Source organism: Sus scrofa, unplaced genomic scaffold (genome assembly GCF_000003025.6).
Source record: "Sus scrofa isolate TJ Tabasco breed Duroc unplaced genomic scaffold, Sscrofa11.1 Contig2062, whole genome shotgun sequence".
Taxonomy (NCBI): Eukaryota; Metazoa; Chordata; class Mammalia; order Artiodactyla; family Suidae; genus Sus; species Sus scrofa.
This window is the reverse complement of record NW_018085011.1, coordinates 70,566-142,654: the sequence shown is the minus strand read 5'-3', so window position 1 is coordinate 142,654 and position 72,089 is coordinate 70,566. Positions and strand designations below refer to the sequence as shown.

The 72,089-nt window shown below is 43.7% G+C and overlaps 1 protein-coding gene across 2 annotated transcripts; it reads right to left on the bottom strand.

Moving 5' to 3' along the window:
- Positions 1-38,589: 38,589 nt before the first annotated feature.
- On the bottom strand, positions 38,590-55,135 carry IL1B2 (interleukin 1, beta 2). 2 transcript variants are annotated; one of them, NM_001302388.1, is given in 7 exon segments: positions 38,590-39,396; positions 40,174-40,304; positions 41,528-41,692; positions 42,869-43,064; positions 44,222-44,273; positions 44,802-44,863; positions 54,921-55,135. In NM_001302388.1, coding segments are annotated over 6 exon segments (804 nt in total). In that variant the 5' UTR covers positions 44,849-44,863; positions 54,921-55,135; the 3' UTR covers positions 38,590-39,183.
- Positions 55,136-72,089: the final 16,954 nt, after the last annotated feature.

The window sequence follows — 72,089 nt, the reverse complement described above, 5'->3', positions numbered from 1 at the left end:
ACCAAAAGACATAGACTGGCTGAATGGATACAAAAACAAGACCCACATATATGCTGTCTTCCGGAGACCCACTTCACTTCCAGGGACACATACAAACTGAAAGTGAGAGGATGGCAGAACATATTTCATGCAAACAGGGATCAAAAGAAAGGTGGAGTACCAGTACTCATATCAGACAAAATGAAGAATATGTTAAGGGACAAGGAAGGACATTACATAATGATCAAAGGGTCAATCCCAGAAGAAGATATAACAATTTTAAATATCTACACACCCAACACAGTTTCACCGCAATATGTAAGGCAACTGCTAACAACCTTAAAAGAACATATCGACAGTAACACAGTCATAGTGGGGGACTTTAACGCCCCACTTACAGCAATGGACAGATCAACCACACAGAAAATCAATAAGTTAACACAGGCCCTGAAGGATGCATTAAACCAGATGGACTAATAGATATTTATAGGACATTCCATCCAAAAGCAACAGAATACACATTCTTCTCAGTGCACATGGAACACTCTCTAAGATTGATCACATCCTGGGCTTTAACTTTAAGAAAATGACTTTAAGACAATTTTAAACTTTAAGAAAATTGAAACTTTAAGAAAAGTGAAATCATATCAAGTAACTTTAAGAAAATGGAAATCATATCAAGCATCTTTTCCAACCACAACACCCTATGACTGGACATCAACAACAAGAAAAAAATGGCAAAAAACACAAACACGTGGAGTCTAAACAACACGCTACTAAACCACCAATGGATCACTGAGAAATCAAAGAGGAAATTAAGAACTACCTAGCAGCAAATGACAATGAAGATCCCACACCCCAAAACCTATGGGATGCAGCAAAAGCCATTCTACGAGGAACGTTTATAGCAATACAAGCCCACCTCAGGAAACAAGAAAAAGCTCAAAGAAACAAGCTAACTTTACATCTAAAGCAGCTCGAGAGAGAAGAACAGACAAGACCTAAAGTGAGTAGAAGGAAAGAAATCATAAAGATCAGAGCAGAAATCAATGAAGTAGAAACAAAGAAAACCATAGAAAAGATCAAGGAAACATAAAGCTGGTTCTTTGAGAAGATCAACCAAATTGATGAACCCCTAGCCAGACTTCTCAAGCAAAAAATAGAGGGGACTCATATCAATAAAATAGAAATGAAAAAGGAGAAGTAACACGGACGTCACAGAAATACAAAGGTCATAAGAGACTACTATATGCACTATATGCCAATAAAAGGAAAACCTAGAAGAAATGGCAAATTCTTAGAAAAGTACAATCTTCCAAGACTAAACCAAGATGAAATACAAAAGTTGAATGGGCCAATCACAAGAACTGAAATTGAAACTGGGATTTAAAAAATCCCAATGAACAAAAGTCCAGGACCAGATGGCTTCACAGGCGAACTCTATCAAACATTTAGAGAAGAGCTAGCGCCTATCCTTCTGAAACTATTTCAAAAAATTGCAGAGGAAGGGATACCCCCAAGCTCATTCTATGAGGCCACCATCACCCTGATACCAAAACCAAAGATACCACAACAAAAGAAAACTACAGCCCAATTTCACTGATGAACATCGATGCAAAAATCCTCAACAAAATACTAGCAAACCGCATCCAACAACACATTACAAGGATTGTACATCAGGATCAAGTGGGATTTATCCCAGGGATGCAAGCGTTCTTCAATATCCACAAATCCATCAGTGTGATACACCACATGCACAAACTGAAGAATAAAAACCACATGATCCTCTCAATAGATGTGGAAAAACCTCTGACAAAATCCAACACCCTTTTCTGATAAAAACCCTTCAGAAAGGGGCATAATGGGAACCTAGCCCAATATGATAAAGGCCATATATGACAAACCCATAGCGAACATTATTCTCAATGGTGAAAAGCTGAAAGATTTCCTGCTGAGATCAGGAACAAGACAAGGATGTCCGCTCTCGCCACTACTCTTCAACATAGATTTGGAGGTCCAGCCACAGCAATCAGAGAAGGAAAAGAAATCAAAGGAATCCAAATTGGAAAGGAAGAAGTAAAACTATCACTATTTGCAGATGACATGGTACTATACCTAGAGAATCCTAAAGACTCTACCAGAAAACTGTTAGAGCTCATCCATGAATTTGGGAAAGTCGTAGGATACAAAATTAATACACAGAAATCGACAGCATTTCTATACACTAACAATAAAGAAATTAGGGAAACAATCCTGTTTACCATTGCATCCAAAAGAATAACATACCTAGGAGTAAACTTACCTAAAGAGACAAAAGACCTGCACTCTGAAAACTATAAGACACTGATGAAAGAAATCAAAGATGACACAAAGAGATAGAAAGATATACCATGCTCGTGGATTGGAAGAGTTCATATTATCAAAATGACTGTACTACCCAAGGCAATCTACAGATTCAATGCAATCCCTATCAAATTACCAAGGACATTTTGCACAGAACTCGAACAAAATATTCTAAAGTTTGTTTGGAAGCATAACAGACCCAGAATAGCCAGAGACATCCTGAAAAAGAAAAATGGAGCTGGAGGAGTCAAGCGCCCAGACTTCAGACTATACTACAAAGCAACAATCATCAAAACCGTATGGTACTGGCACAAAGACAGAAATAGAGATCAGTGGAACAGGATAGCAAGCCCAGAATTCAACCCATGCACCTACAGCCAACTCATCTATGACGAAGGAGGCAAGGATATACCACGGAGAAAGGACAGCTTCTTCAATAAGGGGTGCTGGGAAAACTGGACAGCCACAGGGAGAAGAATGAAAGTAGAACACTCCCTAACACCATACACAAAAATCAACTCCAAATGGATTCAAGACCTAGATATAAGACCAGACACTATCAAACTCCTAGATGAAAACATAGGCCAAACACTCTCTGACATAATCAACAGCAACATCTTCTCAGATCCACCTATCAGAGTATTGACAACAAAAGCAAAAATGAACAAATGGGACCTAATCAAACTTCAAAGTTTCTGCACAGCAAAGGAAACCCTAAACAACACAAAAAGACAACCCACAGAATGGGAGGACATCTTTGCAAGTGAATCAACTCACAAGGGATTGATCTCCAAAATTTACAAACAACTTCTGCAGCTCCATACCAAAAGAACAAACATCCCCGTCAAAAAATGGGCAGAAGACCTAAACAGACAGTTCTCCAAAGAAGACATACAGGTGGCCGAGAAACACATGAAAAGATGTTCAACATCACTCATTATGAGAGAAATGCAAATCAAAACCACTCTGAGGTAGCACCTTACACCAGCCAGAATGGCCATCATCCAAAAGCCTACAAACAAGAAGTGCTGGAGAAGGTGTGGAGAAGAAGGAACCCTAGTACACTGTTGGTGGGAGTGTAAATTGGTGCAACCACTATGGAAAGCACTATGGAGACGCCTCAGAAAACAAAACATAGAACTACCATTTGATCCAGCAATCCCACTCCTGGGCGTCTATCTAGAGAAAACCATGATTGAAAAGACACATGTGAGTTCCGTCGTGGCGCAGTGGTTAACGAATCCGACTAGGAACATGAGGTTGCGGGTTCGATCCTGCCTTGCTCAGTGGGTTAACGATCGGCGTTGCCGTGAGCTGTGGTGTAGGTTGCAGACGCGGCTCGGATCCCGCGTTGCTCTGGCTCTGGCGTAGGCGGTGGCTCCAGCTCCAATTAGACCCTAGCCTGGAACTTCCATATGCCACGGGAGCGGCCAAGAAATAGCAACAACAACAACAACAAAGACAAAAAAAAGAAAAGAAAAGACCATGTACTCCAATGTTCATTGCAGCACTATTTTCAATAGCCAAGACATGGAAACAACCTAAATGTCCATCGACGGAGGAGTGGATCCAGAAGATGTGGTACATATGCACAATGGAATATTACTCAGCCATTAAAAAGAATGAAATACCGGCATTCCTAGCAACATGGACGGACCTAGAAACTTTCATGCGAAGTGAAGTCAGCCATACAATGAGACACCAACGTCAAATGCTTTCACTGACATGTGGAATCTGAAAAGAGGACAGACTGAACTTCTTTGCAGAACAGATGCTGACTCACAGACTTTGAAAAACTTATGGCCTCCAGAGAGACAGTTTGGGGGGTGGGGGGATATTCTTAAGCTGTGGGATAGAAATCCTGTGAAATCAGATTGTTACGATCACTAAACAACTACAGACATGAGAAATTCATTTGAGTAATAAAAAAATTTAAAAAAAGATTCAGATGAAGGAGCTCGGGCTTTATGTCTGTACTCTTACTAGGTAGCTTTGCATAACCATGTGCAGTTTCTTCCAACTACATCCATTCCTTTACCGTTAGATCCTTTCTTTTCTTCAAAAATGTTATTAAGATCTGACCCTGAAACCTTTTCTGAGTCTGCCCCTTCAGTTTAGAAATTATCCATTATTTTTTATAATCCCCAGTGCCTAGCAGAATGTCTCACATTTAATCTATATTCTTTAAATAATTGTTAAGTTTTAAAATTCTCTATTATCAAAGTAGTACTTTGTCTGCTATGAAACACTGTAAGTTTTTGTAACTGTCAGGATGCTGTCAGCGTGTACTTGACATGCTCTCTATGGTGGTGGAAATCTTGGGCTTCCCTTTTAAATGATGAGGAGGAGACAGAAGTTCAGGCTGCACAGCTGGCGGGTAACAGAGCTCAGTGTTCAGAGGTCCAGGGGGTCTGGAGTGTTCCACTGCACACGTCAAGGCTCTCATCCACATCTGTTTCAACCATCAGATACCCAAGTACAAACCTATTCCCAGCTCTTACCTTGACTGCACCGCTAAGATGAGACCCTGTGCATCATCAATGCAGACACGATTCTGGAGGGAGATCTGGGCCATGAAGAAGTTTGTAAAGTACCCAGAGGTCCTGAAAGGCACATATCTGCAGCAGCTTCTTGCAGCCCATGTTAGGAATTGGGTGGGCTGACCACCTCCAAGAAAGCTTTATGATGTGGACAGCCTCTACTTTCCTCCTGATGTGAAGAATCTAGTCTGTAGCTGTAGCAGATTTTCTCTTCTAAGATCATCAGAGATGTTTAACTGGCCCTCCAGTTATTGAATGGATTAAAAATGGAGCTCACAGGTCACCTTCAACAAGCTCATTTTTTTGTGTGTTCCTGGCATTGTCATGCACAAGAAAATGAAGTAAAGTGTGGCTTTGAGAAAGTTTAAAGGACAGTGTGAAACATATTAATCTGGGTCAGTGCTGCTGCGGTCAAAGGCAACAAGGGGAGCTAAGGAAGGGGTGACCAAGAAAGCACTCTGCTGCTTCTTTTCAGAGGATTACTGGTAGATTATGTGTCCGTTACCACACACAGCAGCTTCCCACAGGGTCTTCACATGGTTTTCCTATCAGGAGATGGAAAGCCTTGAATCAGTTTGGGTTATCTCTTTAAAATGATTGCTTAAAATAGATACTTGTCCAGTGTTCCTTCCTCTTTGGAGCTGATTTTGTTGGTATTATTCTTGCATCTTGATGATAACCTCCAGGAAAGGACAATCAATGCATGTGATTTTGAATATATTCATCATACACAGCAGTGTAGCTTATTATCAAAAAGTGTTCTTATGTTAGTTTATGGTAGCTGGGGATATTTTCAAGGTACCAGAACTTTTTATTGCTGAAGATTGGTTTTAGCGTGCTAGTATCCCACCTCTTTTTTATACTTTAAAGGAAGATTTTATATATCCAGAAATGTCATAATCTTTCTAGGTCTTCACGTTCACTTTTTTATGAAGTTTTTATTTGTTTGTTAGAGTGTTACATACAACAAAACTTACCAATTTTAAGTGTATAGTTTGTTGAATGTCAGTTGTGTAACTACCACCACCATCAGGGTAGAAACCAGTCCCTTACCCCACACGTTTTTTTTCATTCGTTTTGCTCTCTGTCCTCTCCCTGCACATGCCCACAATTAGCGCTAACAATTAGCAAAAACCAGTTGTTTTTGAGCCACCTTAGCAGCTGCTCCTTCAGCCCCAGTCGAGCCTTCAAATGAATGCATGGAGGATGACATCTTGACTACAGCCTCCTAAGGGACCATGAGCCACAGCTACCCAACCAAGGTGCCCCTAGATTTCTGACCCACATAAGCTGTATGTGTAATAAATGCTTATTGTTTTAAGCCACTGAGTTTTGGGTAATGTGTTGTTCAGTAACAGATGACGAGTACAAGTATTTTAACAATATTAGGTCTTCCAATTCATGAACATAGTATGTATCTATATTGACTTAGCAATTCTTTAATTCCTCTTTTTAATTTTTAATTTTGCAACATACAAGCCCTGCATAGCTTTCATTAAATGTATTCCTAAGCATCTGTGGGGTACTCATGCTGTTTTCAATGAAGTTATTTTTATAATTTGTGTTCCAAGTGCTTGTTGCTTTTCATAGAAATGCAGTGGACTTTTGTGTATTGCTATTGTTTCCTGCAGTTTTGCTAAATTTGTTGTTTCTGGTAGTTTTTCTGTGGATTCCTTAGGGTTTCCTGCATATATGATCAAGTCATCAGGAAATAAATATGTTTGGTTGATACTGTTTTACTTCTTCTTTTCTAAGCTGTGCCCTTTATTGTCCTTGCCTTATGACACAAGCTAAGACCTCTAGAAATAATGTTAAATAAAAGTGGGGAATAGACAACCTCAAAAAACAAAACAGCGTGTTTCTCAATGGAAAGGATCAGATGGTTTGAGTGAGAAAAGCCAGCACCCTCCCCCCACCATTTGACCACGCACAGGAAATATAACCAGAAGTAGGAAGTCTTTCCAATGGACTGGGAAGTCAAATTGTCTACACCTCCAGCAAGTAACACATCACACCAGCACAGCTCCCCCCAGATTCCCAGGAGATCCCATCCATGTACCTGGAAAGTAGGAGGCAGGTGCTTAGGAATTTGACTGGATGTCTTGGATTCTGTGTCCAAGCAGCCCAGAGGGTTAGGGTGTGGCTCACCGCACATGCCTGGGCTGCAGTAAGCAGGCGAGGGAAAGTAAAAGATGCAAAGTTGGGTGGGAGCATATCTGAAGGACAGGTTGGGGATGGGTGGCTTCTCCAGCGTCCTGGTCAGAGGAGCAAGGGCAAGTCTGTGTGCCTTTGTACAGGCCTCCACCCCACCCCATTCCTCACTCCCCAGAACAGCCTTGCTGAATCACCTACAACCACCCGGTTCACCTGGACACTGGTGCAAGGATGACCCGAGAACTGGTGAGAGCCCACCCAGGGGTGTAGGTCCACTGTCAGAGCCTCCTCCCAGTTCTTTTCACATCCCACCCACAACCTGGCTCCTAAACTGACAGTTTGGAAGCAAGCCAAGTGATCTGATTTTCTCCCTGGGAAGTCCAGAAACACTTCTTCCCTTATTCATGGAAGCATGACTGTTTGCTTGCGCAAGTAAGCAGGAAAATTCACACCCCTCTCTGAAAACAGGTCATAAGACCATGAAATGCAGCACATGGACAAGAAAAAGAAGGGCTGGGAGGGGTAAGGAAGGTGCCAGAAGCCTACACCACTCTCTCCACTCAGAGACATCACCATCTCTGAAAACTCCACCTCCTGGCAAAAGGGGCAGCCAGAGACAGAGGAGCCCAGGTGGGCCTGGGCAGGTGGGGCCCTCTGGGAACCCAGGTGTGAGTCATGGCTGTTACTCAGCCCCTCCCTTCCAGGACCTGAATATTCCCATAGGCTGTTTGAAAGGGCAGATGCTCCTCATTCTCTTGAGACCCTCACCTCCAGCTCCTGCCCCCCAATCCCATCAGCCCTCAGAGATGAAAGGTATGAAATCCTTTATCCCCAAGGGATCAAGGGACCAAGGGAGTCCCAGCCACTGCCTGAGATTTCCGAGGCTGTAAGTCAACCAGAAGAAATGCTGGCTGGAACGGGCCATGTGGTTAACGGGTTTGGATCAGTCCTTGGACCAGAGGGATATGTGGGGTCCGCATACATCCAGTGGTTGTATCTGATCCAGGTACATCCATACTACATCCAGATACATCCATGCTATGGTTCAGCTTTAAAATAAAAGCTATCAGTGGAGTTTCCCTCATGGCTCAGAGGTAACAATCCCGACTAGTGTCCATGAAAATGTGGGTTCGATCCCTGGCCTTGCTCAGGAGGTTAAGGATCCAGCAATCCTGTGAGCTCTGGCATAGGTCACAGATATGGCTCGGATATGACGTTGCGGTGGCTATGACTTGGGCTGGCAGCTGCAGCTCTGATTTGACCCCTCGCTTGGGAACTTGCATAGGCCACGGATGCGGCCCTTAAAAGAGAACAATTTTTATTTTTTTTAAATAAATAAAATAAAATTTATCAGGAACTCCCAGAAAAGTTGGCGATCCTGGAATCTCAGCCTCAGGGTCCTCTAACCCTTGGGGTCAGATCCTTGTCCCAAGTAGGCAGTGTCCTCCTGATGCACAGTCCACCCTGAGCCAGAGCAGCTAGTCCAATTCCTTTCCCTCAACCTTGTAGAATGTGGGTCTTCCAATACTTTTGCTTATGTACCACCTACAAGACTTTTGATAAACTGGGACCTCACCCTCCAGCAACAAAGTAGTTTTTTGCAAAGGTTCTCATTTCTGGAAAATTGTAGGCTAGGTATTTTGAAATAAAACTGTTACCCCACTTTGGTACATGTACCCAATGATACCCCAATACTGTAATGACTTTCCAACTGTCATCCATCTAAAAATTGCATGAATAAATTCTTCAGAATTTCCATCATGGTTCAGCAGAAAAGAACCTGACTAGCATCCATAAGGATGCAGGTTCAATCCCTGGCCTTGCTCAGTGGTTTAAGGATCCAGTGTTGCCATGAGCTGTGGGGGAGGTGGCAGACCTGGCTCAGATCTCACGTTACAGTAGCTGTGGTGTAGGCCAGTGGCTATAGCTCCCATTCAACCCCTCTCCTGGGAATCTCCATATGCCTCAGGGGTGGCCCTAAAAAGCAAAAAATTCTTCAACCATAAGAAAATTTAAAATATTCCTTTTTCTCCTCGAACTGGAAATTTCCAACCATATACTCAGGGAAATTTTATACTCATGTTAATATATGTTACATTTAAAAGCATTTTACTCTTCACATTATGATACCTCTTTGCATCAATAAAAATATATGCATACAGCAGAAAATGTCACAACTTGTAAATTAACTATACTTTAATAAATAAATAAATTATATGTGTATATATATGTGTGTACATATATTTATATATGTTCACCAAAACAATTATAGTTTTATGGAAGCATGGGATGTGAAATTTTTTTTTTATGCTTGGTACAGACTGAGTCATGTTTATAATTATGGTTAATACACAAATGATGAAAATAACATAATTAGGAGTTCCTGCTGTGCCTCGATCCCTGGCCTCACTCAGCGGGTTCAGGATCGAGGCTTGCTGCAAACCGCAGTGTTGGTCACAGATGTGGCTCGGAACTGGTATTTCTGTGGCTGTGGCATAGGCCTGCGGCTGCAACTCCAGTTCGACCCCTAGGCTAGGAACTTCCATGTGCCACAGATGTAGCCGTAAAAAGGAAAAAATAATATATAAACATAATATATTACAAATGCTGATTTTTATTAGAAACATATCTTGATGAGATAGCGCTTTTAAAATTATTTCATATATTTACAAAGTACTCAGAATGAGGGCCTAACATCTACCCTACTCTTATTTTGTTGCCTTAAATGGAAGTGCTGGGGAAACTTGTACCTATAAATAATCAGTATATGGGAACGAAAGAAATTTTCTTACAGCAATGCCACTCAAGGCTTTGAAATCATGCTAAGTTACTTGCCAAATTCACATAGGCATCTCTCATCCAAGCCATGTTTATGATTTATTAACCAATGCCTTATTTAGCTCCTGTTTCAGCTTTGGTGGAGGAGGGAACTAGAAACCACCAGACCTAGAGTCCTCAGGGTCCTTCCCTGGATGCTGAGAGGTTCCATTTGTTTGGGGCCACAGGGGCTCTCATGCCTCAGGGCAATGCAACTTCCTCAGATTAGGAATAGTCAAGAAGCATGCCAGCCTCTTCTCAAGTGTAGGAGAAGGGCAAACCCACTACTGTACATAAAAGAGATTAACAACAAGCACCAACTAAACAGCACAGAAAACTGTATTCGATATCCTGTAATAACTCTAGTGGAAAAGAATCTGAAAAAAGAATATACATATAAATATATAGATATATGTGTGACCCGACCACTTTGCTGTAGACCCAAAACTAACACATGCTAAATTGACTACACTTCAATTTTCAAAAATTGTACAATAGGAGTGGAGGTCACTGTAGCCTCCTTTCCACTACTGCTGCCCTGGTGCTGTGCTCTCTGGACTGGTTGAAAGATGCCAAGAGTGACAGCTGTTCATGTCAGAGTGCCAAGTGATGGCAGTGACAACACTACATAGAGTTCTACTGCACAGGGAGGGGGCTGAGGTTGGGGTGATGCCTGGGGCCATGCTGACTTCTGGCTTCTTTTCTTCCTCTGTAATGATGGGGATAAAGGGAAGGTCAGGTAATGAGCCCCAGCGACTGCGGTTCAGTTCATCGTTAGCGATAGGGGAGTAATTTAGCAGGGCATAAGGTAGAGAATAAAGGGTGGGTGCAATGAGAGGCACTCTTTTGTGTGAGGTGGTCAGGGAAGCTGGCTTGAGCAGAGGTGGAGGGAGGGTGCTAATCTCACAAAGATCTGGGGGGAGGGCCTGCCAAGGGGAGGGAGGCTCAAGCTGTAAATGGGCTTGGCATGAATGAGCTGTAGGGAGGAAAAAATTTTCCTCCACCATTCCAGGTTCTTTCTGACTGTTATTTGTTTCTTTTTAGGGCTGCACCTGCGGTGTATGAAAGTTCCTGGCTAGGAGTTGAATCAGAACTGCATCTGCAGCTTTACCCCACACCCGTATCAACACCGGAACTGAGCGGCATCTGTGACTACACCGCAGCTTGCCTTAACCCACTGAGCGAGGCCAGGGATCAAGTCCGCATCCTCATGGGTAGTAGTTGGGTTCGTTACCACCTGAGCCACAATGGGAACTCCCTTTCTGACTGGGTTTAATAAGGAAATTGACATAAGACAGAGCAACAGGAGAAAAATCAGATTTAATGTCATACATATAGGAAGCTCAAGGAGATGAGGCCCTCAGAAGTGGCCACAGCAAACATACTTTTTAGACAAAGATGTGAAACTTTGACAAAACAGAAGGGTTTTTGCTTGGGGCAGCAAATTACTGAATGAACAAAATGTGTTTGTTTCTATGGCTTTCTTGGCCTGGACGTCCCTTTCTCTGGCCATAAGGTTGCCTCTTATCTTGGTGTAGATAGGCCCTCTTCCCATGGGAGATTTATGTCCCACTCTCAGGGGAACAAAGGAAGGTCAGAGCCTTCTTCTTGCACTGACTGCTTCCAAAGTGACTTGAATTCAAAAGGGTCAATCTGCCAAAGCAGCCTATTGGCGGGCAACCTGCTTTGAACTCATTGGTTGCTCACTAAGAAGATGAATACGGCTGAAGCTGAGTGAGCAAAGAAAAGGGGGCTGGCCAGGAGGGTGGGGAGGTAGGCAAGGGCCAGGCGCTGTGTAAGGAGTTTGGAATCGGTGTGTTAGGCAAAGCCATGGGAGGTACCCAAACTCAGAAGGGATGACCTCATAGAGTTTTTATTCTTCTTGCTGTTGGGTGAAGAATGGACTCCAGGGGCAGGAGGAGAGGGTGGAAGAGGGGCACACCCCTCATTCCCCCACCCTCTGAGTAGGTTGCAACAGCACTTTGGATCTCATCCCTTGCCCCAGAATACCATATGCCACAGGGCAGCCCTAAAGTGGAGAACAATAATAAAAACCTGATTAATCAATACACTAGGTGAAGAATTACAGTCATCAGCAAACATTGGAGGGAAAATCATCTGTTAAAGAATTTCCCACTGTGGCACAGCAGGTTAAGGATCCAGGGCTGTCCCTGCAGCCATGGGGGTCACTGCTGTAGGATGGGCTTGATCCCTGGCCTGGGAGCTTCCACATGCCTCAGGCATGGCCAAAAGAAAAGAAAAGAAATTAGTTGAGTCTGATACAGCAATGAGAGGTAGTAACTACAATCCAGATAAGAGGCAACATGTGGGGAAAAGTTGAAAGTGGTTAAGGTAGAAATTGCATAGGGGTGCCATTTGAAGATGTCCATGGGACTTAATTGTGAAACAAATTGAAACCCTGGCCTCCCACTGACTCCAACACCAAGGTCTGGCCAAGCGTGTGTGTTACCCTGTGGTTTGTGTCACTCATTCAAGAAAAGGCCATTGACCCTGTCTCAGATTCTCAAATCAATCACCGAGATCAAGTTGCTAAATCTTTGACCCAGGAACCTCAGGGTCAGAATCATTGACCTAGGAATCACCTGAGGTGGTTGATCTTTGATCTGGGCCCCCGTGCTGCGTGGCTTCGCACTACCAGGAAAGTATTCAAAGGAAAAAGAAATCATAGCGCTGATGATATAAATGAAACCCATAGCTTTAACATGTTTAAGTTTAGAAAGAAGTGTTAAGATTCTCCTGGTAATGTCTCTGTCATTTAATGAAACTGAAATTTTAAAGAATTTGAAATAGTAACTTCATAATTCCAATTTGAAATGTGTAGTTGATATTAGACCTCTGAATTTAACTTAACAGATAGAAGATTTGACTGTGTTTGTTAAGAAGTATTTGCATTGCTAGGGCATGATTTACTACATTTTTTATTTGGAGTCACATTAATTACCTAGGTGCTTAAAAATATTTTGCTCATTAGATTTTTAAGTCTGCCTGGGTAAGCTTTTAAAGTGTTTTAAAGAAGCGCATACTAACTATTTAGATATATTAAATGTGTACTTTAAAATATTTAAGGAAAACACAATTAATTCTGCTAGAAAAAAAGAGATATATTTAGTGAGATTTAATATACTAAGCAATGAAATAACTGGGTATTAATTTTAAAAAGGAAAGGTTTATTTTTCTCATTGTTACACCAAAACCTAGCCTCATAAGTAGAATAGCAAGATTAGTAATTTGAACTTAAAAAAAAAAAAAAACTTAGTCTTGAGTTCACATCATGGCTCAGTGGAAACAAACTGGGCTAGTATCCATGAAGGCGCAGGTTCAATCCCTGGCCTTGCTCAGTGGGTTAAAGATCTAGTGTTGCTGTGAGCTGTGTTGTCAGTCACAGACGAGGCTTGCATCCCACAGCATTGCTGTGGCTGTGGTGTAGGCTGGCAGCTACAGCTCCCATTCAATGCCTAGCCTGAGAACTTCTATATGCCAGTTTCGGTCCTTAAAAAGCACAGTATGCAACTGCAGCATGGGTTCAATCCACGGCCAAAAAACAAAACAAAAAAACAAGATAAAAAAATTCATCTTTATATTTATTCTTTTAATAGTTCACTCTACATATTTAGGCTCAAATAAGTATAAATGCTTTTCTACATACACAAGCAATTCTTAAACTTTAAGAGAAAAAGTTAACTGACATCACAGAAAGACAGCCCACCTTCATGGCTCAGAAGATTGCAGAGAGAAGCTGGTCCCCAAGCAGTTTTTAGGAAGCTGGGCATCATCTCCCTTCCCAACTTCATAACAGTGCTGGAATACTTTATTCTCATTGGTCCTTTTGTATCTTTGATGGGGACCAAGACTGCTGCCCAGTCTCAGGGCTGAGTCTCAGTAGAGAAAACATCCACCTAACACACACACACACACACACAACAACAAAAAACAAAAAAAAAAAAAAAAAAAAAACACCACACACACACACACACTTTGGGAACAAAAAGGCAATTTTCAAATAATTTAGATTCTTATTTCCAGGGATCCCATGAAAAGTGTGGTTTCTTACAATGCCTTTTTTCTTGTGCATCCATTTCCCTCATAGATGACTCCACTTTTCTCTTCCAAGCCTCCTGTGAAATTCCCCACCCCATGTCCTAGACTCTTTGCTCTTTACCAATTCGAATAACTCAAGTCTAAAGAACATGATTAAAAGAGGCAGAACAGGAGTTCCTGTCGTGGCACAGTGGTTAACGAATCTGACTAGGAACCATGAGGTTGCAGGTTCGGTCCCTGCCCTTGCTCAGTGGGTTAACGATCCGGCATTGCTGTGAGCTGTGGTGTAGGTTGCAGACGCGGCTCGGATCCTGTGTTGCTGTCCAGTGGCTACAGCTCCGATTCGACCACTAGCCTGGGAACCTCCATATGCCGTGGGAGCGGCCCAAGAAATAGCAAAAAATAATAATAATAATAAAAAGAAAAATAAATAAAAAAGGCAGAACAGCCTCTTTGAGACCAAATGAATATGAGGGAAAAGGCTAAAACATTATGTTAAAAAAATTGATCTAGAACATGGGAAAATGAAAAATACATATTTGCATCCTTTTCAATGGCTTACGTGGCCTGCCTAAAAGGCACTGGATGTTCTAAGGCAGGGCTTCACAAAGTATTTTCTGGAAGAGGCCAGAGAGTACACTTTTTAGCCCTGAGGGCCATAAGAGCTCCATTCACCACTCCACTCACCACCACTCCACATCATGAAAGCAGCCTTTGACAATCTGTAACAATTGGTCAGGCTGGGTCCTGATACATTTTTATTACAAAAAAAATAATTACACACAGAGGCCAGAAGAAGCCCCTGAGCCCATCTGCTGAGCCCTTCTCTAGAGGAAAGTACCTTGTTTAACTCTTTACTAAGGATCAAGACCCAGAGGCTTTAGAATTAGAGGTTGACCTGCGGAAGATGGATGAGTGGTGAGTGATCTTTGTCCAGCAGGAGAGCAAATTATTTCTGTCCAGGAGAAACAGTAAACTCAACTCTTATGATATTATTACCCTGGTTTGTATCTAGCTTTGTTGATTTCAGCATTCCTTTTTATTTTTCCTTCTTACTTTTTTTTTTTTTTTAGGGCCACACCTGCAGCATATGGAAATTCTTGAGCTAGGGGTTGAATCAGAGCTGCAGCTGCCTGCTTGTGCCACAGCCATGGCAACTCAAGATCCAAGCTGGGTCTGTGACCTACACCACAGCTTGTGGCAACCCTGGACCCTCAACCCACTGAGTGAGGCCAGGACTCAGTTGAACCCTCTTCCTCACAAACATAATGTTGGATTCTTAAGCCACAAAGGGAACTCTGACTCCAGCATTCTTTATTCCATTGATTTTATGTGGGTGTATCTGTATCTCTGTCTACTTCAGTACCTATTTATGGGTGTAAGTAATTCATAGATATAGATATAGATGTAGATATAATCTCTCATATCTTCCTCTGACCAGCTTTGTTGGTTGCCTCCATACTGAGATAAATACTTTTTTTTTCTTTTTAGGGTTGTACCTGCAGCATATGGAAGTTCCCAGACTAGGGGTCAAATAAGAGCTGCAGCTGCCATCCAGTGGCCACAGCCACAGCAATGCCAGATCTGAGCCATGTCTGTAGCTCATAGCAATGCCAGATCCTTAACTCACTGAGTGGGGCCAAGGATGGAACCTGCATCCTCATAGATGCTAGTGGTTTGTAACCACCTAGCCACAGTGTGAACTCCTTGAGTTAAATATATTTTTTGACATATTTGCCATATATTCCTATGAGAGTTATATCTGTGGCTCTGGCATAGACCTGTGGCTACAGCTCTGATTCGACCCCTGGCCTGGGAACTTGCATGTGCTGTGGGGGAGGCCTAGAAAAGGCAAAAAGACAAAAAAAGAGAAAAAGGAAAAATCAGGGATGTGCAACAAGTGTTACATATTTGATAGAGGTTTGCTAGAGTATTGTTCAAAATACTTTTTTATTTATTTATTTTTGATAAAATTTTTGACTTCTTTCTTTCAATTAGTACTAAATATTTCAAATATATAAACATGCAAAGATGGTCATATTTTCAAAAATCTATATGTCTGTCACCCCTAGTTAATAAATGATAACATTTGATCATATTTATTCTCATTAAAAATAATAATGATACAATAGATGCTCACTACATATCACTTAATTTTTTTTTATTGTTAGTTCCCCAATACAATTTTCTTTCTACAGTACAGCATGGGGACCCAGTTACACATACATGTATACATCCTTTGGTCTCCATTATCATGCACCATCATAAGTAACCAGACATATTTCTCAGGGCTACAGAGCAGGATCTCATTGCTAATCCATTCTAAAGCATCCATTCACCCCAAGCTCCCAATCCATCCCATTTCCTCCCCCTCCCCCTTGGCAACTACAAGTCTATTCTCCAAGTCTCCATTTTATTTTCTGTGGAATGGTTCATTTGTGCTGTATATTAGATACCAGATATGACTGATATCATATGGTATTTCTCTTTCTCTTGCTGACTTACTTCACTCAGTATGAGAGTCTCTAGCTCATCCATGTTGCTGCAAATGACATTGTTTCATTCTGTTTTTATGGCCCAGTAGTATTCCATTGTGTATATATACCACTCTTCCTAATCCAATCACCTGTCGATGGACACTTGGCTTGTTTCCAGGTAGTGGCTATTGACACAGAGCTGCAATAAACATGAAAGAGCATGTGCCTTTTTAAAAGAAAGTTTGTCCAGACAGATGCCCAAGAGTGGAGTTGCAGGGTCATATGGTAGTTCTACATATAGTTTTCTTAGATACCTCCATACTGTTCTCCATAGTGGTGGCACCAGCTTACATTGCCACCAACAGTGCAGGAGGGTTCCCTTTTCTCCACACCCCCTCCAGCACTTGTTATCTGTGGACTTATTGATGACGGACATTCGGGCTGTTGTGAGGTGACAGCTCATGGTAGTTTTGATTTGCATTTCTCTAATAATCAGCAATGTTGAGCATTTTTTCATGTGCTCGTTGGCCATCTGTATATCTTCCTGGAGAAATGTCTATTCAGGTCTTTTTCCATTGGGTTGTTGGCTTTTTTGATGTGGAGCTGTATAAGTTGCCTGCATATTCTAGAGATTAAGCCCTTGTCCATCGCATCATCTGAAACTATTTTCTCCCATTCTGCAAGTAGGCTTTTCATTTTCTTTTTGGTTTCTTTTGCTGTGCAAAGCTTGTCAGTTGGATTCGGTCCCATTGGGTTATTTTTACTCTTATTTCTGTTGCTTTGGGAGACTGACCTGAGAAAATATTTGTAAGGTTGGTGTCAGAGAATGTTTTGCCTATGTTCTCTTCCAGCAGTTTGATGGTGTCTTGTCAGTCATCTTGAGTTTCCTTTTGGGCACGGTGTGAGGATGTGTTCTCGCTTCATTGATTTGCATGTAGCTGTCCATGGTTTCCCAGCAATTCTTGCTGAAGAGACTGTCTTTTTCCCATGTTCTTGCTTCCTTTGTCAAAGATTAATTGACCATCGGTGTCAGGGTTTATTTCTGAGTTCTCTATTCTGTTCCATTGATCAGCATGTCGGTTTTGGTACCAGACCCACACTGTCTTGATGACTGTGGCTTTGTAATATTGCTTGAGGTCTGGGAGAGTTATGCCTCCGGCTTGGTTTTGTTTCTCAGGATTGCTTTGGCAATCCAGGGTCTTTTGTGGTTTCATAAAAATTTTTGGATTGTTTGTTCTAGTTCTATGAAAAATGGCATGGGTCATGTGATAGGGATTGCATTTGATCTGTAGATTGCTTTGGGTAGTACGGCCATTTTTACAATGTTGATTTTTCCAATCCAGGAACATGGAGTGTCTTTCCATTTCTTCACATCTGTTCAATATCCTTGATTAATATTTTAAAGTTCTCAGCATAAAAGTCCTTCACCTCCTTGGTCAGGTGTATTCCCAGGTATTTGATTTTGGGGGGTGCAGTTTTGAAGGATATTGTATTTCTGTCCTCCTTTTCTAATATTTCATTGTTACTATCCAGAAATGTGACTGATTTCGGAATGTTACTCTTATGTCCTGCTACTTTGCTGAATTTGTTGATCAGTTCAAGTAGTTTTGGGGTTAAGTCCTTAGGGTTTTCTATGTATAGTATCATGTCGTCTGCATACAGTGACAGTTTTACCTCTTCTCTTCCTATTTGGATGCCTTTTATTTCTCCTGTGTGTCTGATTTCTGGGGCTAGGACTTCCAATATTATGTTGAATACCAGTGGTGAGAGTGGGCATCCCTGTCTTCTTCCAGATTTCAGTGAGAAGCCTTTCAGTTTTACTCCACTGAGTATTATATTTGCTGTGGGTTTGTCATAAATGGCTTTGATTGTGTTAAGCTATGTTTCGTCTATACACACTTTGGTGAGAGTTTTGACCATGAATGGATGTTGGACTTTGTCAAATGCTTTCTCTGCATCTATTGGGATGATCACGTCATTTTTGACTTTTCTTTTCTTAATGTGGTGTATGGTGTTGATTGATTTGAGTATGTTGAACCATCCTTGTGCACCTGGGATGAATCCCACCTGGTCATGGTGTACGATCTTTTTGATATGTTGTTGGATTCAGTTGGCTAAGATTTTGTTGAGAATTTTTGAATGTATATTCATCACAGATATTGGCTGATAGTTTCCTTTTTTGTTGGTGTCTTTGTCTGGTTTTGGAAGTAGGGTGATGATGGCATCCTGAAATGTCTGTGGGTGTGTTCCTTCTTTGTAAACTTTTGAAAAAGTTTGAGGAGGATGGGCACCAGATCCTCTTTGTATGTTTGGTGGAATTTGCCTTTGAAGCCATCTGGTCCTGGGCTTTTTTTTTGTAGGGAGTGTTTTTATGACGTAGTTGCTTTCATTTCTAGTGATTGGTCTGCTCAGTTGGTCTATTTCTTCTTGATTTGGTTTTGGCAGGCTGTAAGTCTCTAGGAAGTTGTCCATTTCTTCTAGGTCGTCAAATTTGTTGGCGTATAAATGTTCATAGAATTCCTGCATGGTTTTTTGTATTTCTGCAGTATCTGTTGTGATTTCTCCTTTTTCATTTCTTCTTTTGTTTGAGGTTTTTCTCTCCATTTCTTGTCAATTTTGTTTACCTTTCCAAAGAACCAGCTCTTGGTTTGATTGCCTTTTGTCTATTGTTTTTGAGTCTCTATTTTATCGATTTCCTCTTTGATCTTTAGGATTTCCTACCTTTTGCTGACTTGAGGGGTTTAATTTGTTCTTCTTTTTCTAGTTCATGTAGGTGGTGGGTTAAGTTGTCAATTTGAGATCTTTCTTCCTTTTTGAGAAAGGCTTGTAGCACTATCAACTGCCCCTGAGCACTGCTTTTGTGGCCTCCCATGGATTTTGAGAAGTTGTGTCTTCATTATCATTTGTCCTGAGGTATTTTTTAATTTCCTCCTTGATTTCCTCATTGACCCATTGGTTTTTCAGTAGCATGTTGTTTAGTCTCCATGTAATAGGGTTTTTTCTCATTTCTTTTCCCGTGGTTGATTTCTAGCTTCATGCAGTCATGGTCAGAGAAGATACTTGAAATTATGTCTATACTCTTAAATTTGTTGAGGTTAGCTTTGCACCCCAATATGCGATCAATTCTTGAGAATGTTCCAGGTGCACTTGAGAAGAATGTGTATTCTGATGTTTTGGGATGTGATGTCCTGAAGATGTCAATGAAGTCTAACATTTCTATTGTTTCCTTTAGGATCTCTGTGGCTTTATTGGTTTTCTGTCTAGAGGATCTGTCCATGGATGTGAGTGGGGTATTAAAGTCTCCTACTATGATTGTATTCCCATCAATTTCTCCTTTTATGTCTGTTAGTATTCGTTGTAGGTATCTGGGTGCTCCTATATTTGGGGCATATATGTTGATGATTGTAATATCCTCATCTTGATCGGTCCTTTAACCATTAAAGAGTGTCCTTCTTTGCCTTTCTTTATGGCCTTTGTTTTTAAGTCTATTTTGTCTGCTATGAGTATTGCAACTCCTGCTTTCATGTCTTGTCTTAGCATGAAGTATCTTTTCCCATCCCCTCACTTTCAATCTATATGTGTCCTTTGTCCTTAGGTGAATCTCTTGTAGGCAGCGGATTGAAGGTTTTTGGTTTTTTAATCCAATCTGCCACTCTGTGTCCTTTGATTAGAGCATTCAGTCCATTGGCATTTAAGGTGATTACTGATAGATGACTATTTATTGCCATTTTAAACCTCATTTTCCAGTTCATTCTATGTTTCCCCATTCTTCCTTTCTTTTTTTGGTTTGATGACCTCCAATTATTTTCTACTTGAGTACTTTCATTCTCAATTTTTGTGACTGTAATACTTGGTTTTGATTTGTGCTTACCCTGTTTATTAAGTATGTTAAACCCTTCCTATAATTGTGTGTTTTAGCCTGATAGTCCTGTAGGTTCAAACACTTCATTACCATAATAAAATTGAAAAAAATTGAAAAAAAGAAAAGAGGGGAGAAAAAGAAAAAAGAACCTATTTATTTCCTTACTTCCCTTGCACACATTTTATGATTTTGATGTCTTTCTTCAATTTTATTTTATTTTAAACATCTTTATGATTAGATCTCTATGCTGGCTTATTTATGTGACTGCTTTCCAAATGTTGTTTCCTCCATTCTAGTTCTTCCTCCTTTTTTTTTTTTACATTGTAGAGAAGCCTTTTCAGTATTTCTTTTAGAATGGGTTTTATATCTCTGTATTCTTATAGCTTTTGTGTGTTGAAGAAATTATTTTTTTTTTAATTTTCAGACTGAACAGCAAGGCGATCAAATTATCCTTACATGTATATGTTACAATTACATTTTTTCCCCACCCTTTGTTCTGTTGCAACATAAGTATCTAGACAAAGTTCTCAAAGCTATTCAGCAGGATCTCCTTGTAAATCTATTCTAAGTTGTGTCTGATAAGTCCAAACTCCCGATCCCTCCCACTCCCTCCCTCTCCCATCAGGCAGCCACAAGTCTCTTCTCCAAGTCCATGATTTTCTTTTCTGAGGAGATGTTCATTTGTGCTGGATATTAGATTCCAGTTATAAGTGATATCATATGGTATTTGTCTTTGTCTTTCTGACTTACTCAGTATGAGATTCTCTAGTTCCATGCATGTTGCTGCAAACGGCATTTTGTCATTCTTTTTTTATGGCTGAGTAGTATTCCATTGTGTATATATATACCACCTCTTCTGAATCCAGTCATCTGTTGATGGACATTTGGGTTTTTTCCACATCCTGGCTATTGTGAAGAGTGCTGCGATGAACATGCGGGTGCATGTGTCTCTTTTAAGTAGAGCTTTGTCCGGATAGATGCCCAAGAGTGGGATTGCGGGGTCATATGGAAGTTCTATGGATAGATTTCTAAGGTATCTCCAAACTGTTCTCCATAGTGGCTGTACCAGTTTACATTCCCACTAACAGTGCAGGAGGGTTCCCTTTTCTCCACAACCCCTCCAGCACTTGTTATGTGTGGACTTATGAATGATGGCCATTGTGACTGGTGTGAGGTGGTATCTCATGGTAGTTTTGATTTGCATTTCTCTAATAATCAGCGATGGTGAGCATTTTTTCATGTGCTCATTGGCCATCTGTATATCTTCTTTGGAGAAATGTCTATTCAGGTCTTTTGCCCATTTTTCCATAGATTGATTGGCTTTTTTGCTGTCGGGTTGTATAAGTTGTTTATATATTCTAGAGATTAAGCTCTTGTTGGTTGCATCATTTGAAACTATTTTCTCCCATTCTGTAGGTTGTCTTTTTGGTTTCTTTTGGGTTTCCTTTGCTGTGCAAAAGCTTTTCAGTTTGATTAGGTCTCATGGGTTTATTTTTACTCTAACTGCTATTGCTTTGCGAGACTGGCCTGAGAAAATATTCATGAGGTTGATGTCAGAGAGTGTTTTGCCTATGTTTTCTTCTAGGAGTTTGATGGTGTCCTGTCGTATATTTAAGTCTTTCAGCCATTTGGAGTTTATTTTTGTGCATGGTGTGAGGGTGTGTTCTAGTTTCATTGCTTTGCATGCAGCTGTCCAGGTTTCCCAGCGATGCTTGCTGAAGAGACTTTCTTTTTCCCATTGTATGTTCTTGCCTCCATTGTCAAAGCTTAATTGACCATAGGTGTCAGGGTTTATTTCCGGGTTCTCTATTCTGTTCCATTGGTGTGTCTGTCTGTTTTGATACCAGTACCACACTGTTTAGATGACTGTGGCTTTGTAGTATTTCTTGAAGTCTGGGAGAGTTATGCCTCCTGCTTGGTTTTTGTTTCTCAGGATTACTTTGGTGATTCTGGGTCTTTTGTTGTTCCATATAAATGTTTGGATTGTTTGTTCTAATTCTGTGAAAACTGTCATGGGCATTTGATAGGGATTGCATTGACTCTGTTGATTGCTTTGGGTAGAATAGTCATTTTTACAGTATTGATTTTTCCACTTCAGGAACATGGAATATCTTTCCATTTCTTTCCATCTTCTTTGATTTCTTTGATTAAAGTTTTATTGCTCTCGGCTTCAATTTCTACCTTAACCACTTTCAACTTTTCCCCACATGTTGTAGACAGAATCTTGCCTCTTATCTGGATTGTAGTTACTACCTCTCATTGCTGTATCAGACTCAACTAATTTCTTTTCTTTTCTTTTGGCCATGCCTGAGGCATGTGGAAGCTCCCAGGCCAGGGATCAAGCCCATCCTACAGCAGTGACCCCCATGGCTGCAGGGACAGCCCTGGATCCTTAACCTGCTGTGCCACAGTGGGAAATTCTTTAACAGATGATTTTCCCTCCAATGTTTGCTGATGACTGTAATTCTTCACCTAGTGTATTGATTAATCATGTTTTTATTATTGTTCTCCACTTTAGGGATGCCCTGTGGCATATGGTATTCTGGGGCAAGGGATGAGATCCAAAGTGCTGTTGCAACCTACTCAGAGGGTGGGGGAATGAGGGGTGTGCCCCTCTTCCACCCTCTCCTCCTGCCCCTGGAGTCCATTCTTCACCCAACAGCAAGAAGAATAAAAACTCTATGAGGTCATCCCTTCTGAGTTTGGGTACCTCCCATGGCTTTGCCTAACACACCGATTCCAAACTCCTTACACAGCGCCTGGCCCTTGCCTACCTCCCCACCCTCCTGGCCAGCCCCCTTTTCTTTGCTCACTCAGCTTCAGCCGTATTCATCTTCTTAGTGAGCAACCAATGAGTTCAAAGCAGGTTGCCCGCCAATAGGCTGCTTTGGCAGATTGACCCTTTTGAATTCAAGTCACTTTGGAAGCAGTCAGTGCAAGAAGAAGGCTCTGACCTTCCTTTGTTCCCCTGAGAGTGGGACATAAATCTCCCATGGGAAGAGGGCCTATCTACACCAAGATAAGAGGCAACCTTATGGCCAGAGAAAGGGACGTCCAGGCCAAGAAAGCCATAGAAACAAACACATTTTGTTCATTCAGTAATTTGCTGCCCCAAGCAAAAACCCTTCTGTTTTGTCAAAGTTTCACATCTTTGTCTAAAAAGTATGTTTGCTGTGGCCACTTCTGAGGGCCTCATCTCCTTGAGCTTCCTATATGTATGACATTAAATCTGATTTTTCTCCTGTTGCTCTGTCTTATGTCAATTTCCTTATTAAACCCAGTCAGAAAGGGAGTTCCCATTGTGGCTCAGGTGGTAACGAACCCAACTACTACCCATGAGGATGCGGACTTGATCCCTGGCCTCGCTCAGTGGGTTAAGGCAAGCTGCGGTGTAGTCACAGATGCCGCTCAGTTCCGGTGTTGATACGGGTGTGGGGTAAAGCTGCAGATGCAGTTCTGATTCAACTCCTAGCCAGGAACTTTCATACACCGCAGGTGCAGCCCTAAAAAGAAACAAATAACAGTCAGAAAGAACCTGGAATGGTGGAGGAAAATTTTTTCCTCCCTACAGCTCATTCATGCCAAGCCCATTTACAGCTTGAGCCTCCCTCCCCTTGGCAGGCCCTCCCCCCAGATCTTTGTGAGATTAGCACCCTCCCTCCACCTCTGCTCAAGCCAGCTTCCCTGACCACCTCACACAAAAGAGTACCTCTCATTGCACCCACCCTTTATTCTCTACCTTATGCCCTGCTAAATTACTCCCCTATCGCTAACGATGAACTGAACCGCAGTCGCTGGGGCTCATTACCTGACCTTCCCTTTATCCCCATCATTACAGAGGAAGAAAAGAAGCCAGAAGTCAGCATGGCCCCAGGCATCACCCCAACCTCAGCCCCCTCCCTGTGCAGTAGAACTCTATGTAGTGTTGTCACTGCCATCACTTGGCACTCTGACATGAACAGCTGTCACACTTGGCATCTTTCAACCAGTCCAGAGAGCACAGCACCAGGGCAGCAGTAGTGGAAAGGAGGCTACAGTGACCTCCACTCCTATTGTACAATTTTTGAAAATTGAAGTGTAGTCAATTTAGCATGTGTTAGTTTTGGGTCTACAGCAAAGTGGTCGGGTCACACATATATCTATATATTTATATGTATATTCTTTTTTCAGATTCTTTTCCACTAGAGTTATTACAGGATATCGAATACAGTTTTCTGTGCTGTTTAGTTGGTGCTTGTTGTTAATCTCTTTTATGTACAGTAGTGGGTTTGCCCTTCTCCTACACTTGAGAAGAGGCTGGCATGCTTCTTGACTATTCCTAATCTGAGGAAGTTGCATTGCCCTGAGGCATGAGAGCCCCTGTGGCCCCAAACAAATGGAACCTCTCAGCATCCAGGGAAGGACCCTGAGGACTCTAGGTCTGGTGGTTTCTAGTTCCCTCCTCCACCAAAGCTGAAACAGGAGCTAAATAAGGCATTGGTTAATAAATCATAAACATGGCTTGGATGAGAGATGCCTATGTGAATTTGGCAAGTAACTTAGCATGATTTCAAAGCCTTGAGTGGCATTGCTGTAAGAAAATTTCTTTCGTTCCCATATACTGATTATTTATAGGTACAAGTTTCCCCAGCACTTCCATTTAAGGCAACAAAATAAGAGTAGGGTAGATGTTAGGCCCTCATTCTGAGTACTTTGTAAATATATGAAATAATTTTAAAAGCGCTATCTCATCAAGATATGTTTCTAATAAAAATCAGCATTTGTAATATATTATGTTTATATATTATTTTTTCCTTTTTACGGCTACATCTGTGGCACATGGAAGTTCCTAGCCTAGGGGTCGAACTGGAGTTGCAGCCGCAGGCCTATGCCACAGCCACAGAAATACCAGTTCCGAGCCACATCTGTGACCAACACTGCGGTTTGCAGCAAGCCTCGATCCTGAACCCGCTGAGTGAGGCCAGGGATCAAGGCACAGCAGGAACTCCTAATTATGTTATTTTCATCATTTGTGTATTAACCATAATTATAAACATGACTCAGTCTGTACCAAGCATAAAAAAAAAATTTCACATCCCATGCTTCCATAAAACTATAATTGTTTTGGTGAACATATATAAATATATGTACACACATATATATACACATATAATTTATTTATTTATTAAAGTATAGTTAATTTACAAGTTGTGACATTTTCTGCTGTATACATATATTTTTATTGATGCAAAGAGGTATCATAATGTGAAGAGTAAAATGCTTTTAAATGTAACATATATTAACATGAGTATAAAATTTCCCTGAGTATATGGTTGGAAATTTCCAGTTCGAGGAGAAAAAGGAATATTTTAAATTTTCTTATGGTTGAAGAATTTTTTGCTTTTTAGGGCCACCCCTGAGGCATATGGAGATTCCCAGGAGAGGGGTTGAATGGGAGCTATAGCCACTGGCCTACACCACAGCTACTGTAACGTGAGATCTGAGCCAGGTCTGCCACCTCCCCCACAGCTCATGGCAATACTGGATCCTTAAACCACTGAGCAAGGCCAGGGATTGAACCTGCATCCTTATGGATGCTAGTCAGGTTCTTTTCTGCTGAACCATGATGGAAATTCTGAAGAATTTATTCATGCAATTTTTAGATGGATGACAGTTGGAAAGTCATTACAGTATTGGGGTATCATTGGGTACACGTACCAAAGTGGGGTAACAGTTTTATCTCAAAATACCTAGCCTACAATTTTCCAGAAATGAGAACCTTTGCAAAAAACTACTTTGTTGCTGGAGGGTGAGGTCCCAGTTTATCAAAAGTCTTGTAGGTGGTACATAAGCAAAAGTATTGGAAGACCCACATTCTACAAGGTTGAGGGAAAGGAATTGGACTAGCTGCTCTGGCTCAGGGTGGACTGTGCATCAGGAGGACACTGCCTACTTGGGACAAGGATCTGACCCCAAGGGTTAGAGGACCCTGAGGCTGAGATTCCAGGATCGCCAACTTTTCTGGGAGTTCCTGATAAATTTTATTTTATTTATTTAAAAAAAATAAAAATTGTTCTCTTTTAAGGGCCGCATCCGTGGCCTATGCAAGTTCCCAAGCGAGGGGTCAAATCAGAGCTGCAGCTGCCAGCCCAAGTCATAGCCACCGCAACGTCATATCCGAGCCATATCTGTGACCTATGCCAGAGCTCACAGGATTGCTGGATCCTTAACCTCCTGAGCAAGGCCAGGGATCGAACCCACATTTTCATGGACACTAGTCGGGATTGTTACCTCTGAGCCATGAGGGAAACTCCACTGATAGCTTTTATTTTAAAGCTGAACCATAGCATGGATGTATCTGGATGTAGTATGGATGTACCTGGATCAGATACAACCACTGGATGTATGCGGACCCCACATATCCCTCTGGTCCAAGGACTGATCCAAACCCGTTAACCACATGGCCCGTTCCAGCCAGCATTTCTTCTGGTTGACTTACAGCCTCGGAAATCTCAGGCAGTGGCTGGGACTCCCTTGGTCCCTTGATCCCTTGGGGATAAAGGATTTCATACCTTTCATCTCTGAGGGCTGATGGGATTGGGGGGCAGGAGCTGGAGGTGAGGGTCTCAAGAGAATGAGGAGCATCTGCCCTTTCAAACAGCCTATGGGAATATTCAGGTCCTGGAAGGGAGGGGCTGAGTAACAGCCATGACTCACACCTGGGTTCCCAGAGGGCCCCACCTGCCCAGGCCCACCTGGGCTCCTCTGTCTCTGGCTGCCCCTTTTGCCAGGAGGTGGAGTTTTCAGAGATGGTGATGTCTCTGAGTGGAGAGAGTGGTGTAGGCTTCTGGCACCTTCCTTACCCCTCCCAGCCCTTCTTTTTCTTGTCCATGTGCTGCATTTCATGGTCTTATGACCTGTTTTCAGAGAGGGGTGTGAATTTTCCTGCTTACTTGCGCAAGCAAACAGTCATGCTTCCATGAATAAGGGAAGAAGTGTTTCTGGACTTCCCAGGGAGAAAATCAGATCACTTGGCTTGCTTCCAAACTGTCAGTTTAGGAGCCAGGCTGTGGGTGGGATGTGAAAAGAACTGGGAGGAGGCTCTGACAGTGGACCTACACCCCTGGGTGGGCTCTCACCAGTTCTCGGGTCATCCTTGCACCAGTGTCCAGGTGAACCGGGTGGTTGTAGGTGATTCAGCAAGGCTGTTCTGGGGAGTGAGGAATGGGGTGGGGTGGAGGCCTGTACAAAGGCACACAGACTTGCCCTTGCTCCTCTGACCAGGACGCTGGAGAAGCCACCCATCCCCAACCTGTCCTTCAGATATGCTCCCACCCAACTTTGCATCTTTTACTTTCCCTCGCCTGCTTACTGCAGCCCAGGCATGTGCGGTGAGCCACACCCTAACCCTCTGGGCTGCTTGGACACAGAATCCAAGACATCCAGTCAAATTCCTAAGCACCTGCCTCCTACTTTCCAGGCACATGGATGGGATCTCCTGGGAATCTGGGGGGAGCTGTGCTGGTGTGATGTGTTACTTGCTGGAGGTGTAGACAATTTGACTTCCCAGTCCATTGGAAAGACTTCCTACTTCTGGTTATATTTCCTGTGCGTGGTCAAATGGTGGGGGGAGGGTGCTGGCTTTTCTCACTCAAACTATCTGATCCTTTCCATTGAGAAACACGCTGTTTTGTTTTTTGAGGTTGTCTATTCCCCACTTTTATTTAACATTATTTCTAGAGGTCTTAGCTTGTGTCATAAGGCAAGGACAATAAAGGGCACAGCTTAGAAAAGAAGAAGTAAAACAGTATCAACCAAACATATTTATTTCCTGATGACTTGATCATATATGCAGGAAACCCTAAGGAATCCACAGAAAAACTACCAGAAACAACAAATTTAGCAAAACTGCAGGAAACAATAGCAATACACAAAAGTCCACTGCATTTCTATGAAAAGCAACAAGCACTTGGAACACAAATTATAAAAATAACTTCATTGAAAACAGCATGAGTACCCCACAGATGCTTAGGAATACATTTAATGAAAGCTATGCAGGGCTTGTATGTTGCAAAATTAAAAATTAAAAAGAGGAATTAAAGAATTGCTAAGTCAATATAGATACATACTATGTTCATGAATTGGAAGACCTAATATTGTTAAAATACTTGTACTCGTCATCTGTTACTGAACAACACATTACCCAAAACTCAGTGGCTTAAAACAATAAGCATTTATTACACATACAGCTTATGTGGGTCAGAAATCTAGGGGCACCTTGGTTGGGTAGCTGTGGCTCATGGTCCCTTAGGAGGCTGTAGTCAAGATGTCATCCTCCATGCATTCATTTGAAGGCTCGACTGGGGCTGAAGGAGCAGCTGCTAAGGTGGCTCAAAAACAACTGGTTTTTGCTAATTGTTAGCGCTAATTGTGGGCATGTGCAGGGAGAGGACAGAGAGCAAAACGAATGAAAAAAAACGTGTGGGGTAAGGGACTGGTTTCTACCCTGATGGTGGTGGTAGTTACACAACTGACATTCAACAAACTATACACTTAAAATTGGTAAGTTTTGTTGTATGTAACACTCTAACAAACAAATAAAAACTTCATAAAAAAGTGAACGTGAAGACCTAGAAAGATTATGACATTTCTGGATATATAAAATCTTCCTTTAAAGTATAAAAAAGAGGTGGGATACTAGCACGCTAAAACCAATCTTCAGCAATAAAAAGTTCTGGTACCTTGAAAATATCCCCAGCTACCATAAACTAACATAAGAACACTTTTTGATAATAAGCTACACTGCTGTGTATGATGAATATATTCAAAATCACATGCATTGATTGTCCTTTCCTGGAGGTTATCATCAAGATGCAAGAATAATACCAACAAAATCAGCTCCAAAGAGGAAGGAACACTGGACAAGTATCTATTTTAAGCAATCATTTTAAAGAGATAACCCAAACTGATTCAAGGCTTTCCATCTCCTGATAGGAAAACCATGTGAAGACCCTGTGGGAAGCTGCTGTGTGTGGTAACGGACACATAATCTACCAGTAATCCTCTGAAAAGAAGCAGCAGAGTGCTTTCTTGGTCACCCCTTCCTTAGCTCCCCTTGTTGCCTTTGACCGCAGCAGCACTGACCCAGATTAATATGTTTCACACTGTCCTTTAAACTTTCTCAAAGCCACACTTTACTTCATTTTCTTGTGCATGACAATGCCAGGAACACACAAAAAAAATGAGCTTGTTGAAGGTGACCTGTGAGCTCCATTTTTAATCCATTCAATAACTGGAGGGCCAGTTAAACATCTCTGATGATCTTAGAAGAGAAAATCTGCTACAGCTACAGACTAGATTCTTCACATCAGGAGGAAAGTAGAGGCTGTCCACATCATAAAGCTTTCTTGGAGGGTGGTCAGCCCACCCAATTCCTAACATGGGCTGCAAGAAGCTGCTGCAGATATGTGCCTTTCAGGACCTCTGGGTACTTTACAAACTTCTTCATGGCCCAGATCTCCCTCCAGAATCGTGTCTGCATTGATGATGCACAGGGTCTCATCTTAGCGGTGCAGTCAAGGTAAGAGCTGGGAATAGGTTTGTACTTGGGTATCTGATGGTTGAAACAGATGTGGATGAGAGCCTTGACGTGTGCAGTGGAACACTCCAGACCCCCTGGACCTCTGAACACTGAGCTCTGTTACCCGCCAGCTGTGCAGCCTGAACTTCTGTCTCCTCCTCATCATTTAAAAGGGAAGCCCAAGATTTCCACCACCATAGAGAGCATGTCAAGTACACGCTGACAGCATCCTGACAGTTACAAAAACTTACAGTGTTTCATAGCAGACAAAGTACTACTTTGATAATAGAGAATTTTAAAACTTAACAATTATTTAAAGAATATAGATTAAATGTGAGACATTCTGCTAGGCACTGGGGATTATAAAAAATAATGGATAATTTCTAAACTGAAGGGGCAGACTCAGAAAAGGTTTCAGGGTCAGATCTTAATAACATTTTTGAAGAAAAGAAAGGATCTAACGGTAAAGGAATGGATGAAGTTGGAAGAAACTGCACATGGTTATGCAAAGCTACCTAGTAAGAGTACAGACATAAAGCCCGAGCTCCTTCATCTGAATATTTTTTTTAATTTTTTTTATTACTCAAATGAATTTCTCATGTCTGTAGTTGTTTAGTGATCGTAACAATCTGATTTCACAGGATTTCTATCCCACAGCTTAAGAATATCCCCCCACCCCCCAAACTGTCTCTCTGGAGGCCATAAGTTTTTCAAAGTCTGTGAGTCAGCATCTGTTCTGCAAAGAAGTTCAGTCTGTCCTCTTTTCAGAGTCCACATGTCAGTGAAAGCATTTGACGTTGGTGTCTCATTGTATGGCTGACTTCACTTCGCATGAAAGTTTCTAGGTCCGTCCATGTTGCTAGGAATGCCGGTATTTCATTCTTTTTAATGGCTGAGTAATATTCCATTGTGCATATGTACCACATCTTCTGGATCCACTCCTCCGTCGATGGACATTTAGGTTGTTTCCATGTCTTGGCTATTGAAAATAGTGCTGCAATGAACATTGGAGTACATGGGTCTTTTCTTTTTCTTTTTTTTGTCTTTGTTGTTGTTGTTGTTGTTGCTATTTCTTGGGCCGCTCCCGTGGCATATGGAAGTTCCCAGGCTAGGGGTCTAATTGGAGCTGGAGCCACCGGCCTACGCCAGAGCCAGAGCAACGCGGGATCCGAGCCGCGTCTGCAACCTACACCACAGCTCACGGCAACGCCAGATCGTTAACCCACTGAGCAAGGGCAGGGATCGAACCCGCAACCTCATGGTTCCTAGTCGGATTCGTTAACCACTGCGCCACGACGGGAACTCCACATGTGTCTTTTCAATCATGGTTTTCTCTAGATAGACGCCCAGGAGTGGGATTGCTGGATCAAATGGTAGTTCTATGTTTTGTTTTCTGAGGCGTCTCCATAGTGCTTTCCATAGTGGTTGCACCAATTTACACTCCCACCAACAGTGTACTAGGGTTCCTTCTTCTCCACACCTTCTCCAGCACTTCTTGTTTGTAGGCTTTTGGATGATGGCCATTCTGGCTGGTGTAAGGTGCTACCTCAGAGTGGTTTTGATTTGCATTTCTCTCATAATGAGTGATGTTGAACATCTTTTCATGTGTTTCTCGGCCACCTGTATGTCTTCTTTGGAGAACTGTCTGTTTAGGTCTTCTGCCCATTTTTTGACGGGGATGTTTGTTCTTTTGGTATGGAGCTGCAGAAGTTGTTTGTAAATTTTGGAGATCAATCCCTTGTGAGTTGATTCACTTGCAAAGATGTCCTCCCATTCTGTGGGTTGTCTTTTTGTGTTGTTTAGGGTTTCCTTTGCTGTGCAGAAACTTTGAAGTTTGATTAGGTCCCATTTGTTCATTTTTGCTTTTGTTGTCAATACTCTGATAGGTGGATCTGAGAAGATGTTGCTGTTGATTATGTCAGAGAGTGTTTGGCCTATGTTTTCATCTAGGAGTTTGATAGTGTCTGGTCTTATATCTAGGTCTTGAATCCATTTGGAGTTGATTTTTGTGTATGGTGTTAGGGAGTGTTCTACTTTCATTCTTCTCCCTGTGGCTGTCCAGTTTTCCCAGCACCCCTTATTGAAGAAGCTGTCCTTTCTCCGTGGTATATCCTTGCCTCCTTCGTCATAGATGAGTTGGCTGTAGGTGCATGGGTTGAATTCTGGGCTTGCTATCCTGTTCCACTGATCTCTATTTCTGTCTTTGTGCCAGTACCATACGGTTTTGATGATTGTTGCTTTGTAGTATAGTCTGAAGTCTGGGCGCTTGACTCCTCCAGCTCCATTTTTCTTTTTCAGGATGTCTCTGGCTATTCTGGGTCTGTTATGCTTCCAAACAAACTTTAGAATATTTTGTTCGAGTTCTGTGCAAAATGTCCTTGGTAATTTGATAGGGATTGCATTGAATCTGTAGATTGCCTTGGGTAGTACAGTCATTTTGATAATATGAACTCTTCCAATCCACGAGCATGGTATATCTTTCTATCTCTTTGTGTCATCTTTGATTTCTTTCATCAGTGTCTTATAGTTTTCAGAGTGCAGGTCTTTTGTCTCTTTAGGTAAGTTTACTCCTAGGTATGTTATTCTTTTGGATGCAATGGTAAACAGGATTGTTTCCCTAATTTTTTATTGTTAGTGTATAGAAATGCTGTCGATTTCTGTGTATTAATTTTGTATCCTACGACTTTCCCAAATTCATGGATGAGCTCTAACAGTTTTCTGGTAGAGTCTTTAGGATTCTCTAGGTATAGTATCATGTCATCTGCAAATAGTGATAGTTTTACTTCTTCCTTTCCAATTTGGATTCCTTTGATTTCTTTTACTTCTCTGATTGCTGTGGCTGGGACCTCCAAAACTATGTTGAAGAGTAGTGGCGAGAGCGGACATCCTTGTCTTGTTCCTGATCTCAGCAGGAAATCTTTCAGCTTTTCACCATTGAGAATAATGTTCGCTATGGGTTTGTCATATATGGCCTTTATCATATTGGGCTAGGTTCCCATTATGTCCCCTTTCTGAAGGGTTTTTATCAGAAAAGGGTGTTGGATTTTGTCAGAGGTTTTTTCCACATCTATTGAGAGGATCATATGGTTTTTATTCTTCAGTTTGTGCATGTGGTGTATCACACTGATGGATTTGTGGATATTGAAGAACGCTTGCATCCCTGGGATAAATCCCACTTGATCCTGATGTACAATCCTTGTAATGTGTTGTTGGATGCGGTTTGCTAGTATTTTGTTGAGGATTTTTGCATCGATGTTCATCAGTGAAATTGGGCTGTAGTTTTCTTTTGTTGTGGTATCTTTGGTTTTGGTATCAGGGTGATGGTGGCCTCATAGAATGAGCTTGGGGGTATCCCTTCCTCTGCAATTTTTTGAAATAGTTTCAGAAGGATAGGCGCTAGCTCTTCTCTAAATGTTTGATAGAGTTCACCTATGAAGCCATCTGGTCCTGGACTTTTGTTCATTGGGATTTTTTAAATCCCAGTTTCAATTTCAGTTCTTGTGATTGGCCCATTCAACTTTTGTATTTCATCTTGGTTTAGTCTTGGAAGATTGTACTTTTCTAAGAATTTGTCCATTTCTTCTAGGTTTTCCGTTTTATTGGCATACAGCTGCATATAGTAGTCTCTTATGACCCTTTGTATTTCTGTGACGTCCGCTGTTACTTCTCCTTTTTCATTTCTAATTTTATTGATATGAGTCCCCTCTATTTTTTGCTTGAGAAGTCTGGCTAGGGGTTCATCAATTTGGTTGATCTTCTCAAAGAACCAGCTTTATGTTTCCTTGATCTTTTCTATGGTTTTCTTTGTTTCTACTTCATTGATTTCTGCTCTGATCTTTATGATTTCTTTCCTTCTACTCACTTTAGGTCTTGTCTGTTCTTCTCTCTCGAGCTGCTTTAGATGTAAAGTTAGCTTGTTTCTTTGAGCTTTTTCTTGTTTCCTGAGGTGGGCTTGTATTGCTATAAACATTCCTCGTAGAATGGCTTTTGCTGCATCCCATAGGTTTTGGGGTGTGGGATCTTCATTGTCATTTGCTTCTAGGTAGTTCTTAATTTCCTCTTTGATTTCTCAGTGATCCATTGGTGGTTTAGTAGCGTGTTGTTTAGACTCCACGTGTTTGTGTTTTTTGCCGTTTTTTTCTTGTTGTTGATGTCCAGTCATAGGGTGTTGTGGTTGGAAAAGATGCTTGATATGATTTCCATTTTCTTAAAGTTACTTGATATGATTTCACTTTTCTTAAAGTTTCAATTTTCTTAAAGTTTAAAATTGTCTTAAAGTCAGTTTTCTTAAAGTTAAAGCCCAGGATGTGATCAATCTTAGAGAGTGTTCCATGTGCCCTTGAGAAGAATGCGTATTCTGTTGCTTTTGGATGGAATATCCTATAAATATCTATTATGTCCATCTGGTTTAATGCAACCTTCAGGGCCTGTGTTAACTTATTGATTTTCTGTGTGGTTGATCTGTCCATTGCTGTAAGTGGGGCGTTAAAGTCCCCCACTATGACTGTGTTATTGTCGATTTGTCCTTTTAAGGTTGTTAGCAGTTGCCTTACATATTGCGGTGAAACTGTGTTGGGTGTGTAGATATTTAAAATTGTTATATCTTCTTCTGGGATTGACCCTTTGATCATTATGTAATGTCCTTCCTTGTCCCTTAACATATTCTTCATTTTGTCTGATATGAGTACTGGTACTCCACCTTTCTTTTGATCCCTGTTTGCATGAAATATGTTCTGCCATCCTCTCACTTTCAGTTTGTATGTGTCCCTGGAAGTGAAGTGGGTCTCCGGAAGACAGCATATATGTGGGTCTTGTTTTTGTATCCATTCAGCCAGTCTATGTCTTTTGGTTGGGGCGTTTAGTCCATGAACATCCAAGGTAATTGTTGATATGGATGTTCTTATTGCCATTTTGTTACTTGCTTTGGATTTGCTTTTGCTGCTCTTTTTTCTTTCCTTCTTCTCTTGTTCTTTTCTGCCTAGAGAAGTTCCTTTAGTATTTGTTGTAAGGCTGGTTTAGTGTTGCTGAATTCTCTCAGCTGCTGCTTATCTGTGAAGGTTTTGATTTCTCCTTCAAATCTGAATGAGAGCCTTGCTGGGTAGAGTCACCTTGGTTGGAGGGTCTTTCCTTTCATCACGTGAAGTATATCATGCCACTCCCTTCCAGCCTGCAGAGTTTCTGTTGAAAAATCTGCCGATAACCTTATTGGGGTTCCCTTGTATGTTATTTGTTTCTTCTCCCTAGCTGCTTTCAAGATTTTCTCTTTGTCTTTAATTTTGGTCAGTTTGATTAATATGTGTCTCGGGGTGTTCCTCCTTGGGTTTATTTTATATGGTACTCATTCTGCTTCCTGGATTTGAGTGAGTGATTCCCTCTCCATGTTAGGGATGTTTTGGGCTATTACCTCTTGGAATATTTTTTCTGTCTCCTTCTCTCTCTCTTCTCCTTCTGGCACGCCTACAATACGGATGTTGGTGCATTTAACGTTGTCCCAGAGTTCTCTGAGACTCTCTTCATTTCTTTTCAGTCTTTTTTCTCTTTTCTGTTCTGCATCTGTAATTTCCACTAATCTGTCCCCCACCTCGCTTATTTGTTCTTCTGCCTCCAGTATTCTGCTGTTAGCTGCCTCTAGTGAATTTTTTAGTTCAGTTGTTGTATTTTGCATCTCTTCTTGTTTAAGTTTGATATCTTGTATCTCTTTGCTGAGGGTTTCCTGTAAGTTATCCATCTTTGCCTCCAGTTGATTTCCAATGTCTTGCATCATCTTTAGCATCAACAGTCTAAATAAAGTCCTTTTCCTGGAGGCTGAGAATCTCCTCATTGCCAAGCTGTTTTTCTGGCGTTTTTCCTTTCTCCCTCATCTGAGTCATAGTTCTCTGTCTTTTCACTTTTATAGGTTTTTGGTGTGGTGACCTTCTTACAGATAATAGAGTTGTAGCCTCTCTTACTTCTGGTGTCTGCCCCCCTGTGGCTGAAGTCAGTATGAGGGCTTGCTGTAGCCTTCCTGATGGGAGGGGCTGATGCCTGCCCACTGGTAGGTGGAGCTGATTCTAATCCCTCTGGTGGGTGGGGCTTAGTGTCTGGATGGGATTAGAGGCAGCTGTGTGCCTGGGGGTGGGGTCTTTAGGTGGCCTGTTTACTGAGGGGCGGGGCTGTGATCCCACCTGGGTTGTTGTTTGGCCTTGGGGCTTCTCAGCAGCTGACTGATGGGTGGGGCCAGATTTTCCCAAAATGGCCACCTCCACAGAAAGGCTCAGCTGCTGAATGTTCCCGAGAGCTTTTCTTTCAATGTCCTTCCCTCACAACAAGCCACGTTTACCCTTTTTTTTCCCAGGATGAACTGAAGTCCTGCAGTGTGGTTTGACTCAGATTCCCATGGAGATTTTGATTTGCCCTCGGACCCAGTGCACGTGAAAGTCTGTGTGTGCCTTTTAAGAATGGGGTCTCTGTTTCCCCCAGTCTTGTGGAGCTCCTGAGCACAAGCCCCACTGGCCTTCAATGCCAGATGCCCTGAGGCGCTTTCTCCCCTTGCCAGATCCCCACACGTGAGAGTTTGATGTGGGGCTCAGAACACTCACTCCTGTAGGTGAGTCTCTGTGAAGCAGTTAGTTTCCAGTCTGTGGAGCTTCCCACCCAGGAGATAGGGGGTTGTTCCTATCGTGAAATCACCCCTCCTACCTCTTGATGCGTCCTCCTCTTTTTCTTCTGGAGTAGGATATCCTTTTTAAGGTTTCTTGTCCATTCGGGTGAAGAGTGCTCCGTCTTTAGTTGTGAATTTTGTGGGTTTAGGAGAGAAGTTGAGCTCCAGTCCTTCTGTTCTGCCACCTTAATCCTGTCCCACTGTCCTTCATCTGAATCTTGTCCTCACTACTTATCAGCTTGCATTCTTGGCAAAAAACATAAGCTCTCTGTGCTTCAGTTTCATCATAAGTCCACTTACGGCTACAATCCAGATGTAGGAACCAGAGGTGAGAAGCTGTTGTCCCCGTATATAAATCAGTGTCTTGTTTGTCATGGACAGCAGGCCCAGGATATGTGCCACTTGGACTCTCGGGATGGAGCAGTAAAATGGTACAAACAGAGCAACCACAGGTGCCAGGCAGAAGTCACCATAGCAGCTGGAAACATGCTGTTTTTCTCTTCCAGGATAAGGACACAGTGCAGAGAAAGGGAGAAATGTCCTCAGGGAAAGAATTTGGTGCCAGACCAGGAACAGAATAGCTCTTTTGCAGGGTCAGTTGTAGTCTCTGGTGCAGGTCCAGGAATTGAAACACCATTAAAATGGAATATTTTAATACAGAGAATTAAAAATATATTGGTAATTGATGAATATATTCCTCTTGTAAAAAAATTCAAACATAGGCCTAAGTTTCTTTTGACAACCCCCATCCACCCGCCCCAAGTAACCACTATTTTCAGTCTGGTCAATGATCCTTAGAAGCATAGAGTCGTGTGTTTTGGATGGGCAGTGTGTTTTCTTTTTTTTTTTTTATGGAAATGGTATCATCCTATAGGTATTATTTTGCAACTTGATTTTTTCTTGCAATGATTTGTCTGGATCTCTTTCCATTTCAGCACTTTTTCTTTTTCTTTTGCTGTGTTTTATTTAATCTTTTTCCTGCCAAAGGACATTAGGTTATTGCCAGTTTATTTTGTTAAGCTTTTCACAAACAATCCTAAAGTAAACAGCCTTTCTTTCGGGAAGACACCAAATAGCGGAACTGCTGAGGCAGAAGGTGTGTTAAAAATCAATTAGACTCTGTCTACCAGGGTTAATTTCTTATTTTTGATAAAATATTATACTTATGTGAGATAGCAACATCAGGGGAAGCTGGGGGAACTCTGTATATTCTTCGCAACTCTTCCATAAATCTAAAATTATGTCAAAATAGACAGTTAAAAGAGTGGAAGTGTTTTAAATCCATTTTCTAGCATAGATTAAGCATTTAACAGTTTCTTAAATGAATTACTTCATAGATTTGACAGTGAAAAAAAAAAACCCCTACATAACCACAGATTTATCCTCCTTGATTTATGTGTGATTGCAGAACTCCTCCTTAGCCAATCATTTCTTCTTCTAAGAACGTGTGGCGTTTTTTGGTTTTCGTTTTGTTTTGTCTTTTGTCTTTTTAGGGCTTCAGCCATGGCATATGGAGTTTCCCAGGCTAGGGGGAGAATTGGAGCTAGAGCCACCAACCTACACCACAGCCACAGCAATGTGGGATCCCAGCCATGTCTATGTCCTACATACACCACAGCTCATGGCAATGTAAGATCCTTAAGCCACTGAGCGAAGCCAGGGATCAAACCTGCATCCTCATGGATTCCAGTCAAGTTCTTAACCCACTGAAGCACAACAGGAATTCCTCACCTCTGCTTCTTATGCTGCCTTATGTTCATTGTATCCATCTGCCTCTCCTATTTAACTAGGAATGCCCTACCTTTCTTGTTTCTCAATTTCCAACCCCCAGTGCATAGCATTTGCTTAATATATATTTGCTGAGTCAATGAATAGAGAAACACTTGGCAGCTGTTACCATCAACCACTATTCCCTGGAATATTTTAGCTAATTCTATTTTTCAGATGACCCTTGTGCACCAACTACCCTTTTGTTGAAAAATAGAAATGGAAAAGGAGGGGTATAAAGGCTGCTCTTCACTGGCCAGTGATGTCCCTAAGTACTCCGCCTTCAGTGGTAAGGAGAAGGTTTCTCGTTCCACACAGAGAACATTCATGGTACCGTTTATCTTTACCCTTCTATGTCAGAGCCAAGGCAGGCCAATGACCACATGGAAAAGGATGTTTTTCAGTGACATTTATTTCAGAATCATTGAACAATCTGATCGTCCTTCTTTATTCATAAGCATTCTTCTTTAAATAATTTGAGCTTATTATGTTTTCAGGCTTGGTGAGAGATTTTAAAGGTGGCACACTCACCCCAAAGAAATTGATTCCATAGCTATGGAAGACTAAGATCTTTCACAGACACTGCTGCTTCTTGGCCCCCTTGAATTAAGTTAAATAGACCAACCCACAATTAAATAAATAAATAGTTCAGTGATCGATCATCAGAAGCTGGGTGCCAAGGACAGAGGACTGCCAGTGACCCTAGTGTGCCATGGTTTCCACCAGGCTGGCTTTGAGTGAGGAGAAGGGGTGAGAGAAGGGCTGGCTTAGAGGATGGGGTCTGTGCATGGACTTGGAGAGGAGGGGGCTGTTCCTCCTCACTGGGGGGCAGGGGGATCTCCTTAGCACTAATCTAGGGAAGACAGCTGGGCATCGATTAGACAATAGTGAAATTCAGGCAGCAACCATGTACCAACTCTTCCAGTCCCCTTCTGCCAGCCTCCGGGGTTCTTCAGCCCATGTGGACCCTCTGGGTATGGCTTTCCTTAGGGAGAGAGGACTTCCATGGTGAAGTCAGTTATATCTTGGCGGCCTTTGGAGTTTCCCAGGAAGACGGGCTTTTGTTCTGCTTGAGAGGTGCTGATGTACCAGTTGGGGTACAGGGCAGACTCGAATTCAACTCTGTTCTTGATTTCTGTCTTGTAGAAGACGAATCGCTTCTCCATGTCCCTCTTTGGGTAACTTTTGGGGTCTACATCCTGCAGCAAAGCAGAAATACAGTTTTTTTGCATGGGACAGGTCAAAGATACCCTACTCTGATCTGGGAAAAGATGTTCTCCAGGTCAGCTGGAGATGAAACATATAAACAGGTCACAGGGGCAAGTGCCAGGGCCCTGACATATCTTTGTGACCCCAGCCTTCGGTATGGTGACCAAAAGAGCCCTCATCCTTTTCTGAAACAGTGCCAAATGGTAGGGGGCAAGACACAGATGGGAAGGTTGTTGAAAGTGAAAATTAGATGAAAGCTTCTGGAAGTACCTAGGCTCCAGGGACTTGTGCTGTGTATTTCCTCATAGCCCTGGCTAGAATGACTTCAACTTGGAGAGGAAGATTTTGCTGGGAATGCTGGTGGGGGCAAGTATGATGTTGGGAATGGCATGGAGATGATGACAGGTGACAGGTGCTTTGAATCAATTAAGTTCCCAAAGTGCATCTACCTAATGGAGCAACCCTAACAAGAGACTCCCCTTCCAATCCCAACATTGTATGATCGATGGGGGGCTAACAACAGCAGGATGTAAGCACATCAGCAGAATGATTTAACTTGCCACAATGGGAGTGAAAGTTACCTGCATTAACCCTTACCTGAACTTATTATATTCAACTTATTTACACATATGGAAAATTACCAAGTGGTTCTGCTCCCAGACTTTCTGGGGGTGGGTAGGGGGGAAGAGGTCACTGTCTTGGAAGTAATGGCTGGGGGTGCTTCAGTGAAGCCCAAGAAGGGCCTTCAGACCTTGGTACTCACTCACCTCCAGCTGCAGGGTGGGTGTGTCATCTTTCATCACACAAGACAGGTACAGATTCTTTCCCTTGATCCCTAAGGTCACAGGTATCTTGTCATCGCTGTCATCTCCTTGCACAAAGCTCATGCAGAACACCACTGAGGGAAGGAGAGGGGCCTGTGGTCAGGGACATAGCACTGCAGGGTTGGTCCAAGCACTGGACCCTTAGCCTAGGACTGGTGCCGTTTAGGATCCTCTTTGGCATCCAAAATTCCTATGGCCTCATAGACAGGAGAGCTGGCTTCTCTCCCAGACAATAACAGGTTCAGTTGGTTGAATCAGGTTTTTCCCCAAAGAAGGGTCTGGGGGCTTCTCAGAGCCTCACCACAGTGGCAGTAAACAATTAGAAGCTCTGATTTTTAGAAGAAAGCAAGCCATCTTGCCCCTGCCTGGTGATGTGCCTATCCAAAACACCAGAACACTCTGACCAATGTGAACAGCAAGAAAAGAAGTAAAACCAGATTCCTAAAGGACATCAGGCACAGATCTGTTTCAGGAACATGGAGCAGCCAGTGGGATGAACTTGAAGGAGGAGGGCTGCTTGACTAGGTGAAGTGGTCCAAAGAGAGATGCTCATTTTAATCTTCCTTAGTCACAGCTGTCTCCCTTGGAGGCCCCAAGGTTGTGCTTCTGATGCAATTCTGGAGAAACAGAATTGTCTTGGCCAGGCTGAGAAGCTTTCCCCCTGTGATGCCTCTCTCCAAGGTCAGCAGCTTGGATGAGACCACACTGCTCCTTTGATCTGCCCCCCGGTCACACCCCTGCATACAGGGCTCAGCCACAGTGGCAGGGTGCCAGGCAGAGTCCCACCACCAATGGGCTCCCCAGACTTGAAACAATGGCCAGTGACAGAGATACAAGTTCCTGCTCGTCAGTAAGATCGGCTTCTCAGGAACCATCTGGTATTGGGTGGGAAGGATGTTAGGGGCAAGTGGGCAAAGTTGGGAATGAGGAGGGACAAATTATCTCTTTGCCATTCTAGTTTTGACCTCCACAACAGGAAGAAGGCACCCACAGGTAGTTAGGTCCTGTCCATCAAATGACCCCTTTCCAACAGAAGCACTGACATCGCACTGCCTTTAAGTGACTTGGCTGGTCTGTGGTCCTGGATGTGCTTGTCACCTCTCTTGCTGAAAATGAACCTGCTAAGGGCCTCATCCTGGCATCCTTGCTAGGACCTCCATAAAGCATGTACACACTCTGTATTCCATGATATTGCATTCATGTCAATCATTTGCCTAAATGGTCTACTTTGTTGAAGATAGAGATAATTGGCACGTTTCCAGGAGGCCAAGAAAAGAATCACGGTGTCCCCAGGTACCTTCTCTCTTCAAGTCCCCTGTGAGGAGGTGGAGAGCCTTCAGCTCATGTGGGCCAGCCAGCACCAGGGCTTTTTCATCTTTGTCCTGGAGTTTGCAGTCCACGGACTGCACAGGGGTGGCATCACAGAGAAAACCATTGGCATGCTTTTCAAGGACGATGGGCTCTGAAATGTGGAGCAGAGGTGTCTTTTAGGCAGAAGATTAGAAGAGCAAACCTCATGATGTGAAGCGGCAGGATCTGGTGCCTTGGAAGACATCTGAGGGAGGTCAGCCACAGTCTGATTCTAATATTGGTGGGGAGGAAGCTGGGGTGGATAAGAACACTGCACCCGGTGCCTTAAGATATGGGTTCAAGCTTCAGCTTTATTGCTTGCTGTGGAAGAGCCACAGAACTCCTTCTGCAAAAAGGCAATGGCACACACTGGCCCAGCAGGGACCTTCTGAGACTCACAGGGATAAAATGTAACCGAAAGCACCCTGAGAATGACTGGGAGCTTTGCAGTTGTGAGTAGTTATCATGGTCCTGCTTTTTATTCCTGGCTTTTTAGGGCCACATCCATGGCATATGGAATTCCCCAGGCTTAGTGTCAACTCAGAGCTGTAGCTGCTGGCCTACACCAAAGCCACAGCAATGCAGAATCTGAGCCTTGTCTGTGACCTACGCTACAGCTCATGGCAATGTTGGATGCTTAACCCTTGAGCAAGGCCAGGGATTGAATGCACATCCTCATGGATACTAGTCAGGTTGGCAACTGCTGAGCCACAACGTGATTTCCTCCAGGTCCTGTTTTAAGAATAATATCAATAACGCAAAAGAAAACTAAAACCATCACCAAATTGGATGATATGTAGTAATGTATGGAGATATATAGTATTTTGGGTACTTTTTATGCATGCCTATAAATTCCAGAAAAGCCTCCATTCCTCTGATTAATAGCACTAGCCAGGTACATCATTATTTCACTAAAGAAGAATTCCTTTTAAGGGAACAAAACATTCTGATGTAAGACAAAAAATAAAAAAAGAATTGTTTCAACTACAAAAGTGGTTAGTTGGGTTTCCGGACCTCTCTGTTTTCCTCTCACTGCTGGGCATTCTATTTAAAAAAAAAATTTTATTTTTTTGGCTGTGCCTCTGGCACTTGGAAGTTCCTGGGCCAGCGAGCAAACCCAAGCCACAGCAGTGACAACACTGGATTCCACTGAGCCACCAGGGAACTCCTGGGCCTTCTACTTTTAAAGGGTTTCAGCTTCAGGAGAGTTTAGTTGACCATTGAGTTATGGCCTCTGAGAAGGAAAGGACCAGAGATATCCTATCTGCCCTCAGCTTTCCCTAGGTACCTTCTTCAAAGACGGATGAAAAGATGCTCTTTGGGTCATCATCGCAGACGACCTGGGAGGAGGGATTCATCGGCTTCTCCTTTGCCACAATCACAGACACCATCGGCCTGGAGCTCTCGTTGCAGAGCTGGTGGGAGATTTGCAGCTGGATGCTCCCATCTCCCAGAGGGCTGAGGTCAAGGTTTTGGGTGCGGCACTGTGGATAGATCAAGAATGTCAGTGTGGTAGGTGGCTGGGCCTGAGAACTCCCATTTTGACATGAGACGGGATGCAGGAGGGGATAAACAGAGCTTCTCCAGAGAATCTTTCATCTCTCTGCAGCCCAGAGAGGTTCAGTGGTTTACCCATAGGCATGTGGCAAGTGAGAGGCAGACCCCAAACCTGAATGTGGGCTCTCTGACACCCTCCATGGTATTCTTCAAGAATACATCCCATTTTGACCTTGTTTGTGTTTTCTGACACATGCTCCACCTAACCATAAACGTATGCCTTCTTACATTTTTACCTGTTTGGAAACCCAAAACACAAGACTATGTATTAAATTTTTCATGGCTGTGATGATCATATTATCAATATTTCTATGCTCAATCAATGAGTTTTCAATTACTCTCTACAAGTTTTCGTCTTTTAAAAGCTGTTGCATAAGCATCTCGCAAACACTGTAAAAGGTGCGTGGTTCCCCTGCTGGGAACTTCTACATGTCCCCCCTGGGGCCAAAAAACCTCCACAACCCCCCAAAATTGTGGTTGATATTTGTGAAACAGGTTCCCACTTTCCCTTTGTTCAGAGAAACTGTGTAAGTGTATTAAGGCTTGAAGTTGCCCCTGGGCACAAGAATGGTTTAATGTCTTGAAGACAGTTAAAGAGACTTCTAACAGCTCAGAGGAAAGCAAGAAGTTCCTGCCCCGCACAGAGGCTCCAGCCCCTGGCAGGGGCAGTGGGAGGGTGGGCCAGACAGATACACCACACCCCCACCCAGGGCTGGAGAAAATGGGTCTCAGGGTTCGACTCTAGTGATTGACAGAGTTTCATCAGTTTTAGGGCTGAACCCTTTTTCTAAAAGGAGAAGCAACTGTGCATTGAAGCCTTGGCTGCCTTGCCAACATGAGACAGCAAACACTCTCTCTACCATCATTTCTTCTCACCCTCCTCAAGCATGGCCACCATCACCAAGGCTCAGTGAACCGCTGTGGTGCCGCCGGAACTGAGGAGTGGCCTGCATCAGTCTCACTGGAGAAGGCGAGTCAGTTCATCACAGAATTCCATAGGAATAAGGGGGCCCAGAGCCCTTTCCTTGAGACTTTCCCCTGCCCGAGCCCCTGCATGTGTTGGGAGCTAAGCGCATGGCCTTACCTTCATCTCTTTGGGGCCATCAGCCTCAAATAACAGGTCATTATTGTTGTCACTGTAATAAAAGCAGAGAGCTTGCTCAGTTATGTCCCCTGGACAGGATGAATTTTCCTTCCCTGCAAGCGATCTTCACTGTTAATAGGAAACTGCAAACAGCTTGTTCCTTAGGGCTGCCTGGAGCTAGCAGTTTCCATGGGCATATTCCTGGAGCAGCCTAGGAGGCGGGGCAGGTACCCCAGCTGCTCTCTATTGGATCTCGAGACCCCTTCCAGCCCAGTTAAAACTGGAGCTTTCCTTCTCACTGAAGCCTTCCTTCCCACTGAAGCTGGACATGCCACAAGATCCCTTGTGTCATCCACATGGAATCCCTTCTTCCTGTTTGCCAATTGTAGGTGGCCCCCTGCAATGACATCAAATCCAGACTTACAGTGGGAAATGAGTCTTTAAACCAGGTTAACCTGGAACCCCGCTTGCTACTAAAAGAGGCAGGATGAGGGACAAATCTGGTCTCTAAGCACAGCTAACACTGCACTCTTGAGAAGGGAGCCCTGCTCGCATTACTGGTACCAGTTTCTCCACTGACCCATTGTTAGCCATCACTTCCTTGGCAGGTTCAGGTACCGTGGCCATGGCTGCTTCAGAAACCTGCGTAAAGAGGAGAAAATGAGTGACCATTTGCTGTGCCAGTCCCCACCACGGCTGCTTTCACGGGTGATTTTCCTTTGGCATCTAGTACACTGCAGGCCAGCAAAGAACGAGTCTTTGAATGAATGAGTGAATGGATGAAAGAGCCCTCCTTTGGGTCCAGAGAAAAGTATTTGCTAATGTAAGCCCACACCAGAAGTGCATTTGTTAGACCTGGGGCAGAAGTTGGATATTGAAATTCTAAATAAGCAGTGTTAATTTATATATATATATATAGTCTTTTTAGGCCCACACCTGTTGCATTTAGAGGTTCCTAGGCTAGGGGTCAATTTGGAGCTGCAGCTGCTGGTCTATATCACCACTACAGCATCACCAGATCTGAGCTACCTACATCACAGCTCATGGCAACGCCAGATTATAGGCAACTGGACGAGGCCTTGGATCGAACCTGCATCCTCATGGATGCTAGTCAGATTCATTTCCCCTGACCCACAGCAGGAACTCCCCCCCCCATATTTTACAAGCTATAGCATTATAGTAAACCTGGCATTTTTGCAAATAGCCCAGCACTCAGACAGAGAGGCATGAAGGGAGGGAGAGGGAGAGAGAAAGAATCAGGGGGAAGAGAGACAGAGAAAGAGAGAGAGACAGAGACAGAGAGAGAGAGAGAGGGAGGGAGAAGCTCTCTTAGGACTAGGCATAAGGAGGAGTTAAAGTGACACATGAGCAATGTAGACTGGCTAGAGAGGGTAGGGTCCCTGAATGGCTTTTGTGCCTTCAAGAGGTATACTGTCTGCCAATTTCTCCCTCACTCTTTATAGCCTTTAAACAAAGAAGTGAGGAGCTGAGAAATTTCCCTTAGGTTAACTGATTTCACAACCAAATTAAAAAAATTTTAAAAAGAGGATTGATGGGAACTTCTGGGAGCGGGTAACCTGAAATCACTCTCCAATCCTTGGAAGTGGTAACAAACGATGACACTTTTTTTTTTTTTTTTTGCAAATGTGTCGTCATATGCAAATATATGTTTTTTCTTCTGACAACTGTTGTGCGCCTGATGTCAAACAGAAATACTGGGGTTTCCTAGATTAGAAGAATGTTTGAATTTAGATCTCTGGGACAAAATTGAACAAAAACACATACACACACACACAAATTCTCCCTCCCTCCCTCCTTGGACTTAAGTTTAGGAAACTTTCCACCGGGAGATGGATAAATGGGCCTAAGGAAGTGACAGTAACCATGTGGATTCTGAACCCATTGTGCTGTTCTCAACCTCGAGGGCCCTGGGCCAAATACTGGAGCCTTTGGTAGGGAAACTTTGATCTTTCCAGGGCGAAGCAGAGAAAACATAGTTGTGTGGGGGTGCAGGCTCCTGATGGGGTGAGTTCATCCAACCCATCAGACAAGGTGCTGGTACCCTAGTTGATTCCATATGGAATCTATATCAATCTTTGATAAATGGTGAAAGGAGCCTGGGTTGAAGACATATTTGAAAAGATTGTGAATAAGTCAAGCTTCATGATCACATTCCCTTTTGAAAATGCAGAGGTGCTTTTTGCCTAAAAGAATGTTTCCTCTGAACTCTGAAAAGTGGAACTTTTACAATAAGAATATCCAGCTGGGACTATATCCCATGGTAACTCTGAGAGATATTAGACATTGTTTTTTTCCCCTCTACCTTTATTGTGATAGAACTCACATATACCATTGTGTGAGACTGCATACAACAGGATGAAGTGTATATTGAAGAAAGATTACCACAATGAGGATGCTCATTAAGACACCCATCAGCTCACATGATTATATAGATATATATATATATACATATATATATATATATATATATATAATATACATGTCCATGCACATATATTTATATATGTGTGTGTGTGTATTGGTGGTGAGAACATTTAGGATCTTATCTCTTACTCACTTTCAACTCTATCATACAGAATAGTTACTAACAGTTCCCGTGCTGTACATTAGATTCCCAGCACTTGTAACTGCCTTATAACTGAAACTAGGTCCCCTTTGACCAACATCTCCAACATCTCCCCATTTCTCCCACCCCTGAGTAACTGCTATTCTTTCCTTTGTTCTTACGAGTTGTGATTTTTTTTCCTTTTAAGTGTCCACATCGAAAAGAGATGATATAACATTTGTGTTTTGCTGACATATGTCACTAAGCAGAATGCCTTCAAGGTTCATTGATGTCACAAATGCAGGGTTTTCTTCTTTTTAATGACTAAGTTACATAGGTATGTGTCTATATTTGTAATATAGTCTGAAATCATGAAGTGCGATGCCTCCAGCTTTGTCCTTTCTTCTCAAGGTTGTTTTGGCTATTTTTTGGTTGTTCCAAACAAGTTTTAGCATTATCTCTCCTATTTCTAAGAAATATGCCATGGGAATTTTGAGAGGATCTGCCTTGAATCTATAGATGGCTTTAGGTAGCATGGACATTTCAACAATACTAATCACTTCAGTCCCAAACATGGGATATCTTTCTATTTATTTGTGTCTTCAATTTCTTTCATCCGTGCTTTATAATTTTCAGTGGACAGACATTTCGCCTTCTTAGTGAAACTTATTCCTCAGTATTTTTATTGGTCTTGATGCCACTGTAAATGGATGGCTTTCTTTGTTTCATGTAGAGGTATTTTGTTGTTAGTGTGCAGGAAAGCAACAGACTTTTTTCACTCAGACACAAGAAGAGCTAGTGCTCAGGGTACTGTCCCAAGGTAGCCCTGCAAGAGTGAATGAATGACCAGGCTAGAAAAGTGCATGGAGGAGTTCCTGTCATGGCAAAGAACCTGACTAGTATCCATGAGGATGCAGGGTAGATTCCTCAGTGGGTTAAGGAGTTGGTGTTGCCACAAGCTTTGGTGTAGTTTGCAGATGCAGCCATAATCTGGCATTGCTGTGGCTATGGCATAGGCTGGTGCTATGACTCTGATTTGAATCCTAGCCTGGGAACTTCCATATGCTGTGGGTTTGGCCCTAAATAGACAATAAATAAATAGATAAAAAGATAAATAAATAAATAAAAGGTGCATGGAGTCCAGGAGGGTGTGTTCTCTTCCCACTCTGTCACACCTACTACAGTACCCAAAGCACTGAATTGAAACCTTGTTCACTTACATGGTTCCCTCAGGATGCCGTGAACTCTTTCAGAGCTGAGTCTAGCACAGGGTGTGACATGCACATTCAGGCAGTAAAGTTTGTCTACCTGAATGAGTGAGCAGGAATTCGACAGTGTTTTCACTCAAATAAGCATGCCTGTGCCTACTCTGTGCCAAGCCCTGGGCTTGCTCAGTATTATTCATGGGACAGAGTTCCTGACTTTCACAGACAGGAGGGAAATTGACTCTACTGTGGGCAAGGATCACACAGTGGGTTCCTTCCCCAGCCTTCTGATTTGGCTCCCGGTACCTTGACCTTAGGAATGCAGACCCAAGAATCTCATCTTTGGCAAGGTGTATGTTCCACAGGGAATCTGAAAGCTGCATCCTGTTGGGTGCATCCATTTCCTGTGGGTTTGGTGAGCCCTAGTCAGTCTCCAAGTCTACGCCCTCATAAAATTGGGTGTCTGGTTCTGCAGACTCCCCAGAGGCCCTGCCTAGAGAGCCTGATGGTTGATTCTTATTTGCCTTCAGAGCATCCACTCTGGAAATTAACTCCTGGTCCACAAGCTTCACCGAAGGAAAACTACCTTCTTCAGATACTTATGCTGGGGATCTACATGATCTGGTGGTGTTTTAGCTCTGTGGGTGCTCCTGATGGAGAACACAGAGGGGCCTTGAGTCACTGATGTGATTAGAAGCTGAGTGAAGGAGGATGAACACCAGTGGCAGGAAGGGAGGTAAGCAAGGCATTCAAGCATCCTGTTTCTGGGACATGAGATACAGGGCAGGAAGGAATGTCCTCCTTCATCTTCTAGTTTCCAGGGGGCATGAACCTTCATTCTCTCTGCTCAAGGGAAATGTTGGAACTGTGGGACAATGGCCTTTGACATAGCAGTCTCTGCAGGTCTGCCATGTGTCTCATCCCAACACTGGAGCCTGGACCCAAAACCGGGCAGCAGCCTATCCATCTCAGGAAGTGAAACCATAAGAGCAGACAGGCAGTCTGCACAAAGCATGTATCAAACCCTGTTTTTCCAAGGACACCACTCAGGCTACAGCACGTCCTTCTGGTTCCCCCAAAGCAGAAACCTTCTCACTGTGGATGTTGTCACACCAAGGGAGGGTCTGAAGAGTGATGATGATACAGTTGGACATGCAAAGCCAGGGAAATGGACCCAGCAGAAGTAGGGGGTTGGCAATGCCAGAATGTCATAGGGAGCTCCAGCTTTTGGGGACCCTTCGGCTACTGAATCACACAAGCCCTTCTCATCTGAAAGCTGCCCTCCACCCAAGTAGCTTATTCCTCTGAGACAGGAGCCTGGCAGTGATTCAGAGCAGCAAGGGTCTTGGTGCCATCTTATGCCTGATCTTGGGCTTCTAGCCTCTCTGATCGAGGTTGGCCTCACCCAAATGGTCTTCAATGATTTTGAACAAGAAGACAAAAGAATCACGGTTTAGTTCTCATAGCATCTCGATGCATGCAGTAGTGTCTGCTCTCTGCCATGGATCATTCCTTCCTTGTTCACCCTCTTGCTCAGCACAGAAAGAACGAAGCCATGACCATCCCTACCATGTTCCCCAAGACCCATCTCATCCTTGGCAATGACTTCCTCGCATGGGTCATGAGTCTGTCATTTTCCTTCCGTTATTTCTGGGGGTCTCTCTGGTAACTGAAAATGTGAATCCTGTCTCCATGGATACCCCACTCCTTTTCCTTCTGCTTCAGGGCTTATTGGGGATTGGGCAGTCTGATTTTCAGTTTTGAGACCTCTGTGCTTCCTCTCACAACAGCATCTGAGTTGGGCCTCTGCAGCCTGACCTCTTGGACCCAAAGTCAGAGAGGGGACAGGAAGACTCCGGGAATGCTTTGTTCTCCCCCCAGGTGGAGAACACGGAGGCTTACATATCAAAGCAGATGTCTTGGTCCAGTGAGGTATATGGTCTCCAGTGGTCTCTCCCTGTTGGCTGGGTTGTTATTTCACCTCTGAGAACCCAATGAAAACTCGCCTTCCTTTGGATCCAACAGGAAAGCCCAGGGTGTTTGAGGTGGGTACTGAGGCCTTTGTGCTCTATATCTTTTCTTTTCATTTCCTCATTTTCTCCCTTTCTTTCTTTTTTTTTTCCCTTCTTTTTTTCTTTTTGACACTTTTGGGCCTCACCTGCAGCCTATGGAAGTTCTCAGGCTCGGAGATGAATCAGAGCTGCAGCTCTGGACTATACTACAGCCACAGCAATGCTAGATCTGAGCCAAGTGTGTGACCTACACTCTAGCTCATGGCAACACCAGATCCTTAACCCACTGAGTGAGACCAAGGATTGAACCTTCATCCTCATGGATGCTAGTTGGGTTTATTACTGCTGAATCATAATGGGTACTCCTGTATCTATTCTTGCATGTACTGGATATAGGAGAGTAAGCCACAAAAACAGACTTCTGATACAACTTATACCAGGATTCTGGAAACATTATGGATAAAGAGCTAGAGAGCAAATATTTGAGGCTTTGCTGCAACCACTCAACTCTGCCATTGCTGTGAGAAAGCAGCCATGGGTGATGTGTAAGTGGATGAGCTTAAGGAGACATGTCTGGCAGATTGTGGCATGTGACCTTGCCCCCTCCCCACCCATGTCACAAACCACTGTATTACACCATTTCTATTGGAGACAAATCTAGAAATGATACTTTACAAAAGTTGTCCTTGGGGTTCCCGTTGTCATGCAGTGGTTAACGAATCCGACTAGGAACGATGAGGTTGTGGTTTCAATCCCTGATCTTGCTCAGTGGGTTAAGGATCCGGCATTGCTGTGAGCTGTGGTGTAGGTTGCAGACTTGGCTCAGATCCTGAGTTGCTGTGGCTCTGGTGTAGGCTGGCGGCTACAGCTCCAATTGGACCCCTAGCCTGGGAACCTCCATATGCTGTGGGAGCAATCCAAGAAATGGCAAAAAGACAAAAAAAAAAAAAAAAAAAAAAACTAAAGAAAGAAAGAAATGCTGTCCTTGCTTGTACAGCATCAAAAAACCCAGCCTGATTAAAAAGTGAGCAGAGTGTCTGAGGAGATGTTTTTCCAAAGAGGGAATGTAAATGACCACCAGGCACAAAACAAGATGCTCAACACTGCTCAGCATCATCAGAGAAATGAAAATCAAAACCACAAGCCATCACCTCACACCTGCCCGAGTGACTATCGTCAAGAAGTTTGCAAATAAGAAATGTGGGTAGGGATGTGGAGAAAAGGGAATCCTGGTGGGCTCTTGGTGGGAATGTAAATTGGTGAAGCTGGTTAGGAAAACGGTATGGAAGTTTCTCAAAAAACTGAAAATAGAACTACCATATGACCCAGCAGTTCTATTCCTGAGTATATATCTGAAAAGAATGAAAATGGTAATTTGAAAAGATACATGTACCCCAGTGTTATAGCAGCATGATTTGCAGTTGCCAAGATAGGGAAGCAACCTAAGTGTCCATCAAGAAATGAATGGATAAAGATATGTGATAAGGAGTTCCCGCTGTGGTGCACCAGGATAGGAGGTGACTCTGGAGTGGCAGGATGTGGGTTCTATCCCCTGCCTTGCATAGTGGGTTAAAGGGACCTGCCCTTGCTGCTGTGGCTCAGATCTTATCCCTGGTTTGGGAACTTCATATGCCATGGGGTGGCCAAAAAATTGTGATGTATATGTATATTTATATTTATATATGTGTGTGTGTGTGTGTGTGTGTATCATGAAATTCTATTCAGGTGTAGAAAAGAATGAAATTTTTCCATTTGCAATGACAGGTATAAATTTGGAGGATGAAGAAATGTTAGACAGAAAAGGCATTCACTGTACAATGTCACTTATATGTGGAATCTAAAAAATACAACAAACTAGTGAGTATAACAAAAAAAGAAGCAGACTCACAATTACAGTGAACAAACTGGTGGTTACCAGTGGGGGACAGAGGGGAAATAGAGAGGTAGGGAATTAGGAGGTACAAACTATTATCTGTAAAATAAGCTATAATGATATCTCATACAACACAGGGAATAGAGGCAACTTTTATAATCACTCTAAATGGAGGAGAACCTTTAAATATTGTGATTTAGGATATGGTACATACACCTGTAACCTATATGGTATTGAATGTCATCTATGACTTAATAAAATCTGTCAATGTGAAAAAAAGTTAACAAAACTGTCTTTTATTGAGCACCTCCTAAGTGCCAGGCACTTTGTTCTTATTACCTCTTTTAGTCTTTAAAAACCTTTTTTGGTGGGCCACACCCACAGCATGTGGAAGTTCCCAGGCCAGGGAATGAACCCAAGCCACTGCTGTGACAACTGTTGAATCCTTACTGCTGGACCAGTGGGAACTCCTATCTTCACAATAAAGCTTAAGGTAAATAGTTTTGAGCTCTTTTGCCTTTGGGGACACTGAGGCCAACAACAGAAATCACTTATCTAAGGCCACACCACTAGTAAATGTTGGAACCAGGAGTTCCCATTGTGGCTCAGTGGGCTAAGGACCCAATGCAGTCTTCTTGTGGATGTGGGTTCAATCCCTGGCCTCAATCAGTGGGTTAAGGATCAGGCATTGCCACAAGCTACAGCCTAGGTCACAGATGTGACTCAGATCTGGCGTTGCCATGGCTGTGTCTATGGCTTGCTGCTGAGACTCTGATTCAACCCCTAGCCTGGGAACTTCCATATGCTGTAGGTGCAGCTGTAAAAAGAAAAAACAATCTTGGGGCCATGACTCAATATTTGGGTTTGGTAAACCCAAACCAGATCCTATTTTTTCCTTTTTTTAAAAATGATTTTATTGTTATGAATGTTTTTGTTTGTTCCTTTGTTTTTTTAGGGCCACACCATGGCACATGGTCCATTCAGAGCTGCAGCTGCTGGCCTATGCCACAGCCACAGGAATGCCAGATCCGAGATGTGTCTGTGACCTACAGTGCAGCTTGTGACAACACCAGATCCTTAACCCACTGAGTGGGGTCAGGGATGGAACCTGAGTCCTCATGGACACTAGTCCGGTTTGTAACAGCTGAGCCACAATGGGATACCCCGGTTAGGAACATTTCTTTTCCCCTCTTGTGCTGTCCAAGGTGCCCATCTGTAGACTCCTTTCTTAGTGACCTGGTTATATTCTAAATGATGCTGGCCTGGAGGATCCCAGATCTGCCCCTAAGTCTCCTACATTGCCCTCCCAGGACTAGGAAAAACTCAGTTTCCTGTCTTCCCTCCTTTTCCCCCTGGGCTGGGATGTGCTGTGTGACTTTGCTTCTTTCTCCTTCTCTTGGGGTAGCATGGGGATTTTCCAACTGGGTTCCTAGTTTTCTCTGTGCCCTTCTTCTGAATTCCTTCCTTATTCTGCTTCACTTTCTCACCTGCTCCTCCTGGCAGCTCCCTTGCCTGATTTCCTTTGCCCTTTCCTTTTTCCGTAAGACTTTGTTGTACGCAAGGTCAAACCAATCACCTTAGGGTTTCTGCCCATGGAATCATATGCTTTTTTTTTTTTTTTAACGAGGCTGAAAATTTTTTCTCTCCTCAAATCTATGATAAAATTCTTCTCCCCTAATCACTATTTGCTCTATTCTATTTGCTGGTTGTTACATAATGGAACGTGATTTGGCCATTTCCTTCCAGGGCTTGCTTAATTTCACGTCTTTACTCATTTCCTCCTTGTTGGCTGGAACTGAGTTTTCTATTTGCTGGGGGAGAAAGTTCTCAGCAAGGCCACTCAGGATGGGTTGGGGGCATTGTTCAAGTCTAGGATCCAGATTCATTGTGACTCTCCCCAAATTACTGAGTGAGCACCTCTGATTGTGTGAAGGTGTTATAAAAATGTTGGCAAAACTTCAGGGTAATAGATGGACACCACCAAGTTCACCAACCCCTGAGTTTCTTTCTCTCTCTGATATGAGAAGGTTAGAAAAATCTTCTAGCATCTTATAAAGAAGGAATACAGCTCTCACACAAGACCCGTTTTTCAAAATAGGTGAGGTAGTTCCTGAAATGACTAGCAAAGTTAATGGATGATGACTCCACTCTGCCTCCCTCTCACACTGGATAAGCCATTCAACAAGAAAGTACCCCAGCCACTCCCAGCCAAGCGTTCACCTCTCCATCCCCTCATCACCCACCATCAGTTCTTAGAACAGGTCTTTATTGGCTACTTCCTCAAAGCCTGGGAGCTGAGGATTTCTCTTCCTCCCCATACATCATTGTGGTTCAAGCTTTCCTCCCTTCTCATTTAGGCTACTCCTACCATGCCCTAATTGGTTCACCTGCTGCCATGGAACCTTCAAGCACCCATTCCTCACACACCAGCCACAGAGATCTCTCCATGAAGCAAATTGGGTAACATCAAGTTTTTGCTCAAATCTCATCATTGGCTTCCCATTCCCTGTGGGGATGAGTTCAGGCTCCTGAGCCTGGCAGGCATGCAGGACCCACCATGGTGTCTCCTGCTCTCCTAGCCCATGCTTCAGCCCTTCCAAACTATCTGCAGTCCCTTGAATGCAATCCTCTTCCTCTGCTTTTGTACAGCCTGCTCTTTCTGCCTGGACCCCCTTCTCCTCCCTGTGGTCTGACCAACTTCTAGTCCCTCAAGACTCAGCTTGTGCTCTGTCTCCTCCATGTCAAGCCCCTTTCCCAGCTGGGTGGCGGGTACCTGTCCTCTCTGTGGTGTGCCTCTAACACCCTCGGCAATCACCTTCATTGTTTTAATTGCTTGTCTCCCTTACTATTAATGCACCTGTTGCAGCCTTGGGATTACAGCTCTCCATGCCTGGCACATAACAGTGCTCCACCAATGCTGACCGACCAAATGCATGAAAGCCAGGAGTAATCATGCCACACCACCCTCGCGGCTTCCATCTTGAGCTAGCCTCCTAGTATTTCCTTGGAAAAGATGATCCTTGTGTTAAAAGCAGAGACTCACCAGAAGCGCTTTCCTTCAGAATGCCGTCCTCAGCAGCAAGAAGGTCCCTGGACTCTTAGAGCAGGAGAGTTGTTCTGGGCCTGGTCAGGGGAAGTATCCTCTTGGAAGAGTGTAGGTCCTGCCACAAAGGCAAAGGGGACACCTTGCTTCTCTGGCTTGAGTCAGAGGTGTGTACACCTACTTGTCTGGGGAAGTTGGAGCCTTTTATGAAGCTTTTTCTGGAACAGGGAGGTGATGGGCACTCCCACCCCAATCACAAAGGGGTAGTGTTCTCCTGACTTGGGTCTCACCAGAAATACCCTAGAGGCACGTTTCTGGAAAAACATTCCCATTTCTCCATTATGGCAATTTTGAAGTGTTTCTTGAGGGCTTCCCAAATTCCTCTGAAAAGGTAGACATTCTAGAAAGATGAAGTCATAAGTGATGGCATGTCACCTAAGGTAACATCGATCATTCACTACACACACCAGGTACCAGTTTGAGGTGTGTGTGTGTGTGTGTGTGTGTGTGTGTGTGCATTTGAGCAGAGAGGAGGGTGAACACAATAACACCAGACCTCGTAGCTGTCCTTGAGTTTTTGCAAATATCCACAATTTGTTTGTTTGTTTTATCATTTTAAGGCTGTACCCATGGCATGAGGAAGTTCTCAGGCTAGGGGTCGAATAGGAGCTGCAGCCACCAGGCTACACCACAGCCACAGCAATACAAGATCTGAGCTACATCTGTGCCCTATACCAAAGCTCACAGGCCAGATCCTTAACCCACTGAGTGAGGCCAGGGATCAAACCTGCATCCTCATGGATTCTAGTCAGGTTTGTTTCCACTGAACCACGACGGGAACTCTGTCCACATTTTAAGATGGACTATGGCAAGTGCTGCGACAGAGGTAAGGTGCCACAAGGGGTCTTCTCCCTTTCTCCTGCACACTTAGGGACATGTGCAGGCTAGAGGAGGGAGCAGACCTCCATCAGGCTCTCTGGGAACTGAGAATGCTCTAGGCACCCACTGGACTGCTTTGTGGGGAAATGTGAGCACTGCTTCTGCCTGTGTGGAGGGTCATTGAGTGCACCAGCTCCGAGGCCCTGAGACGACCAGGAAAAGGCTGGGTGAGCATTTTCTCACTCTGGACCAGCATGCGTAAAGAGTAAGGGCAAACCTTGAGAGCCTGGTGACCCTCTGTGGAGCCTGTCACCATCTGACTTGGGGCCCTAGAGGGAATGGAGAGGTGCTGTCAGACATCCCAGGGAGAGAGGGGAACTGGGGTTGGGGGAGGGCCCTGGTGGGCGCAGGGAATTTATTGTTCTTTTTGTAAATGATTTTAATTTTTCCGTTAGAGCTTGTTTACAGTGTTCTGTGAATTTTCTACTGTACAGCAAAGTGATCCAGTCACACATATATTTATACATTCTTTTTCTCACATCATCTTCCATCATGCTCCATCACAGGGGACTAGATATTGTTTCCAGTGCTACACAGCAGGATCTCATTGCTTATTCACTCCAAACGCAATAGTTTGCATCTATGAACCCCAGGCTCCCAGTCTATCCCACTCCTTTCCCCTCTCCCTGGGCAGCCACATGTCTGTTCTTCAAGTCCATGAGTTTCTTTTCTGTGGAAAGGTTCATTTGTGCCATATATTTGACTCCAGATATAAGTGATATCATGTGGTATTTGTCTTCTCTTTCTGACTTACCTTACTTAGTATGAGAGTCTCTTGTTCCATCCATGTTGTGGCAAACGGCAGTATTTTGTTCTGTTTAATGGTTGAGTAGTATTCCATTGTGTATATATAGCACATCTTCTTCTTTTTTTTTTTTATTATTTTCCCACTGTACAGCAAGGGGGTCAGGTCATCCTTAGATGTATACATTGCAGTTACACTTTTTTCCCCCACCCTTTCTTCTGTTGCGACATGAGTATCTAGACATAGTTCTCAATGCTATTCAGCAGGATCTCCTTATAAATCTATCTAGGTTGTGTCTGATAAGCCCAAGCTCCCGATCCCTCCCACTCCCTCCCCCTCCCATCAGGCAGCCACAAGTCTCTTCTCCAAGTCCATGAGTTTCTTTTCTGAGGAGATGTTCATTTGTGCTGGATATTAGATTCCAGTTATAAGTGATATCATATGGTATTTGTCTTTGTCTTTCTGGCTCATTTCACTCAGTATGAGATTCTCTAGTTCCATCCATGTTGCTGCAAATGGCATTATGTCATCCTTTTTATGGCTGAGTAGTATTCCATTGTGTATATATACCACCTCTTCCGAATCCAATCATCTGTTGATGGACATTTGGATTGTTTCCATGTCCTGGCTATTGTGAATAGGGCTGCAATGAACATGCGGGTGCATGTGTCTCTTTTAAGTAGAGCTTTGTCCGGATAGATGCCCAAGAGTGGGATTGCAGGGTCATATGAAAGTTCTATGTATAGATTTCTAAGGTATCTCCAAACTGTTCTCCATAGTGGCTGTACCAGAATACATTCCCACCAGCAGTGCAGGAGGGTGCCCTTTTCGCCACAGCCCCTCCAGCACTTGTTATTTGTGGATTTATTAATGATGGCCATTCTGACTGGTGTGAGGTGGTATCTCATGGTAGTTTTGATTTGCATTTCTCTTATAATCAGCGATGTTGAGCATTTTTTCATGTGTTTGTTGGCCATCTGTATATCTTCCTTGGAGAAATGTCTATTCAGGTCTTTTGCCCATTTTTCCAATGATTGATTGGTTTTTTTGCTGTTGAGTTGTATAAGTTGCTTGTATATTCTAGAGATTAAGCCCTTGTCAGTTGCATCATTTGAAACTATTTTCTCCCATTCTGTAAGTTGTCTTTTTGTTTTCTTTATGGTTTCCTTTGCTGTGCAAAAGCTTTTCAGGTTGATGAGGTCCCATGGGTTTATTTTTGCTCTAATTTCTATTGCTTTGGGAGACTGACCTGAGAAAATATTCATGAGGTTGATGTCAGAGAGTGTTTTGCCTATGTTTTCTTCTAGGAGTTTGATGGTGTCCTGTCGTATATTTAAGTCTTTCAGCCATTTGGAGTTTATTTTTGTGCATGGTGTGAGGGTGTGTTCTAGTTTCATTGCTTTGCATATAGCTGTCCAGGTTTCCCAGCAATGCTTGCTGAATAGACTTTCCTTTTCCCATTTGATGTTCCTGCCTCCCTTGTCAAAGATTAATTGACCATAGGTGTCAGGGTTTATTTCCGGATTCTCTATTCTGTTCCATTGGTCTGTCTGTCTGTTTTGATACCAGTACCACACTGTTTTGATGACTGTGGCTTTGTAGTATTTCTTGAAGTCTGGGAGAGTTATGCCTCCTGCTTGGTTTTTGTTTCTCAGGATTGCTTTGGCGATTCTGGGTCTTTTGTGGTTCCATATAAATGTTTGGATTGTTTGTTCTAGTTCTGTGAAAACTGTCATGGGGCATTTGATAGGGATTGCATTGAATCTGTAGTTTGCTTTGGGTAGGATGGCCATTTTCACAATATTGATTTTTCCAATCCAGGAACATGGAATATCCTTCCATTTCTTTACATCTTCTTTGATTTCTTTGATTAAAGTTTTATACTTCTCGGCATATAGGTCCTTTACCTCTTTGGTCAGGTGTATTCCGAGGTATTTGATTTTGTGAGGTGCAATTTTAAAAGGTATCATTTATTTGTATTCCTTTTCTAATGCTTCATTGCTGGTATACAGAAATGCAACTGACTTCTGAATGTTAATCTTATATACTGCCACTTTTATAGCACATCTTCTTAATCCATTCATCTGTCACGTGGAGGAAACTTCTTACCCAGTTGGCCTGCATCAGCTTGGGCTAGGATTCTGAGCCTCAGACGTGCCAGGAGCCCACTGGGGAGGAAGAGATTATGCACTGATGCCTGTCACACTGGGTCACTCTTGGGGGTGGGGGGAGGACTGTGGACCTGAGAGCAGCCTTCTCTCCTCCTCAAACCTTCAGGAAAGTTTGGTTGGTGGCCAGAAGCTGGCCTCAGAGGTGTAGGGGGGACAATGTCCCCTCTCCAGGGTGGATGTGGCAGAAGAAGTTGAGGTCATCATGTGCCTGGCAGTGTGGCCACCTCATGACATGTCTCTCAGAGCCAGGCTTGGGAACCTTTGCAATTTCCCAGACACCAGAGCAGGTCCTGGCTGTCACTCTGCTCAGGACTTGAATGGATGGAAGAAGTCACCTGTGGCAGGAGCTACATGACATGAAGGCCAGGAGGAGGCTGCCAGGATGGTGTTCTGGGGACTCTCAGAAGTCACTGGGGACACATTTGTGTCCTCAATATTAGGTATCAGGCAAACCTGCCCTCTACTCAAACTGGAGTCTGCGTGTGTGTGTGTGTGTGTGTGTGTGTGTGTGTGTGTGTGTGTGTGTGTCTGTGTGTGTAATGGATTGAAGGGGAGTGGAATTTACCCCTTCAGCATCTGCCATGTGGATTATTTTGAGCTGAAGGCAATAAAGAACCAGCTGACTCAGGAAAAGCTTTTTATCTCCCCCTTCACTGCCTAATGGAATTCAGAAAGGGGACCCTCTATCAGAAGGGGAGATATTTCCAGAAATAACTCCTTTATCTGAAAGACTTATCTGCATGAGGCCAACAGGATAAGCAACCTTTTGTTGTTATCTTTCCATGAATTGACTGCATTGCGTTCCAAGTCCCAGGTCTGTCTGCATCCCTTAGCTCAGGATGGCAGGGAAGCCTCAAGTGCCTGACGGCCTTTGAGTCTCATATTTTTATTGAATTTATATGTGAAATTGAAGGTGCTTTTCTCCTGTTAACCTGTCTTATGTCAATTTAATTATTAGATGAACAAGACAAGACAAAAATCCCAAAGGGGAGTTCCATTGTGGCTAAGTGGGTTATGAACCTGACTAGTATCCATGAGGATATGGGTTTCATCCCTGGCCTCGTTTAGTGGGTTAAGGATCCCATGCTGCTGTGGCTGTGGCATAGGCCAGCAGCTGCAGCTCTAATTCGACCCCTGGTGCTTGGCACTTCTGTGTGTCTCAGGTGTGACCCTAAAGTCAAAACAAACAAACAGAACACACACCAATACAAAACAAACAAACAAAAAACCCTAAAAATCTCGAAGGAAAGAAGGGAAAAATTTTCTGCCCCTACAGAATCCTCTGGAATTTGAGCCCACCTGGGAACACAATGTTAAGCTCCTGGCTTTTGGAAATCTGCCTTAGCTGGGAAACTGGAAGCTGTCATACTGGCCCGAGGAGGGCATAACGAACCCCTTGAAGCAGGGGTTCACTATTGGAACCCCCGCTTGAAGACATGACAAGAAGGCGAGTGACTGTGTGTATCAGGGGAGAGTGGGAGGGCCCCAAGGGCCTGGTGGCTCATGCCAGGCTAGTCCAGGTGGCTGAAAATGTCTCGGGGCCTCTCTGTATCTGTGGGTGCCAGATGCTTTCCAACTGGGGAGTATGGGTTCAGACCCATGCTTGGGAGGCATCTCCGGTGCCCCTCTTTAGAAGCAAGGCCTTTCCCTTATCTGGGTTGGGGGCAGAAGTCCACAACCTCAGCCCACCCCAGCACAATGTCCTGGGTTACTTTAGGTGGGGTCTCCTCTCTCGGAGGCCCTCCAACACCCTGCACTGCCCAAACTTGCTCACACTTCCATGCCCACTCTACAAACATGCTCCCCGCACCCAGTCCACAGGCGTCCTTTCCCATCCTTGGCCAGGTCATTCTCGTCCCTAACTGAGGGCAAGCTGCTCTATCCTTTCTCATTATGGTTTCCTTTGACACTAACCCCCCAACAGCTTTCACCTCCCCCCTCTAGTTCCAGACTCTTTTTTAGCATGTTCCTCCTATGGATTTTCATCTCACTATTTGAAATGATCTCTCTCTCTCTCTTTTGGCATTACCCTGAGCTTGTGGAAGGTCTGGGGCCAGGGATCAAACCCTCCTCACAACAGTGACAGTGCTGGATCCTTCACCTGCTGCACCACCAGGGAACTCCTGAAATGACCTCTTGTCTGCTGTTTACTGACAATCCATACAGGCTGTCCCCAGACCAGAGTGTGTGATGAACCACTGGTGGCTGACTGGCGATTGAACAGCCTGTCCCTGACAAGGCCCTGATTGCTGACTCTTTCTGGCTCCCATCTTAGGCTTCACGCCTTCTCCAAAGCATGTGGCCTGGAGAGCTAGAGTCATACTGGTTCAGGGCCTCTGGGTGGGTGACTCATGTGCTTGGGTCCTGCCTGGCACATTGTGCTGCTCTGGCTGATGGGCACTTCTCTCGCACTTTTCATAGAAGTTCCTTCTGAAATTGCTTGTTCAGTCCAGGGTGACCTTGCCCAACAAGGTCCTATTTGTACTTCACAGGGGCTTAAGGAACCAAGACCTCCTGCTCAGAGGTCTCCTGCTGAGCTTCCTAGGTCAGGCTATGGGCGAGGGACCAGTCTGACCCAGGGTCCAGTGGCAGATCTGGCGGGTGGTGGACTCCCACACAGGGGCCTGATTTCTGGCCCCAGCTCCACCCACCCAAGCTGGGTGTATTCAGATGGAGAGTGGGGTTCCCCACTCTGTCCCTGGGGAACCCCAGCACTCTGAAATCTCAGCCAGAGCCAGGGGCCACCTCCTTCACACAGTTCCTGACACAGGGAAAGGGGCCCCTGCTTGCTGTCATTTTACAAATGGCTTCACTGGCCAGGGGGCTAGCCCAGGGTGGGGAAAGTGGGAATACATTTGCAATGTTTTCTCTGATCAACAGCAGTCTGGTTAGCTCAGCTCAGATTGTTCCATGGTCTGGCCACTTTGCTCCTACACTATCCTGCAGACAGCTGGCTCTCTGGAAGCGGCCAGCTTTTATGAATTCTGCCAAGTTTTTGTCTCCCTCTTTGCAGAGGTTGCATTCCCAGGAGACGTTATTTTAAAGCATCAAGAAGACAATAGGATGCAGGCTCAGTGTGTCACAGGACAGAGAAAGTGCCTCTTACTTCTTTTAAGTTCTAGTCACCAGGAAAGCAATCCTACCAACAAGCAAACCAAGTCATCATGTTGATACCCAGCACGGAGCATTTCCACTTATTCTCCCCAGGTGACAAGCCTCCTTGCTGGTTAGTAGGGAGCTGCTTTGAGCATGACTCTGACCATTCTGCAGGCTCCTAAGGGGCTGTGACAAAATCTCTCTCCTTCTCCTGTGACACTGTCCTTAGAGTAAGCATTCCATGGTGGGCCGGAGTATCACTGAGTAAAGGCTCTCAGGGGGTGAGTTGGGTAGAACAAAGAGAGGGTCAGATGAAGTTCTGCCCTCCTAGCCCTGTCCCTGGAAGTCCTTCACTTCCTAATGAGAGTGGCTTCATTCCCACTGCTGCCATTGAGTCGCTGATGGTAGAGATAATCCAACAGGGCTGGCTGTTTATGAGTGAGTATTCCTGTTTCAGACCGGAAAGCATTAACTGGTGGCACTCAATGCCTAAGGAACTCACTTGATCTGGGGATGCAGTGACCCTGGGGAATCCTGCTCCTCAGTGGGCATCACAGCCCTTAGGTCTCATTGGTTCGCTGAGGCATTTGCCCAGGTGGAGTCCCCAGTGTGTTCACTGCACAGAGGCTTCCTGAGTTGTCCAGCATCCTTCACAGCTCAGCATCCTCCTTTCCCAAAAGGTACCATTATTTCATCCCTTTCCTGTATACTACTGCTAGGAATACAAAGATGAATTAATCATGGTACCACTCTACAGGGAACCTATTGCTGTTGTTGTTATTATTATTATTATTAGTGTTATAGCTTTGTAGGGCTGCACCTGTGGCACATGCAAGTTTCCAGGCTAGGAGTTGAATCAGAGCTGCAGCTGCTGACCCACACCACAACCACAGCAATGCCGGACTGACCTGAGCCACATCTGCAACCTACACCACAGCTCATGGCAATGCTGGATCCTTAACCCACTGAGTGAGGCCAGGGATCAAACCCACATCCTCATGGATGCTAGTCTGTTTTGCTTCTATTGAGCTACAGTGGGAACTCCCAGAGAACTTAACTTGAATACAAGGATGGGAAAAAAAGTACAAATATATTTGTATGTGTATAACTGACTCACTTTGCTCTACACCTGAAACGGATACAACATTGTAAGTCAATTATAATCTAATAAAATTTTTAAAAGGAGTCAATCTTCTGGCCAACCCCAGGACTGGGCACCTCTTGGAAAGACTAATTTAGCAATCGTGCAGACAGACTTCCTCCTCTTGGGCACAGCCTTGCTGCTTTCCCACTGCCATACCGCAAAGCCCCAATTATGCACATTTATCAAGACCTCTGGTCCACTGACATCCTCCCTGTCTGTTTGCCCTCCTGCCTTTGCATCCAGTTTATTTTATATGCTCCATTTTTTCAAGTGTTTTTTTGCAGGAATTCCCAGCAGGCTTTCCCTTTTTCCTCCCTTGCACTCACTAGATAAAAGCTTAGTGTTGGTTGTTTTAATAATCAGCATATTCACTGGGGGTGCATGTGGCTCTTAGAGAAAACCACCTAATCTTACAGATGTCTGCCCCCTGGATGCATGGGCACAGCTGCCCACTGGCCTCTCACACTACCCAGTGGTGCTGTGAAGGTTTCCTAGGTGTCTGTCCATGGAAATCATGTCAGATTCCCACCACCACTAACCTTAAGTCCTGACACGACTACTCTCAGGCTCAGTCCTTACAAATAGACCCATCATGTGAAAATCCCCTCAGTGTCTCCCACAACACTCCCATGCACCCCGTCATTCTCTTGTTGCTGGTGTGGTACAGGCTCTTCCTTTCGTCCAGGTCCTGGACCTCCTGACTCATGGTTATATAATAAAAAAGAATTATCCAGTATTTGTCCCAGATTGCTGATAGGGAGCTTCTGAAACCCTTGGAATTTCCCCAGTAACAGATACTGATCTGACTCAAGGCCGGATGTCTAGATAGCTTCAAGCTGGAGTCTGGTCACTAGAAAGACCAACTAGATGACTAGAGGGTGGGGGTTGGAAAGACATGATATCAACCCTTTCCCTGGCCTCTTGGGAGGGACGTGAGTGCTGGAGATTGGGTTCAGTTATGGGGCTGATGATTTAGTCCATCATACTTATGTAAGAAAATCTCCCCAAACTCTGGACACTGGAGCTTGGAGAAGCTTCTGTGATGTGCTGGGTTTCCTGACTGGCACCGAAGCTCTGTGGTCTCTCCTAGACCTTTCCCTAGATGTCTTGTCATTAGGCTCATCCTTCTGAGAATTATCTTAAGTAATGAAATTATAACAACCTATAATAATACATAGTACTAATAATAGCAATTTCCTAAGTTCTGTGAATCTTTCTCATGCATTATCCAACCTGAGGGGTCATGGGAACCTATGAATTTATAGCCAATCAGTCGCATCATGACTTTTAACTCCTGGGGTCTGCACTGAGCCAGATCTGGGTAATTATCTCTAGAGTTGAACCGAAGTCCACCCTGCGGGGGTTTAAATGGAATGCCCATCTTGCCAAAGACCTGGCTGTTTTGATCTCTCTCATCTCCAATGATTTTCTCTCTCCTGGTTCCTTCTCACCAGACCCACTCATGTCTTGCTTTTCTAAACCCAAATGAAAGAAAGCAAAAGAAATGAAATCAGCTCTTCCTTTGGCTCCCTATCCATCCATCGCTGTGTTTCTCTTGGATGGGTGCCTGTCCTCACTCCTCCTCCCACTCCTCAACCCTCCACAATTGTGCTTCCTCCCTTCACTTGTGGGAACTTCTCTCAGGAAGGCCATCCTTGGCCCCCAGAGCTGATGGACCACATTCAGCTCCCCTCCCTTTGAAACCTGATTTCCTGCAGCATTTCACACTGTGGACCCTCTTCTTTTCTTCTTCAGTGATAACCCGCTCTTGCCCCAGGTTCTGCACCCCCAGACTGGTTTTCCTTTGGACATTCCTTTCCCAGGCTCCCATATGGTCTTCTGTGTATCCCTTAATACTGCCCAGCTGCCCTTCTCATCCACGTCCTGCCCTCCTCTTGAATCCCTAGCACAGGAAAGTCACAACATCCACTTAAATACCTAGAATGTCACCTCGAGTTCTCATTCACCACTCTAGCCCCACGTCTAATCGACCATCCTGTTTGGTTCCTTCTGTCTGCCAGAGACCTCTTGTCTCTGTGCATTTATTATGTTTGCCTCTGTTGCTCCCTAGTGCAGACAACAACCCCCAGCTCACCTCCAGGGTAGTCTCCTTATTTTTAGTCATGTGACCCTCCAACCCTAGAGTGATATTTCTTTTTTTCTTTACATTTGATGTATATTTTATTTTAATATTTATTTCATATTGGAGTTCAATTGATTTACAATGTTGCATTCGTTTTGGGGGTACAGCAAAGTGATCCAGTTATACATACACATGTATCCATTTTTTTTCAGATTCTTTCCCCATATAGATTATTACAGAATATTGAGTAGAGAGTTCTCTGTGTGCTATAGTAGGTCTCTCTTGGTTATCTATGATTCATATAGTAGGGTGTATCTGTTAATCCCATACTCCTCATTTATCCCTCCCCAACCTGTTCCCCTTGGTATTCATCAGTTTGTTTTCCAAGTCTGTGAGTCTGTTTCTGTTTTGTAAATAAGTTCATTTGCATCATTTTTTTGGATTCCGGATATTAGGGATATCACCGGGTATTTGTCTTTCCCCAGAGTGATATGTCTCAAACAGATACAATCCTGTAGAGCCAGAGCCCATGGGGGGCTTGTCCTGTGGCAGGTGCCTGTGTCTCTTGCTGAATAAATGAATGAATGCCGTGCCCTTGCTTAAAACTTCATGGTTTCCCATGGTTCTTCGAGTCCAAGCTCCTGCACACAGTTCCTAGCCCTCTGACCCAGCCCATGCACACACCTCTCTTTGACTTTAAATGTGTCATGCACACCCTCCCTCTGCCTGGAACACCCCGCCCTTCCTTCACCCAGGTAGCTGTTGTTTGCCCCTTACCTCTCAGCTTTCATGGCCCTTTTCCTGCTGCACCTGCCATCTGGTCCTAGTCACTAGTCACTGCTCCACCTGCTATGCATTTATTACGTTTTGCTGCGATTGTTTGCAGGACCAAGCTGCACACCCATTATTTGTATCTCAGTGTCCCCATCACTATGCATTCTTGGCAATAGTTGGTATCACCAGGCTTTTCAATTAAATTTCACAGTCTATTTGGTGTGAAATGGTGTCTTATTAGAAGTTAATTTCCATTTCTCTAATTTTTAATGAGGTTGAGCATCTTTTCAACCGTTCTCTAGCCATTTGTGTTTAGTCTTCTATGAAATGCTTATACTCTCTCCAGCTGGTTGTTGGCTTTTAGTTTATTTTTAAGAGGTTATTTTTCTTTTTTTGCATTTTTGGTTGCCCTGTGGCATATGGCGTTCCTGGGCCAAGGATCAGATCCACGGGACTGTTGAGACCTAAGCTGAAGCTGTGGCAAAGCTGGACCCTTAATGTGCTGTGCCCAGCCAGGGATTAAACCTGCATCCCAGTGCTCCCAAGAGGCCCCCGATCCCTTTGCCCCACAGTGGGAACTCCTATTGGTAAGAGTTCTTTATATCTGCTGAATACCAGTTCCTTTGTGGGATGTATATGCTGCAAATAGTATATCCCGGTTTGTGGCTTGCCTTTTCACTTTCTAATGGTATCATTTAATGAAAAAAGCTTAATGTCTAAAATGAGGTGAAACTGACCAGTTTTCTATTTATGGTTTATGCCTTTGGTATCTTGTATAAGGAATCTCTCCCTGCCCAAAGTCACAAAGATATTCTCCTTTATTTTGTTCTGGAAGTTTTTGATTTTGCTTTTCATATTTGTGCCTTTCTTCTATTTAGTTGGCTGCCTCCTCTGCTGGAGAGAGGACATGAGAGATTGATCTTGTTTCATGCTGATTGATCCTCAGAGGCCTGCAATGTCACTGGCACCCAATAAGGGATCCATGACAGAAGAGATAATTAAAGGATTGATGGTGGAAACAAAATAGCATGGAAGTCCAGATGCAGCAAAGAATACCCTTGAAAAGGTGAGGGAGACAAAGAAGGATGGTAGTTCTCAATCCTGGGTCCATGCTGGAACCCCCTGGGAGCCCGTGGGGGGCTCCATGCCAACACATCCTTTGTAATTGCTCAGAGACATGACCAATGGTGGGGTCAGGGCTGACAACCACTGGATTTGGTGGGAAAATGGTACTGTGGTCAAGGGAATAGATATTGGGCTTAAACATGGGCTTGAATTTCAACCTGTCCTTGACTAACTGTGTGCTTTTACATGCTTTGCACCCATTGCCTCACCTACGAAATGGGTATAATAACACCTACCTGGCATGGTGGTTGACAGAGGTGACAAATGAGCTCCTGGAATGAAGTGTGTCCTTCATACTTCATAGTTTTTTCTTTGTTTGTGCCTTTTCAGGGAGAAGGTGGCATTTGAACCAGCCCTGGATGTCTGGGTGTGGTGATTGGGAGAGAAGGGCCATTGAGGTGGAGGGAATGGAAGCATTAAAGGGGAAGAGAAGGGAAGACCTGCTGGGCAGAGTGTCTGCACTGGTAGAGAATGCAAGACAGAGAGTGGTGGGGAGCCTGCCATGGGCGACCAAGACGGGGGGTGGGGCAGTCAGGCACCAGAGGCACGGCTTTTCAGGGCTTTCCCATGACACATGCTCCTCCCAAATCTTCATCTCAGCCGTCAAGTTGCTGGAGTCTCTCTCTTCGTCTTCCTTATCCCAGGAACAGAACAGTGACTGGTAAATAGCAAGGGGTTGAGGCAGTGTGGGGCAGTGGGGGGTGGGGGTGGGGAGGGCATGGAGGGAACTGGGGCAGGAGAATGCAAGAATGGAGGTAAAGGATGCCATTTTGGTCCCAAGAAGAGACAGACCAAGGCTCAGCAGGAACTTGGGAGTCTACCTTAGGACAAGTAGAAAGTATTTCAGTGATGAATGGAAGGCGGTGTTAGAACCAGGCAGCTGTTCCTGAAGTGGCAAGCCTATTGAAGGTTCTTGAAAAGACCAGTAATGGGGTTTTATTTTTGGTGTTCAAGTTCCAAGATTATTAACATGACAATAATTAGATACTATTTTGGGAGTTCCCGCCATGGCGCAGTGGTTAATGAATCCACCTAGGAAGCATGAGGTTGCATTTGGATTCGATTCCTGGCCTTGCTCAGTGGGGTAATGATCTGGCACTGCTTTGAGCTGTGCTGTAGGTTGCAGACAGGGCTTGGATCCTGTGCTGCTGTGGCTCTGATATAGGCTGGAGGGAACCTCCATATGCCATGAGAGCTGCCCAAGAAATGGAAGAAAGAAAGAAAGAAAGAAAGAAAGAAAGAAAGAAAGAAAGAAAGGAAAGAAAGAAAGAAAGAAAGAAAGAAAGAAAGAAAGAAAGAAAGAAAGAAAGAAAGAAAGAAAGAAAGAAAGAAAGAAAGGAAGGAAGGAAGGAAGGAAGGAAGGAAGGAAGGAAGGAAGGAGGAAGGAAGGAAGGAAGGAAGGAAGGAAGGAAGGAAGGAAGGAAGGAAAGGAAAGAAGGAAGGAAGAAAGAAAGAAAGAAAGAAAGAAAGAAAGAAAGAAAGAAAGAAAGAAAGGAAGGAAGGAAGGAAGGAAGGAAGGAAGGAAGGAAGGAAGGAAGGAAGGAAGGAGGAAGGAAGGAAGGAAGGAAGGAAGGAAGAAGAAGAAAGAAAGAAAGAAAGAAAGAAAGAAAGAAAGAAAGAAAGAAAGAAAGAAAGAAAGAAAGAAAGAAAGAAAGAAAGAAAGAAAAGAAAGAAAGAATCTATTTGTGGAGACACAAGGGAGTGGCCTGAGAATTTTGTGTTGGTACAGGAGGTGGCTTAGGAGGAGCTCCAGGCTTCGATCTTTGCATATCTGGCACAGTCACCTTGTTGTCCTAGAGCATTATCAACTGAACATGTCCTAAATAAAACCATGATATTCCTATCCAACCCATGCCCACCCCAGTCTCCCAGTTCTCACTCAATGGCACTCCAACAACCTGACTGCTTAAGTAAAATCTCAGTACTCACCCTGGATTCCTCCCTGTCTCTGATCTGGTACCCCACTCCAACTCTCAGAGCATTGGCAGGCTCCGCCTCTGACCCAGATGCTGCCTGTGTGTTGCCAGTTCCCTCCAGCCACCCCTTAGGGGAACTCCACCCTCTTCCTTCTACACACTTTCCAAGCACCTTCACTCCTGTCAGGACAGGCGCTGCACATAAGTGCGACCAGGAGCTTTAAAATGGAACCAATACAACTGGGCGGAGTTATCCTTACACATTATTATTCCTTAGACATTTTATATGTCTGTCTGAAAATGTGCCATCTTTCTTCACCTGCCAACTAACAGATGTTATTAGTTGACGAATCTGCTGATTGCACTGGTACTAAGTTATGGCTTTTGAACACTCAACTTGAATTGTTCTCACTCTCATATATGGGAGTTACTCTTGGTGAAAGGCAGTTGAATTTTCTAGAGCAAACAGAAATTTGGAGTGTGCCCATGGAGCAGGACTCATGGAATCAGACTGTTAGAGGGAACCTGGCATGCCTCCAGGTCTCTGTTAAGGGGCTTTGGCCGCTGCCTTGGGGAGTGTCTGCCCTTTGGTGGTGTCACCAGAGTCCAAATGCTTGGATGCAGGGTCACCTGTCCAGGTGATCCTTGTTTATTAACAATTCACAAGAATCAGACTCATTGGGATTGGTTAATAAGCCAGAATACCAAAGTATTACTCTTTTGGTGAAGGCTATATTTACAGTGATTGTTTGTAGTCAAGTTCATTTTAAGACTAGGTTCTGACAAATGCGGGACAAAGGTGAGAATTATTGGACTATTTGAAATTTAGATTTTCCCAGAACATTTGTGATTGCCGTTGACATAGCTTTCTGGGACACACCTTTCTGGATTTAATGTAATATTAAATCTCACCATGATCTAATGTGAAAAGGCACATGCCCATGAGATTGCTCTGTTGCCAATTTTCTTTCTGAAACCTAGATTGGATCCCATCATTCTCTGGCCTCCATCCTTTAATGGCTCCCATTTTCTATTGAATGAAATACAGATTTCTGCTTTTGGCAATGTGGCTGAATGTAGACTCTGCAGGGTGTTCCTGCCTCCAAACAAATAAGTCTCAGATAATACTGACTTAAATAAGAGTTTGGACACCAAGTAAGGAAAGGAAAGCTCTCAATTCCTCGTTCTGTGCTCTCCCTGCCCTCCAAAGTGAGCTTAAGCAAGAGTGGTGGTGAAAAGCAGGTCAACCTGCCTCCAAGTCAGGCTTCCTCCCAGAGGGAAAAAACACGTCTCTTAGCATTGCAATTCATGGGGCCCTTGAACCAGACTTCAGGGCCAGAGGCAAGGCGGGGGGTTGACCCCAAGGGACCTGTCTCAATCTGGGACCTTCAAAGCATGCTTAAGTGGATTCCAGGTTCTTTACCCTTCTCTGGCCTCCCAGCAGAGGGAAACAAATCCTTTCAGGAGAAAGCACTTCAGTTTACCAGAGGTTAGAGGTCAGAGTCCCCACAGGCTAATGTGAACAGGAATGAGCTCACTGTCAAAGGTCACCAAACACACAGAGTCACAAACCAAGAGTGACATGAGAGAGAGTCAATGAAAATCAACAGGAACCGCCTACAACAACACACCACAGGGCCCTCCTGAATGTCCTTTCTTGGAATAACTGAACGTGGAATATAATTGCCACCATTGTGAACATGTTATTTGCTACTTACCATGCACCAGGCCCTTTTATAAGCACTACACACATGGTGCCAGACACAGTGACTCAGCTCCATGCTCATCCTCCTTCATCCATCTCATTTGTGCTGGGTGAAAAGATGGCGAGAAGGCAGTGCTTCTGGCAGCCACAGTAGAATGGAGAGGAGCAGTGATAGTCACACATGAGTGCCAGCTCTTTCAGTGGCTTCTGGTGGGGTGGGGCTTGGATGAGGCAAAGACTTCGATGTGCAAGATCCCTAGAGGGACAGTGGTCCGTAGATGAGCAGGGCTGCCGGGCTCAATGGAAACAGTGCAGTGTGGGCTCAGAGGAGCCTTGGCAGGGCAGTGATGGTTTTCTACAGTTTCTGCTCTCGGGATCACACAATCTTTTCCCTCTTGTTCCTCCAGCTAGTCTCATAATTTTGAAATGGACTTCCCTGTATTTAAATCCCTCTCTGATTGAAGTACCTAGATTATTGTTTTCTGGTTCCTGATGAGACATTGGCAGGTACACATATAGTAACCCATTTAATCTTTACACCTCTGTGAGGGAGGTACAGTCATTATTCCTATTTTACAGATGAGAAAACTGAGAAGCAGAGGAAGAAAGCCACTTGCCTATACTTAGGCAGGGGAACTGCTGGTATAATGTAGGAAATGTGTAAAGAACTAAAAGACGGAACTTAAAAATAAAACCAGGCAGGTCTGAAAAAGAACCAACTAATCTCCTCGAGGCAACCAACACAATTGCTGAACTATGTGCCTAGGGGGATGGTTAAACAGCTGAAGGAAGAATTAATGAACTGGAAGATAGGTCTGAAGAAAACTCTTAGAATTCAGAGTAGATAGAAAGCAAATGGGAATGATAAAGTAGAGCTTAAGTGAGAGGGAAGGGTGGAATGAGAATAACATTTATCTAAGCAAAGTCTTGGAAGAAGGGACTAGAGAATACAGAAAAGGCAATATTGAAGGAGATGGCTGAGAATTTTCCAGAACTAATGCAAGCTATGACTCTCCAGATAGAGGAAGCCCAGTGTACCTGGAGGAGGACAAAGGAACACTGCAAATGACTTTCATACTAACTCCTGAACAACGCCAAAGAGAAGATCTTAAAATAAGTCAGAGCAAAATGGACAGATTTCTTACAAAGAAATGGCAATTGGAGTGGCAGACTTCTCAACAGCAACAACGGAAGAAAAATCAATGAAATACTATCTTCAAAATGCCGAGAGCATCAATCTGTCTTTGAAGGATAAGAATGAAAGTGATGCTTTGGTAAGAGGCTCATTCCACCTTACAGAAAAATAGCAAAAACAAAAGGAAATGTGGGTAATATAAAAATGCTCTTCTGTAAACAGACACTAAGAGTTTACCTCCATCACCATTCACCGAAGGGTCTTGTAAAGGAACTTTTCAGGTGAATAAATTCTAAACGTGTGTGTACCTAATAAGACAGCTTTAAAACCAATATG